The 61,995-nt window shown below is 32.6% G+C and overlaps 1 protein-coding gene across 1 annotated transcript; it reads right to left on the reverse strand.

The window, feature by feature from the left end:
• Window positions 1-1,898: 1,898 nt before the first annotated feature.
• Window positions 1,899-48,631, reverse strand: LOC134705968 (neuroendocrine convertase 2-like). The gene is made up of 21 exons (XM_063564681.1): window positions 48,550-48,631; window positions 42,946-43,046; window positions 42,151-42,169; window positions 40,189-40,254; window positions 38,919-39,041; window positions 36,015-36,067; window positions 34,609-34,694; window positions 32,554-32,726; window positions 32,214-32,343; window positions 28,597-28,697; window positions 25,969-26,069; window positions 24,363-24,475; window positions 23,481-23,598; window positions 22,257-22,537; window positions 20,307-20,393; window positions 18,706-18,879; window positions 16,651-16,779; window positions 14,367-14,600; window positions 10,161-10,394; window positions 2,286-2,420; window positions 1,899-1,906 (listed from the first exon to the last, which is right to left on the reverse strand). The coding sequence occupies exons 1-21, from the start codon at window positions 48,616-48,618 to the stop codon at window positions 1,899-1,901; spliced, it is 2,535 nt and encodes an 844-aa protein (XP_063420751.1). The 5' UTR covers window positions 48,619-48,631.
• Between the last annotated feature and the right edge of the window lie 13,364 nt (window positions 48,632-61,995).

Below are 61,995 nucleotides of genomic sequence, written 5' to 3' on the forward strand. Positions count from 1 at the left end.
CGGAGAACCTGAGATTACATCAGATTTTGATAGGGCTCATATGTTTGTTTTTATATCGACATATAATAGATCTTAATATTTTATTTAAAAGTATATGTATGCAATTGAAAGATTTAGCACATATTTCATATTTTTGGAGAAATAAAAAGTAAAAATATACTAAAGTATATATAACAGCATGCAGTACAACCTTTACAAGTTTTGGATCAAAGACGACAAAAACAAAAACCACCCGAGTCTGTCCCGAAAACATAGACAATTTAGATTGAACACGAACACGAATGCCTCCCTAACATTTGTTAATGAATTATTCAATTCACTTAATAAGTAAAAGCTATGTCATTCAACTTCACCATTTATTTTTTCCCCAAAATTGCAAAAAAAAAACAAAACCCCAACAACAGATATCTACATGTCCCTTTCCATCAGCAATTTTTTTTAGGAGAGTACAATTAAGATTTACAATCATTCTTGAAACTGAAATTAAACATTAGCACGTGTATGACAAAAATAGAACATTACTATTATCTTCTTTATCATAATCTTCAGATCCAATTTCGAAGGAATTTCGAAAATTGATTTCTTTTATTGAGCTTAACAACGCCAGAGCATGGGTTAAATGAAAAGAAGTTGAACTGGACACTTTATCTGAATAGATCAAAACAATCAGGTCTCTGATAAAACGTCGAATTTATAATTTCCGTTTTCCGAGACAAAACAGCTGTGAAATATTTATTATCTCTTCACGTCAAAATAGGTTGTTGCTCCTGCAGACAAGATTTCAAACAGTAGATACGTGTGATATTTTTGTAACCATACAAATACGAGTGTCTTGATTAAGAATAAGGAATTAATGAGCACTCTAGTAGTCCCACATACAAAGACATACCATTTGACAAGGATGAGATTTTGGCAAATCATAAGCTCTGTATTGCTTTCTCAATCAAAACAGTAAACTAGTATCTGTTTTGATGACTCGTTTCAAATCTCACACTTGTCAAATGTGGTGAAAAATTCAGAATACGATGTCAAATTAATGTTTTTTTATTATTGGAAACCACGAAAACACATACACAAACCGTAGCATTGCAACATTTGATTTTTCATAAATGGAATAGATTGAGCCTTCTGGTTTTTAATCTTGTTTTAGTTAGCAGTTTAAACACCGTTGAATGCACCAATCGTGTGGTTAAGGTTCTAAAAACACAGACTTTCATGAACAAACATTAAAGGTTTTGTTTGATACAGACAGACATGGAAATTTTGTAAAATTTTATAAATTCGTCTTCATATACATCGGTTTGTGAGATAAAACTAGATCTATTTTTGGCATACCCATTTTTCATCTAAGTATCAATTTGCGCCAGAAATCGGTTAATCGTTGTTAATATAATAAAATTTGATGTGACTATCATCCCAAGAGAAATTTACTTAGCTATAAAACCAGGTTCAGTCCAAAACTTTCTAAATAAGAAAATGCCTGTTCCAGGTCAGGAATATGGCGGTTGCTATCCAATCGTTTGATGTGCTAGAACTTTTGATTTTCCCATTTGATTAGGGACTCTACGTTTGCAACTTTCCTATGAGTTCAATATTTTTATAACTTTCCTTTTTTAGCAATCGAATGAACCTTGGAGTGTTCACGAATACATTCATAAGTTCACATATATCTGATATATTTTAATTCTAAATGCATATTTTGTTCACTTCAACGATCATCAGGATTTGAAGATTATAACCCGTGATATGTACTTTAATTCATATCTAAACATGATAATTTATTGATAATTTATTAATAATTATTCAATGAATCACAGTTTCTTTTTTGTTAAAACGTATTACTTTGAATTACAGCAAAGTGTCTATTTTCTATTGCTTCTGAAATCTAGGTGCATTTTTCAATAATCTACAAAAATAAAACATTTAACATAAACAAATGAGTAGGAAACAATGATAGAATGAATAGTTATAATATTTCAAACCTTTATAATTCACACGGGTCACTAGAATGATAAAATTAATAGTTATATAACTTGATATCATAAAATCTTTTCAACGTAAGAAACTGCAGTTGTGAAAATAATGTGATATATTTAGTATCAAAATATAACACCTATCAATAGCAAAATATTTTTATGTCTAAACATTGAACACATACTTCATATTTTCAGATACACTGACATGTACATCTAAACATAGATCAGGATAAGTAGCATAACATTATCATTTTAAAGCTGGAAAACAATATAAATACATTATCACTCCTGCACTATCATAATTCTTACCCGGTAAGCTACATGATTTAACCTGTCCATTATGACAACATTTTTCTATTCCAAAACAATCTTGATCTGTTAAACACTGTCTCATAAATCCTGAAGGTAAGCTTGTCGATGGTCTACATTTTGCAGGCTGTTTTCCTTGAAAAATAGATAATATATATTATAAATAATAATACACTTTAGTGTCACTTTGCCTTATTTTGTCGGTGGTTGATTAATGTCATATCTCAATGAATGTTTGTACTGAAGCATTTGGTGAAATATAGAAAAATTATTTGATTATGTGTGTCCGATAGACACAGGACGATTTTAAGCTTGATATGAAGTTATACACTACGTTAGGTTGTTTAAGGCGAAATGTACGTAGTTAAACTACACAATGAACTCTGCTTGAAAACTTCACCAGAAAATGAAATAAAAAAGGGGGTAAACTTTTTCGTTTTTGAGATACGAGCCGTTGAAATTAATAGCATGATACGCCAAAAATACAAAGGGTATATACGGAAAATCATCAAAATTAGCTGATATTTTTACATTATCAAGATTTTCTATTTTGTTGGTTAACAGATTTTTTTAACTGTAAATTGATAAGAAAATAAACTAACTAATTTTAAAGAATATTTCTGTCGCCAACAAATTGCAAGTTTGTAATTAAATTTACAACAAATAAAAGAAAGTTACCGTAGATTTTATTCTTCTCCATATTAGAGTGGTTTCCACACCTTTTTAATGCTTGCATGGATTGTATTTTTTTATGAATCACATATCGAGTTTGGATTTGTCCCGGTTAACACAGTTATGTCAGAATGAATTGATCGGTTTTAATATTAAGATCGGGTATACACTTCGTTTTCCATCTTACTTCTGCATGTTTGTATTTAAAAAAGTAGACCTATTTTCTGCATATATTCATCTTCGCCATTTCTCCAGGGTGTTATTATGAGGATTTGCACACAATATATTTTACATTATAAACCTATTTCATTAGTCAGGTTTACACACATGCTCGTGACGCAACTTTACAAAAATATATTTAATTTTTCAAAATTTCCCGTCGCGATCACTTTCCCTTTTCTTTAACTAATGACCAGGAATGATGTAATAAAAATTGAGAATGGAAATGGGAAATGTGTCAAAGAGACAGCAACCCGACCAAAATAAAAAAAAACAACAGCAGAAGGTCACCAACAGGTCTTCAATGTAGCGAGAAATTCCCGCACCCGGAGGCGTCCTTCAGCTGGCCACTTAACAAATATATACTAGTTCAGTGATAATGAACGCCATACTAATTTCCAAATTGTACACAAGAAACTAAAATAAAAATAATACAAGACTAACAAAGGCCAGAGGCTCCTGACGTGGGACAGGCGCAAACATGCGGCGGGGTTAAACATGTTTGTGAGATCTCAACCCTCCCCTATACCTCTAACCAATGTAGAAAAGTAAACGCATTACAATACGCACATTAAAATGCAGTTCAAGAGAAGTCAGAGTCTGATGTAAGAAGATGTAACCAAAGAAAATAAACAAAATGACAATAAAACATCAATAACAACAGACTACTAGCAGTTAACGGACATGCCAGCTCAAGACTTCAATTAAACTGACTGAAAGATTATGATTTCATCATATGAACATCAGGCACAATCCTTCCCGTTAGGGGTTTAGTATCATACCATCAAAACATATATGACAAGAACAAAACCCGTGTCATGCCAACAACTGTTTTTAGAAAAAAATGTGTTTAGTTCCGACGCAAAGACCTTATCAGTGACTCAATATTAACGCCAAAATATGCAATCTTTAATGACTTGACAACAGTATCGTAATTATATTCCTTCTTAATAAGTCTATTCAAAGGTTTTGTAAGTTTCTGAGGTGAAAAATGACACCTTTGTGCTTTATAAAGAATATGTCCATAAAAAATTGGATGTGAAATACCTGAACGTATAAGAAGTCTGCATGTTGATCTATATTTACGAATGATGTCTTTATACCGATGATGAAATTTAGTAAATGTTTTGACTAGTTTGTGATATCGAAAACCCTGGTGTAATAATTTTTCAGTAACACATAAATTTCTCTCGTTAAAATCTAAAACATTGTTACATACACGAGCGAATCGTAAAAGTTGAGATATATAAGCACCGTAAGATTGTGACAAGGGAACGTCACCATCTAAAAACGGATAATTTACGATAGGAACTGAAAAAGCATCCCTTTTATCATAAATTTTAGTATTTAGCTTTCCGTTAGTGATATAGATATCAAGATCAAGGAAAGGGCAGTGGTCATTGCTAGTATTATCTTTATTCAAAGAAAGTTCAGCAGGATAAATTTCATTAATATACATACTGAAGTCGTCATTATTGAGAGCCAAAATATCATCCAAATATCTAAAAGTATTATTAAATTTGTTTATCAGATGTTGTTTGCTTAAAGGAGTTTCAGTAACATAAGAAAATATTTGTTTGTTCCATACATCATTTGCTAAAAATCCACATACACGGATATAAACAATACGCATAATGAATATTATGGCTCTTCAACTATTTACGATCGGTTCTTATACATCCGTTGTTTTCAAATGTTCGGCCTTTTAATAGTGTTCTATATAAGTCCGGCCGATCGGTGAAAAAATTGCTCAAATAATGAGGAAAGCAACAAACTTTGCTTGATAGTACATTTTGGTGTACTGATCAATATTAGCTATGGACCCACACTTAAAATTCAACCTGGCGGCTTATTTCAAGATGGCCGCCATACATTCTTAACTATTTCCAGTATTGTACAAACCACGGTGGATTTGATGATGGAAGCACACAATTCAACATATTTGAATGATTTGGTGTACTCAGCAATATTTTGTTTTGATCTATCTTTGAAATTCAAAATGACAGCTAATTTCAAAATGGCCGCCTTGAAAAAATGCAAATATTCATTATTGAGAATTGACCTGAATTTGATCAATTCATTAAAGTATAATGTCATTTTGTCTTTTTTTTTGCAGTTCTGTCCTTTTGATTTTCCCTAGCTTGTCATTTCAAATACAAATTAGTACCTTTCATAAACAGGTCCAGTAGAAGCTTTCACCAAAAGCTGCAATATTTTTTGTCTGAATATTTATCTGCCGATATTATTCATTGCATATTTTATTTCTTGGTTTGCCATATTTTGCAATTTGAGATATTATACTGTGATTTGAGAATTGTATAACCACGAATCAGTGAAATGGCAGGAATTGAACACAAGAAGGACAAGAATATTGAAATGGCAGAAACAAAAGCACTTTGGGATATGGACAAACCCAAAGCTGAAGACACTTTAGTATAGAACAACTCATAAATTACTATTAAAAAAATGTACCAAGATTTTTAAGCAGATAGGAAATGTAATGCCCAAAGAACAGCACAAATTAACCAAAATATAACACAGAGCGAAGCGCGAATTGATAAAATATGTTTTGGTCTCATAAGGATTCAAGCAAGGATGAACAGAAAAAGGCAATAGGTATTATTATTAACATATGGGAGGGAGAAATATATCAGCAACTTCAGCAGTCTGAACACAGGATAGACCACAAGGCTAGTGATAAGCGCTTGGCGGAATTGACGATCAGACCAATGGGAAATTAAATGCTGTGGTGAGACGGATGGACGAGCGAAATAAAGAAGTAAAACATCCTGCAATAAACACATTATCTACTCCAAAATTTGGCCATAGCCAGTACAACGCAAGTATAACAAAAGTACAAAATTAAAGAAAATCTCTGCCTTGGGTCTTCCCCCAATTAGTTCACATGAACCATCAACCGTACCAACTATGTTCAATGCAAATTTGGTGTCTCCACCTAAAGTATGCAGTTCTATGTCAGTTGTCCTGATGATTTAGTTCAAAGTATTCAACAACAACCTCTTTTTTAAGAACAGAAACCTCTAGTACTGATCAAGGATACTAGCAAATGGCTTATGTGTCTTCTTACGCACACTTACAATCTACTACCAACTAATATTATTTGGTTCAGTGCAGCACACCATTACAGAAACAATTTGCTGCATGTGGATATATCAAGTTTCTCAAATGCTGACTGCAGTACCTACGAACAGTATAATGCATTATGGCAAATCCTCCTCCTCTCACATTTATTACTCCATTTAAAGAAAACATCATCAGCTCCTGGAGCCAAAACAGCAAGCTGACTCTACTGACCAATTCAGGAATGGTCAAACAAAACCAAACGAGAGTGGCATCAGTTCTTATTCAGACTCCTCTGTGGAGAGAGAATGTACACGATGGCAAAAAAATCTGGTGCAAGAAACCGGAATCAAAGGCCACAGCTCCCTAAAATGCGAATATTCAATGGAAAAAGATCCATGACTTGAAAGGAGTTTAATTACCAATTTGAACGGACTACCAGTAGAAGACAATGGGAAAACAGGATATAGGTGTGTAGTCTCTTAAATGCCTGGCTGATGTTGCCTCGGAGTACTTTCGCAAGGTAAACACAGATAATGATTTCAAAACCTTAAGGAAAGCACTGCAGCAGCGCTTCAAAAAAGAAAGACATCCATACCAGATTGGAACCGAAGCATTCCTCAGAAGATTCTGCAAGGCATGTAATAGAGAGAAATAAATAAAAAAAAAACGATCAAAGAGGCGTTTAAGGGGGCTCGCGGGTCTAAATCAATTTTTTTATTTAATATAGGCTTTCGCTATATTTTTCTATAAATGAACTTTATCTTATAATTAATAGAAAAATTAAATAAAAAAGTGGGGTCAACGTTCATTTACGCTCACAATCTGCCATCGAAAGAAGCATACATTTTTGTCAATGTCCTATTTTTCTGTTGAACTAATAGGAGAAAAAGAGGTAACATCGAAATAAAAAAAGAACCTAATTACAGAAATCGCTAAAATTTTACAATTATTTAGTTTATGGATAGCTTATTTGAAAACAACAATAAAAAATATAGGTCACCGATTAGTTAAAAAAGATATTTCAATTTTAATGCCCAAAAATGGCTTTTTTGCACCAAAGGGAGATAATTTTGAGCTTTTTCAATGATATTTACATTTTAAAAGTCACCTGGGGCCAACACGAATTGTTTTTTTTGGACAGATTTTGGTACCATATAATAAAGTAACAACTACTTAACGTAATAAATAAAATGTGTAATGAAAAATAAATGTTTAATTTTTTCTAAAAATTTTATACCCGCGAGCCTCCTTAAGCAATTAGAAACCTCAATATCCAACCATACGGCGATTTATGGACCACAAAGTGACGATTATGCGTCTTCTTTGCTGATGGCGTAGTATCATCGACAGATAAAGGGAATGTGTACAGTCCTTTGGAAAATGAGGTGCGTAACCTCACTCAAATAGTCACAAAACTAGCTGGTGTTATGCTTTCAACTAATCAGCGTAACCGTGGATCGGCCGATCATTTTAACCTTGGGACTTCTGATCAATATAATCGTGGAAGATAACCTGATAAATATACACTTGGAAGATTCCCATAGCAATATAGTCGCGGTAGATCGCCAGCTAAAATTATTTTCGAGTGTAATGCCTTTCGACAAGCAACACCCCAAACAAGCCATAGCTGATATAGTACCACAGGACAACGGTCAGCATCTCCGCGATACACTCCAGAAATCCCAGTTATTTCAGACAACGATAACCTTTTTTTTTACCAGGATACAGAGGAAATCAAAGCAAACAACGAAGTCTTTAAACAACAACGGGTCGGATCAGGAGGCCAACGCTTGACTCCTATGTCTATTTGCCATACAAAATGACTTCATTACAAAACTGAACAGAGACACACGTCCTCGTCCGATAGTGTCAAGACCAATCATTAGAAAAGCCTAGCAGTGCGAGGTATTATATATAACCAGAATATGAGCATAAATGTGGACACTGTTTCAATGATAACATTGGTGAATGAGAAACTATTTTAGTAGATATTGAAGATTCGGAGACCATAACGATACGTGGTTTGGATGAACAGCTGGTTACTGGGAAAATTATAAACATACAATGGGATGTATGCAAAGCGCCCTTAACAGACAATGTTATACTTGAGCAATGTATACAATGTAATGCTTTAAATTAACTGGTGTACAATTAAAGATAACGAAGAAAGTACCAAAGGTAACCTTACGAGAATGTATCATGTTCGATGATTTAAAAATTTACCTAATAAAATTTTATAAGAATTTACTCAGTGTAATGCACAGCGATTATTCATACTGTATTGCTACACGGGTTTACCTATAGGGTAATGCCGAACGAATATTGTCTCTGCATAATTGGAATGCATAGCTTCCCTACGTATATAATATAAAAAAAATAAGGAGATGTGATATGACTTCCAATGAGACAACTATCCGCAACTGGTTAAATCAAGTCGATGTAAGCAAACACTATAAACAACCATACTGTTTTCAACAATTAAAGGAAAACACTTAATGTGTAGCTATAGGCCACAAAAGACTCAGCTGACAAAATCAACGGCCTTATATAAAAGTATTTACAGAAAACAAATACCATGTTGTGAAGTAACAGAATTACAACCAGCTCTATGGTTTCACATAGATCATGATCATACAAGAATCTAGGAGCCTGTGGTTTATTAGTCTTATAATATAAGCTTTTGGACTTAATATCATTAACATTCAACGTTTTTTTTATCGAATTTTTTTTTTTTTTTTTAGGGGGGAGGGGTGTGACATTGATAGTAACGTTGAATGTAAATGATATGAACTTCCGAAGTCTTATATTATAAGACAAGTAAATAAACTCATCATAAACCACAGGCTTCACAGTTCTTGTATGATTATGGTGAAACATCCCTTGCAATAAACTTTGGTTAAATGTTAACAAGTGTCACAAAACTGTCCTGACCTCTTTTCTTTAACCGTAATAGAAGGAGGAGGTAGGAGGGGTCCAGGTCCCGAAATCCCGAGATCCCGAATTGAAATAATTTTACATCCGGACATCACGAAATTCGTAAATAGAAATCCCGGATCCCAAAAGGGTCAATTCCGAAATCCCGAGCTTAAAAACACCCGATCCCGGAGTCCCGATAAAGGTTCTATCCACCTCGTAATACTATTCTTTTCATTCATAATCTTGAATTGAGACTTGTTACTTCAAAATAACATTCTTTAATTTTGAATGATGCACACAGGCACAATAAACGAAAACAGATTTCGCTATATATCTCTTCGAAATTGGAATTTGAGAAAGAAGAAATGACATGTTATATCTTATTTACATGACTTTGTGTACTTTCAATTTCAATTTTGTTCTAAATTTAGATTTAGTTTTCCAATAAGTTGCGGAAAGAACAGAAGACACCTGTTTAATTTCTGCACATGTAGAAAAGTTTGAAAAACTGGGAGTTGAATGACATAGTTTTTACTTATTCTAAGATAAATGTTAGAGTGAGACAACTTTTAAGTTACTGAGTAATTTTTTGGGCCTAATTTTTGTTTTTGTTTTGTTTTCCGTCTCTGTTCTTCCGACTTAAAGAGTTGCGCTAGTGGTCAAATTATTCTCTTTTATTAGAGAAATATATATATCTTGTATATCAGTTAGGCTTCAATAAGTATTAGGTATGAATACGTTATGTTAGTAAAGATGTTTAAACATTTGTTTTTACCAATACTTCACTTCTCCCCTTATAGACCTTAAGACCCTGAAAGTAAGTACTTGGTATGAATGAGACATGTTATGAAATATCTTCCTTTTGAATAATTGGATTTTAAAAAGAACAAGGGATAGGTAAGCACAAACGCACAAACCAAAGGAAGGAAGGACAAAGCGATTATTATTTGTTTTTCTTTGAGAGATTTAAATAGAAAGCTTTACCACAAACAGGTATGTTGCAAAATTGATATCGTATCTTAGGATCTGTAGTATAACACCATGGTTTTGCTGATTTGTCTGGATTTCTACAATAATTGTGCTGGTCAGCAAGCTGTACTGTAAATTGATGCGACTGTGGTGCATTCTGTGACCAGGCTTGACAAGTCAGGCCGGATTCTGTGATATCAACTGTTCCTCTATAATTAAGACCCGCTTCACTTCTCTTGCAGTCTATATCTAAAATGAAATATAACAAAATGCATCACTCTTAAATAGGGGTGAGATGTGCAACAATATACATTTAGATTAAATTTTGATTGTTTCCTTGATTTTTGTACTTTCAAATTAGTAAAAAGTAAAATCACAAAAATACTGAACTCAGAGGAAAATCAATTTGGAAAGTCCATAATCACATGGCAAAATCAAAAAACAAAACACATCAAAAACGAATGGACAAGAACTGTCATATTCCTGACTTGGTACAGGCATTTTCAAATGTAGAAAATGGTGGATTAAACCTGGTTTAATATGCAACTGTAAGTACTTGGTATGAATGAAACATGCTTGGAAATATGTTTGTTACTTTATTTTTTATTAAAATTGAAGCCCTTTAAGAATTCCGATTGTACCTTCATAATTGCGTTTTATACTATATCATATAATTATAACGCTCTAATCAGTGTATTTAGGACTTAATTCTTAAACACTTGGAATGAGACATGGTATTGTCACCATCTCACTAAAAATCCAATATATATACTCCAATTTTTAAATCATCTTAATTATTACATTATTAAAGCTTCTATATTTAATAATAAGTTTAATACTTTTTTGTTTAAATAATACAAATTGGAAAATATATTTTATCGCATTTTTTGTTAGACATAATAAACACCCTCTATTGAAAATATAACCCACTTTAAACCTCAGATTTTCAAATTATGATATCTATTCAATCTGATTACTCATATATTATTAAATAAGCATAAGGTATGAATACTTTTTTTTAAAGTGTTTTCATATATATAAGAGGGGCGAAAGATAGCAGAGTTACATTCAAACTCAATGATAAAAAAAACTGACACTGCCATGGATTTAACAGACATATAATAATACACAAGACACAAACGTAGCTATGTAATTTTGACCATCCTGCATTAGAGGTTGGACCTTCCTCAATTGTGTATGAATAAAACATGTTGGGAGAGATATTTTAACATTTGAACTTGGTATTTTTAGACCCCATTCATAGATAACCCAATCCTATAGACCTAAGAATTTCATATCATCATAGCTATTCAGATTTATTTATTTAGAAATACTGCTACAGTTGATATTTAATATAAATAAGGCATGTTGGAAAGGATGTTATATTATATTTTACCCCTTAATATCTGCCTATACTACAACTGACATTTTCCAATACTTTCAATAAAATATTCATTGCAGGGTTCAAATTACACAAAAAAAGTATTTTGTAGCCCGTGTAACTTTTCAGGGGGATCAGAATATATAAGCAAATCGACTATACATGATAAAGTATGATATCTTGAATAATATTATGTCAAAATTCTCGATATGCTCATAAAAACAGGAAAACAAATTATAATCGGGATTATTAAGTTAAATTGAGGGCGAAAAGCCGTAGAATGTAGTTGCCGTAATTTTATAACATGTTGTGTGTGGTTTCAAAGAGAAGAAAAGGATTAGAATTGTATTGAAAAGATACAGGTACTAATATTTACATAAACTCATCGTGAATCCTAGGCCCTACATTTTGTACACAAAACGTGTTTTAGTATAGAAAATGTATGTATTGTTGGTTCGAAATTTTCTTTGATTGCAATTTATTCTACGTTCATGAGAATAGAAACTGTATCCGAAATGTAAACAGAATCGATTATTGATATGTTACCAACTCCCATGATATTATCATCAAGTCCTAGACGATAAACTGTCTGTAATTTTTAATCCAATTTAATTCTGTGATCGTAAAAACTTTAATTGAGAATCACCAGGCTGCGTATTTACTCATTCTAAATTATTAACTGTTAAATACTTCATAGGATGCTTGTGCTTCTTGAGGTGTTGATAAATGATATTTTTGTATTTATCGGGTCTTTTTAAACGATAAAGATGTTCGTGCGTGCGTGTATATAAATACCGTCTAGTTTCACCAACGTACTGAATATCGCATCCCAGTTTGTTATATGTGAGTAAAAAAATATTTTTAGATTTTCAATTTATATCATTTCACATATAATGACAATGTGCGACCATTAATTGTTGACCTTACCGTATTTTTAGTGGATAGACGGGGCAGGTAAGTAATTTTTGGAAATGACACCTATCGATAAAAGGGTAACCACGGTTTTTATTGTAAAAATTTGTTGGCGATTTTGAAGATTGAGACATGTAGATACCCTTTGAACGAGTTTACCGATTCGTTACTTATTCCTTACTCGTTATCTAGTCACTACTTATTCATTATTTCTTATTCGTTTCCTTTTTGTAAACTATTCACTACGTATTTCTTATTCCTAATTCGTAACCTGTTTGACACTTATTCCTTACTCGTTGCTTATTTGATTTTTAATGCTTTCCCCTTTTTAATACTTTTTTTCTAATCTCTGGTTATAGTTGTGGGTTTGTTGAAATGAAATTATCCTTATTACGTATGTATCGGATTTTGTGCCAAAATCATCCCTCCTAACTTTCCATTTGATACCCATTAGTTCCTTATTCGATTTTAATACGTTGTTCTGTGTTTGGAGAGGAATAAAACGCTATAAGCGCCTGTATAGCCGTTTCAGCGCTCTGCTGATACCCAATTACTTATTTCTCTCTTATTTCAATAATAACTAGAACACACCCGTGATATCGCGAATCCGTGACAGCATTAAAGTATATAACAATGTGTAAGCCTTAATTTTGTACAGGTATTGTCATCTGAAAAAGTCGACACGTCATGCCGATTATAAGATAAGCAGTTTTCTCTACATTCAAAATCTTTCTGTTTGAACCCGTCGACCTGGAACTTATCAATTGTTGGTAATTTTGATTATTTGGAAAATAAAAGGTCCTGAAATGGACTAATTTTTAATCAACAGCATTGTAGATAAAGTTGAATTCTTTTATTCGGTGTTTTACGTCATGCCTGCTAACAAATTGAAAACTGTACCTTCACGCCTTATTTTAAGCCCTGATTTTTAGTTTTCGTATTGTTATCTAAGGAAGTCTATCTGATTAAAATACTAAAATAGGGAACAACTTGACAATGATTGAATCTAGTAGTGTCAACCCTGTGATAATGACCCGTGTATATAGCAATATTCTAAATACACCGTTTGGTGGTGCGCCTGTCAGATGCAGAACGTACAGATAAGGTAACAGGTTACAGGTGAATATACTTTTGGTGTCGGTATAAGATTAGACCCTGAACTTGTTAATTATTTGCAATATTAATTATGTGGAAAACAGAAGGGTCTGGTGTAGTGTAATTTTCAATCTACCCCAAAGTCCTATATTAGTTATATATAAAGTTGAAAAACGTAGTTTTAACCCGACGACGGCTGACAAAGTGGACCTCGTTATTTTAGTATTGAAGATACGTGTGTTATACGTTGCCTCTTTAAAAAATATATTTTAATTTTTTTCTGGTCTCGGGTGTTAGCTATTAGTTATTAGAGATGAAATAACCATATGAGTTTGTATAAACACGTTTCAGTGAATAACTGATACCAAGTGACTTTTTCGCTTATAATATGTGTATTATACGTTACCCCTTTAAAAATATATTTTAAATTTTGTATTGTCTCTGGTCTCAGCTATCGGTTCTTAGAGGTGAAATACTCCTATCACTTGAAGACCCTCTAAATGCTTAAGTTTCAGAGATATAGGCGAACAACTGCATTCAACTCCTATGTTCTATTTTAAGCCCTGTCGCCCATTTAGAACGGATAGCGGGTTCATCGGACACATTAAAAAAAAAGATAAGATAAGAATGATTATGGCTTTAGAAATGTAAACCACAAAATAAAAACAAAACGTGATAATGCGATATTAACTTATGTTAACAAAAAAAACATATTTTCCAAAGATACATGAGCAACGCATGCTCAAGTTATCATTTATTCGAACAAACCAACGAACGTAAGAACAGAAAGAGAAAGCGATTACTTTGTGTGGAAAGTAAATAAAATACCTTACCACAAACAGGTATGTTGCAAAATTGATATCGTATCTTAGGATCTGTAGTATAACACCATGGTTTTGCTGATTTGTCTGGATTTCTACAATAATTGTGCTGGTCAGCAAGCTGTACTGTAAATTTATGTGACTGTGGTGCATTTTGTGACCAGGCTTGACAAGTCAGGCCGGATTCTGTGATGTTGACCGTTCCTCTATAATTAAGACCCGATACACTTTCTTTGCAGTATATATCTTAAATGTAACATATCGTTAAACTTTAATTGATTGTATTTGCTTGATTGATACTTTACCTTTCAAAAGCTTTCTTTTTTTCTTTGTTGTAACGTATGATTTCATTTATCATTATGATATAATTGTCACAAACGACGGACGTATGCAATGTAAAAATAAAAATGAAAGCGGAAAAATTGTGCTCGAAATTGACACACTAAATAATAATTGTAGAAATATTCTAGTGACACGTTAGTTTTGAATATTTTTGAATAATTTACTCTATTGATAAAAACTGTTTTAATTTCAACAATTTTCCATTGTCAGATATCAACGCGTCACATCTGTATTAAATAACATGTGGTCGTGTAGATCATCGTGTAATCACATCAACTTTCAGAGGGAAAGAAACACTGATTAGAACTGTAATAATATGGACGCTGAAGTCCGACGGTCATGCAGAAATACGATGAACTTGGTTTGCAGATAAACCTACCAGTATTTGGTAGTATGCGCAAATCTTTGTATAACTATGTTTCTGCAATATCAAATTGTTATTATGTTGTTTTAGCCGTGTTTGGCACATTATTTTTGAATTTTAGATCCTCAATGCTTTTCAACAACTTACTTGTGTGGCTTTACATATATAATTAATATAACATTATATTTCAATATGCATACCCAGAAGAACAACGTACCCATAACATAATTTACTACAGTACATAAATATTGCATAATAGAATTAGGCACTGTGCGTCACACAAATGTATGAAGGTTTAAAAAAGTGACGTCACATGTTAGTTTTTAAAGATTGAATATGAAATTTGGATTGAGTTTGTAGGGGTTTTACTTTATGAATTTTTTTTTACAATTACAAGAACCTCAATATAGAATTGTGAAAGCATTGGTATAATTAATTGTATTTTCTAACCATGTCGATTTTCTTCGAAAACAAAATGTGTGTAAAAAACAATAAATCCTATACATATAGTTGCTTTAAACCAAAATTCATATAATCAAAAAATAGGTGATTATCGTAACTTTTACTTGTGTAGTAAATAAAAATAAAATCAAGACCACAAACAATAAATATAAAACAATGTCCAATAAGAATTTCAAATAAACACCATAGCTTAATACATGATTGTTGGATGTATAAATACATAGACACGTCTAATAGTAATGTGAATTCACAGTCAGCCGAACAGTAATATACGGTAATATACCATGCTCGGTACTATACAGACCAGGCAACGAAGATGGTAAACCTGAATCTTAGACTCGGTAAAAATGTTATTAACTAGTTTAGATACAGAAACCTCGTATACATCAAACACATTGTGTTAGACGTTCCCTTTTGGGTTACTACGCCTTGTAAACGTTTACATAGAAGTAAGAAGATGGTGTTTGGGTGCCAATAAGAACTGAATGTGTAAAAAGAAAACAATAATAGGTCAAAGTACGGTCTTAAACATTGGAGTTTGACTCACACCAAACAGCAATCAAGGGACCCATGTGTAAATCAATTTAAACTGGAAAACCAAAGGTTTAATATATACATATATATAGAAACACCGAGAAACTCATAAGATCAGATAAACAACCGACAATTACTGAAAACAGCCTCTTGACTAAGGGCAGGTGCAAACAAGTGAAGCTGGTTTGAACGTTTTAAATGCCCCCCCCCCCCCCAACCATCACCCTAACCTGAAACACTAGTATACCATTACAACAAACAACACTTTAAAACATCAAATAAAATGGCTAAACTTGATCACAAAAACTAACTATCAAAAACACTTAAAATTACACCAATTATATAGATTTGATCAAAAACACGATATTAATTTGATTAACGTTCGCTGAAGATATAATTTATAGATTTTGCTTAAATATCTGTATGTACTGCATATGGTTCATTTGAGCTCTGCATTATTTACTTTATTTTCAGGTAGCGTTATTTTGATATTAATCGATCATTTCTAAGTACTTACTTGTTTTCAAATTTTAAACATTTTGTGATAAATGTTGTAAATTAGCAGTTGGTACAACACATTATCTAAGTCTTTACCTGTACGTTCACATGTATGACCACATCCGTTGTAGCAACATTTTCCTTGTCCCCTGCATTCATTGTCCGATGAACACTGCTCAACACATCTACTTGTTAAACTTGATGAAGACGGACAATTGTTATCTCCTGTTAAAGTGAACAATGAAAATGATCAATTGCTACACGAAACAGTTTTGTTTACGTCCTAGTTATTTCATTGCGTTGTTGACAATCAATTTTTAAAATTTTCATTCTACGATTCCTCAAAATATTGAGACTGTTGACGTTATTCAATAAATGTCACATAAGTGGTCTGGCATCCACTACATGTATAACATTTAAATGTATATTGATTATCTTAAAAAGAAATTCTTTTTGGTATTGAATGGACATTTTTTTCGTTCCTGCAGAAGGTGTAAAAAAAACTAAGTTTCGAAACAACTTTGAGATGCTCCCTCTCAGGTAACAACTGGTTTGCATTGTATTGAATGTCCTTGATTGGCATAAACAATAGCTATATGCGTATATGAAAGAGAATGATAATCTCTTTCTTCATGATTAAGTACGAGCCTTTGCGAGTACTTATTATAAAGAAAGGGATTATTATTCTCTTACACACTTAGAATATTCCTTTTTAGTCATTTCATTTATGGATTGGTTTTAGTAATGTAAGGACTTTCTTATAATTAGAAAAATTAAATGGATTGTGTTTTAGACATTTAATTATACAACAGTATAATGAAATGGTACAAAATATTTCCTGATTATAAGTATGAATGTAAATCATGAAATTGTTTAGCGAGGAACTATCTTTTTGTTTATTTCCAGTTTATATAAAAAAAAGTTATATCTAAATTACATTTTATAGCCAATGTGTTAGTCCAGTCTTTTACATCATAATTAGAGTCAAAACGTCCGCCCCCACTTTTTCTTGGACATTGTTTTGTTGATTATTTAGGGAATCACAGACGAATGACTTGAGGAGGCTACAGTGTTTGCAGCCGTTGCACCACTCATCAAAATTTCTCTGGGCCCGCCATTGCAGACTTTACTTATTTTTGTAACAGAAAAGCTAAAATTCAATGCTTAAAAAAAAATTAAAATTTAACTTAACTCCTTCTTTTATAATTTTATCAGAATACTATGATGACTGTAATTCTCAATAACCACGGATTAAGTCATCTGAGATTTTGAGTGAGTATAAGATTAAGATTCATGTTTTATTCAATCTTAAAATGTTTGGCCTTGTTTGGCTTCGAAATGTTTATTTTATAGTAATTTAAAGTTATCAACACTCTCATAATTACGGTAATACCAATAGTTAAGTGATAATTAAGTGAAATTTAAAAACAAAATGAATAAAATTAGTCAAAAATGCATGAGTTAAGGATAATAATAAGCTTTAAACCCACCACATTATTTATGTATGTGCCTGTCCCAAGTCAGGAGCCTGTAATTCAGTGGTTGTCGTTTGTTTATGTGTTACATATTTGTTTTTCGTTCATTTTTTACATAAATGAGGGCGTTAGTTTTCTCGTTTGAATTGTTTTACATTGTTTTATCGGGGCATTTTATAGCTGACTATGCGGTATGGGCTATGCTAATTGTTGAAGGCCGTGCGGCTACCTATAGTTGTTAATGCCTGTGTCATTTTGGTCTTTTGTGGATAGTTGTCTCATTGGCAATTATACCACATCTTCTTTTTTATCTAAACATAATGATAGGTTATGGAGCTCCTTTTTTTAATTTTTTCAAAAATGGCGGGAAAAGGCTAACTTGTCATTGGCATTACTTGAGTCTCAGATCGTCAGGAAAATCTCAAATCTGCTTTTATTTTGGTAATGCCTTTTATATGAGTTATCAAAAGTTTTCTATGAAATAAAAACTAGGTGGTAATGGGCAAAGTATTTTTCCCTGTATCGTAAAAAATAACCCAAGGAGTCGGAGCTCAAAAATTCTCAAACCTAAGTACATTTTTAAAAAGGCAACGATATGAAAAAGACTCAAAAAGACTATCTATATTATTTCCAAAAGCACATATTGATATAGACCGTTCAAAATATACAAGCTCACCATTTGTATTAGGTGGACATACAGGTAAAGTACTAGTAATTTTCTGAGAGCTCTTGCCATCGCAAAATCTGGAAACGCTGAGTCCTATGCATTCTCTGTATCGAGTTCTTGTTCCTGATCCACACGATGCCGACCATTGCGACCATTGCGACCATAGGCTCCATCTACCTTTCTCTACAAAAAGCCAATTATTCAAAAAATTCAAAAATGCTCGTCGGCAATAAAACGTGCGCCGTCAAGCTGACTGTATCGAATAGCTAAAACCCCCAAAGTATATATAATTCCCAAGCGTGTTGAGTATGTTTCTGCGTTGATTGAATCTTTAACTGGGTAACTATTGATGAGTGTGATGTAATTTTTATCATCGTCAACATAAATTTATTTAAAATAAAAATGCATCGACACTGTATTGGACTAAGTAAGGCCTTGGCAATACACACAATGTCATCGCAATAGCTTTGTTATCACACTAAAGGCCAATCTTTTAAGAAAGTACCAATATTAAGAAATCTGTTTAATAAAATATTCTTGTTTTATTCTCTAAACCCTTTCAACACTCATATATTTATAAATGTGACAAGGGACGTACACATAAGTGTGGCAATTTGGAATCTTATAAATTCTTTTTTCAAACCGGATCTCGTCGAAGAAACGCATTCGAAACGTCTTTACTTGAAGAGATACAATCAATAAACTCTTATATGAAATCTATACTAAAATATATATTTTATACATAAAAACCCGCACAATATGAACCTTATTGATTTTTGTAATGATTTCTCTAATTCCATCCACATCACTTCTTATTATTGATTTGTTAATACAGTAGATTGAAGTAAATTTGCTTATTAATTAAGATTCTTTAACGTTACTGATATCAACTTATTTTGTTTGGAATGAACACTCGATTGGTGCCATTGGTGAATATAGATACACATAAAGATAACATTTACGTTTTTTTTATGAAAACAATTACTGTGTTTTAAACCAACAGTTTGTAAATAATTTTCATTTCACATGTCATTGAGTTGTTTTGACAAAGACAGACAAAGAACTTCATTTTGTCTTCGTCTTCTTATTATTTTTTTCCAATCTGCATACAATACGTAATTGAAAACAAATATAACCTAACAATTTCAGCTTCAGCTATACACAGCTATCTGCTTTTTTTTTACAAAAAGTTACAAAATATTTTCTACTATTTAATGTTTCTTCTTTGGGAGAATTCATATGAAGAACTGCATGTCCCAGCTTATGTATTATTATTAATGAAAGAACATTGATCTGAAGAAAACCCCCAAAAAACAAATATTTTGGTTCATTTTAGAAATAAATCGGCGTCGTTAATAAATTACAGTACTAAGATAATGGATACTATTTGGGGGTAACAATAATGCATAAAACGAAGAAAAAGACGAACCGAAATGGCTTATTAAATTTACACAAACTACTAAGAATTATTACTTTCATAATATAAATATATATATATGGGTTCGAATCCCGGCGAGGGAAGAACAAAATATTTGCAAAAACAAATTTACAGATCTAATATTTTTTGTTTGATTTTGAGACGAGTTGTATATATATATTTATGTATATACCTTGCTGTGCAGGACTTAAACATCGGCTGTCATAAGTACAATCAAAGCCATGAATTGTTATTGCTATCGAGTCTATCGTACCATTTTCTAGAAAAAAATGAAATGGTTTTATTTTTGCAATACATAAATTGTATAAATGTTAACAGCAGACCAACGCCATCGCTAAAAAGAAAACGATCATCAAACAAGCAATTAGACACAAATCCAACACTTGCTTAAACTAATGACCGAGTAACACGAACCGCATTTTAAATGTTGGTTGATTTCATTTGCTCCAGGAGGATAAGCAAATCTTGCTCCACATGTGACATCCGTCGTGTCGCTCATGTTAGAAAAATTCGGTAAAAGTCTTATAATGGCGTCTATAAAAGTTATGGTTCAAAGATGATTTCAACTACACATCTGTTAACTTGAGTGTATATCTCATAAAATGATAAGTATTCATGATCAAAATTTTAGTACGTCATTAGTTGGCATAGTTATGTAATTTGAAGGGGATCTTTGCAATCATTGCTTTTAACTACCTTAACATGAACAACCTTTTGATCTGTATATCATAATAAATATCAAAACAAACCTGCTTTAGCTCAGATTAAAAACTCGAAATAGTTATCAAAGGTACCAGGATTATAACTCAGTACGCCTGACGCGCGTTTCGTCTACATTATACTCATTAGTGTCGCTCAAATAAAAATATTTATGAAGCCAAAGAAGTTCACAGTTGAAGAGCATTGAGGGTCCAAAATTTTAAAAAGTTGTTGAAAGATGTATAGTAGGTGTTGAATTAGGTATTCCAGGCGTAACTTTCGTCAACCTGCCATTTATTTTTTGTGTTTGAATCCAACCGTTGCATAGTTGTTTTGAGATTAGGAAACAAATCCACTCTAGCTGTTTTTAAGATGAATTTGAACAGTATAAGTCATAATCAAACATTTATAAATATGTATTGAGCTTAAATTTAAAGCGTTTTTGAAATTTATCAATATCATGTTTTGATTATTGAATTAAACTAGAGGTCAGATCAATATTATAAAAAATATCTGGTAGCAACAGATATGAAATTATTCTAGGATCATAGACAGGTAGGATTTTTCGCTTCATTAAAATGCGTTGAAAACAAAGAATACATTTGAACGCCAAAATTTTCTGTCATAGTGAACAAGGAATTTTCCCGTAAAATTTGCGTGTCCAGTCATTACGTCTTAATTTAAGTACTTCAAATTTACGTTCTATTTTTAATATTTTGTATTAGTTTTATGATTGTAATTGTCACAGTACAACTGAATTGAGTTTTGCAATATAAAAATAAATATAAATTTCAAGAATTGAATGTCTAAATATATAGTCATTCATTTATTCTATTTACCTGTTAAACTTTGTAAGTTGATTTCATTTTATCTCAATTTATCGTATTTCCTTGAATTAATGCTAAAATAGGCATCCTTATAATAAATTTAAAGCATATGTATTATTAAATAATTCTGGTCCTACTGTTGAAAAATAATAAACTCAGGCAGAAAACGTCTCTATAATAAAGACTATGCACTATATAATCCAAATATTTTGACAATCGTTTTTTTATGTGTGTGATTACAGCGAGGACGATAGGCGACAGTTGCCACTTTCTATTTCATTTTATTTCAAGAGATATTCCTACGTGCATGCTAAAATTGTTGAGTCATTTGGAGCAAATTTAGCTAAAAGGCAAACGTGCAAATAGAACGGTAGGCAACAGTTGCCACTTTCTATTATATTTTATTTTAAATATTTAGCTAAAAGGAAAAGGTGCAAACACGTTCATAATATCATTGTAAATCTCAAAAAAATCAAAACTAACTTTGATATTCATTATTAAACAGAAGTACTCTACTGAATCATTTAAAATTGGATTCAGATGTAAAGTTGTATTTTGTGGCTTTAAAAAGCGATAACTAAATGAAGTGTACGAACCTAATCTTTTACCAAAAACAGGTGATGGTTCCAATTTCCAATATCCGATCGAATTTTCCCCCCACATCTGAACAGTTAACACGGTAAGATCCATGTTTGTTGTCGAATCTAATCCTCTTCCAGGTAGAACTGTAGATTTTGTTCCGTATGGAGAAATTAAATCCCACTTTATTTGTCCTGCGTGTTGATTGTTAACTTTAAGCAATACTTCTACATGTTCTACATATGAAGCTCTGCATTTATCGAAAGGAACAGCAAAATAATTATTGTGACTTCTCAGTCTGAAAAGAGTGAAAATGATTTGAACAAATAGTAAAGAGTTACTCAAATATTATGATTTGGTAAAGTGAAAATTGTTATGAAATAAATTTAGGGTTAAAAGTATCAAAATAAGCATCTAATGCACTTTATGTCATATATAGATCAGGATATTGTATATAAAATGTATCACGAACATATTCACGTTTCGCCTTGAAAAAGCAAATATGCGTCAGTAAATTTGATATTTTTGTCTGTTAAGCAAAATATTTGCTTAAGGTGGTATGGGTGTCTTTCGCCATCTTGGATTGTAAAAAACAGAGAATCTAAGGTCCATATTTTCTATCAAATTAGCAAAATTTGATGCAAGAATGCAGATATTTCATGTGTTTTTATATTTAAAAGATCCAATTTATAAGAATATAACTTATAAATATAAATATATGTACAAGTGTAGATTATTTTTGGTTGTTTTTAATATTTTGAAATTGTCATTTTAAGGGGAGGTAACTCTAAAACAGTGCATTTTCTGTTGGATTGTTCATGGAATTTTCCTACTTTGTATTTTAGCCGGAAAAAACGTACGGTGACCCTATCTTTTCTTTTGATATTATCAAAGCATGGTTTGAAAGCTATATTTTCCTTATTTATTTTACAATTCTATCATTTCGTTTAGTTTCTATTCACAAAATGGTGTTTTTTCCTGTATAATCCATACAAAATGTGTCATTTTGTCACGACCCGTAGCTTGAAAAAATGCACGGTGACCTATCATTTTTATAATATTTTTTAACATGTATCAATAGATACTACATTTTGGCAAAGTATGAACAAATTCTATCATTTCTATTTTAGACTCCCATACCACCTTAAATGTACAACACTTATCCCTACAAATTGGTATGTTTCCATGTTACCGATTTCCATTCTCAATTTTACTTATACAGTTAAGTAGGAATGACTTACCCTATATTAAAGGTAACAATATTGGTGCAGTCAATTCTCGGTGGAACATTATTCCATGTTTTACTTTTTTCCACAAGCTTTCCAATATTTAGCAAACCAAATCCAAAATATGACGATACTGAAATTTTAAATTAATGCAGTAAATAAATTACTAGTAGATACAAATTCCTTCTGTAGTGTGCCTTACTGATGTTTGTTTTATCAAAAAGTAAAATCAAAAAAATACTGAACTCCGAGAAAAGATTTAAAACGGAAAGTCCCTCATCAAATGACAAAATCAACTGTCATATTCCTGACTTGGTTCAGGCATCTTCAAATGTAAGATATGGTGGATTGAACCTAGTTTTACAGCACTACACCTCTTTCTTGTGTGGCAGTCGCATCAACCTTCTTTGATTCTCTAAGAAAATTTTTGGAACTGTATTGTATCTACACCTTCACAATGTTAACCCACTTTTTCAATTCTGTGTTTGGGCAATAATTTTATTACTAGCATATATGTATCATTATAGTACAACGTCGAAATATCAACTTAAAATGCTTTATAGTCAAATGTTTTCATTTATAAAAATTAGACCAACAACATTGTTTATGATTTTTTCTTTTGGTCCTTTTGTACTATATTTGAACTTTTAAACTTTTTTGGGAATCGAGCGTCACTGATGAGTCTTTTTTAGACAAAACTCACGTCTTGCGTAAATGCAAAATTTTATCGGAGTATGTATGTTAAGTTTATTTCATATTGGAATTGTACACTTCGTAAGTGGAGTATTTTACAGTTCATCGTGTTAATCAATCTAATTATATTAATTAATAGCTTGCATATCATGACCTGAACATGGATTAATGAGAATCATTTCCATATCAAAACGGTATACTTACCGGAGTGGTTTGCAGCGTTTTGAAAGAAATATGACATATATTTAGGATCCTTTAGATCGTAGCTTGAAGTTTCCACAATTAAGTGCATTATATCGCGATATGTTAAACGTGGACTGAAAAACAAATTATTTCAAATAAAAATTGTAGATAAATGGTATGAATTTGTTATACACTGTTATATATTAAATGTTTAATTATTATCGTTTTAGCCAAGTAGAACTGTATATTTCTGATACCAGTACCTACGGCGGGTAATGTCACTTACAATCAAAATTATATAAAGAGGAAACTCTGAAAATTAAATTATTTTCTCTTCTACTAATAGAAGAGGAATTTCAGTAAATAGTTTTCAAGTGTTCTTGAGTTGGGTCAATGCTAATAGAAGTGTTCATTTTAAGTTCTTAGAAAAGTAAAGTGTACATGTATGTTTATTGTCAAAACTACTTAATGTGTACGAGCTTTACAAATGGGAAGAAAAACGAGGTAGAGCATTTGTCTTGTTTGTTATCTGTTAACTAAGCTATTAAGCAAATTTCAATAACACAAAGTCCGTATTTCCATGCCTAAGTACCTAAGTACTGGCTACTGGGCTGAAGTTACTCTCGGGGACTTTTAGTTAACCGTCAGAGTTATAAACGGTAACAATTGTTCTCTTCAGTGATGTTCGAACCCGAAACATTTGAAAAGCTGTTAACCTAAAAAGACAAAAATATAAGTCTAAGCCGATCACTGTACTTATTCCAAATCAGTGTCGTTGTCTGATATATAAATCGGCATTTGGTCATTATTGAAGGCCGTAAGGTGACATAAAGTTGTTTCCACTACATGGTATGTTCTTGTTGGATAGTTGTCTCAAAGCTAATTATACCACATGACCAAATAGGACCCTACAAAATAATGATTAAAAGAGGGGCGAGAGTTACGAGAGGGACATTCAAACTCGTAGATTGAAAAAAAAAACATTGACAACGCCATGGCTAAATAAAGAAAACAAAACAGACAAAAAATAGTACATAAGAAACAACATTAAAAAATCCAAACTAAGCAAACTAAGCAACACGAACGCCACCAAAACTTGAAGTGATTTTAAATGTTCTTGAAAAGTAAGAAGATCCTTCTCAACATGTGACATCCGTCGTGTTGTTCGTGTTATTACAAACCCGGTAAACAGTTTTATTCGTTAGGTCAGATTCGTGAAAGGGATATTTATAATAATTTTTTCTTTAACAAGCAAGGCAAGATGTGTGTTTTTAATACCAGTTTACTGTATGTGTTACTTTTCTACACGACTGTTGATCAGTTTTTCCATTTTAATGGTTTTCTAGTATAGAAAATGCATAATTTACGCGTGTTCTCCCTGATTACTTGCTATTGCAAAGTGCTTTTGGAAAATTCGCAATATCTAGTGCTCTTGACTAGAACTTATGCGATCGTTTTAAATAGACATGGTTTAAGAGGGTAAAAACAAACCTATATATTCCATTGTATTAATTAAAAGCTTACAAGTTTGAGGATTATCAAAATGATCTTTGATTAACAACAACAAAAATTGAACTCATATTGCAGTATGAATAGAGAGTAATTGACATCCTAATTAGTTACATACTTAGCACTGAGAGCAAGCGCTACAGCTCCAGAAACCATTGGTGTTGCTGCTGAATTCTGGTTGAAATTTTGCGTGTAAGAATTTTCAATGTCTGTCGTTGTCTACAAAAAAATTAATCAGTCACATTGCATTTAAAGTTGAATTTCCAAAGCCATGTACCGAAAATAATAAATAGGAATAATTGTTGTGATCAATTTTTAAATTGTCAAAACATTTAACCTGCTTATTGTTAACGTATAGACATACACGCTAAATGTTTTTGTTCATTTTGTCCTTGAACACCCTAGATCTGACTATATTCCAGCGTGATAATCGGAAAATTGACAAATTCAAAATTATATTAAAATATCAAAAATAAAGTCTTTGGTTTGACTTGAACAGAAAATAAAAGATCTTCCAAACGCGAGGCTAGCAGCTACTTTTGTAAAATCTCAATAATGTGATTTCATTTTATCAGCTCATATACGTAATTATACAGTTTGTTTTTACTAAATGCGACAGACAGACCATCGCCCTACACTGTAACCACCATCGCACTTCAGCGTGTTAAGTGCACGTCACAATGTAACCATAGCACTTCAGCGTGTTAACCATCGCACTTCAGCGTAGGCCATCGTTCTTCGGCGTGACCATCGCGGTTCTGAGTCCTACATATTTAAATAAACATTAATTTTATTTATTACATTTTGATAGTACAATACTTAATTATGAACGTTTACACTCGTCATTATATTGATATGTTCACCTGGTCATATTTTATGAGCGTCTTCATTTTGCTAATATATATCAAAGCTTGCTATCAAGTGACCGATAGCAATTTCAAAGTACCAACTGAATTGGATTTCTTTATTCGTGTTGTACTTGTACTTCTTATTAATTTTATATCTTATAGATTGGTATCAAAGATGGTTTTTGTCATTTTTGTTTTGCTATAAATTTCTTTTTAACAACTATATATCATTGGATCTTAATATGTTAGAATATGAATAATACTTATTTTACAGTCTAAAGTAAAATGACAAAAATACTTAACTTCGAGGAAAATTCAAAACAGAAAGTTCCTCATCAAATGGCTATATATTTTTCCGATCATACATATGCCAGCAACACATAGACTATTTTAGTCATTTATTGGAGGGAAACCTTATAAATAAGTTAACTAAAATGTTGCTACCTAGAACATCTAGCTTCAAGCAATGCGACGGAATACAAAGGTGCCTCGCCAAAAGTCTACAAGGCATACTAGTTGGAGACATGATATAGTTCTTTAACATAGAACCAAGTAGATATACACCCTTTCACCATTTACAAACACATAGACAGATTAATGAGGTGCTTGGAAGATTTTTTATCAAATAATAATTTTTTAATGGTTTTAAGGTTCATTGTTAATTTTTGCCTTAGGCTGATACAAGTTTTAAAATGTTTTCATGTAAGAGAAAATGAGCTTAGAATGTAGGCAAATAAATTATGCATCATAATAAATTATGAACCGCTATAAAAAAACGTCTAGTATTTTTTATTTCTTGACAAGTTTTCTCTGCTCTGAAAATATTTGTGATTAATAAAATCATTTTATAAGTATATGAATCTATACTTTGACAACCATTTTACGAAAAACTATTTGCCATAATTTTGTTACATAAACAGTCGAATTGATTTTTTGATAAAGCTTATAACAAAAAAGAACTGAAACCCCTCAGAATATTACAAAGTTTGTAAAACTATGGGTTCAAAAAACTATCGTTGAAATCATAAGGCGATTCAGACAACCAACCGTCAATACTTTTTCTTCAAATAGTTTTTCACAACTTGAAAGGAGATACAATGAATTGTTCTTATTAGTTTTAAGTTACAATGTAACCCCTACAGAGATGCATTTTAATCATACTTTTTTTTCAATTTACAGTTCATAGGTTTTTACGTTTGCCTCCAATGTTTCATTATGCAAGTTCATAGATTATAGACCATGTGTACTAAGCATCAATAACAAGCCGCATATCGGAAAGATCTTTTAAATTCTATTCATAATAAGGGTTTTATGATTTTGATTTTATTGTCAACAAAATTTGTTTCTCTAATTCCTCTGTTTTGTGCCAATCTTGATGTAGAAACATTAACTGACAAAGAGAAAAAACTCAATTTGTCCAAATAGGATTTCATACCCATCAATGAAAATATGCACTGTCTTAGTAGACCAAATGCTGAATGATTTCATCTTTAATTATTTTCAGGTCGAGTTCAGTACTGAAAATAGCACATGCTCATGAAGTTAATTAGGGTTATGAAATATCTGTATATCTTTTATTAATAATCACGTTAAATTGTAACAAATGTGCATTAGATATCCATTGAGACGAGACTTTCTCGATAGCAATAACATGCTGTGCTTTCCACTTAACCAAATCCTATCCTCAAAAAAGGAGTTTCTAATTACATGAATACATGGAAGAAATAATTTATAATAACATACGAAGTAGCTTTCATTTGAATATTTATTGTAAATCGATTGAACCGAAGGCGCATAATGTGTATACATTTATCGTTGACCCCCCCCCCCCTTTCAAAACTCTTTTACAATAATAATGTTAACAATAAATCAAATTGTGTATTCCATTAATTACTAACCAGTTTGAATGATCCAGTACCAGGTGCAGCTGTAAACGCGGCAACCATCATAGCACTACATGCTTCACCGTTTGGGAGTTTTTGTAAATCATGCTGAATGCCTACAAAAAAGAAGGGAAAAAAATGAAGCAGTTAAGAAAAATATTTGTTGACGAAAAGTATTCTATTTTTTTTCTACATTCAAATTCATGGAGGAATTCATTTGGACATTTCACATGACATTTTACACGACTTCACGTTTACTACAATGTACAAAGTTGCATTATAACATCTACCAACTCCGTTTTTGACTTGTTTTTAGTGCAAATTTTGCATTATCAAGACAAGTTTTTTGCATTATCTTTCATACAACATTATTCATTTTTGTTATCATCAAAAAACTAAAACACCTTGTATGTTGTCTGTTGTGTCGTCATGTTGGTGTTTTATTGACGTATAACTTGCATCTTCGTTTATAAAATCAATATTTCCTATTTCGAGAGGTAAATTCTAATTTAGAATAAGATATCAAAATCTAAAGTTTTACGGTAATTAAAAAATTACATATATATATAGAATGACGTTTGTTACAAGACGGACATACGGGGCCTCCGAATGGGACTTGAACTTTTTGTAATCAAAATCAATTTTGTGTACACAAAATTCAATTCTGTCATAACAAAATCATATTTGTCTTACAAAACTATGTGATACAGATTTTTTTTATGAAAATTCATTTTTGTAGAGAAAATTCTTTTCTGTCATGATAGGTATGCAAATATCAACTTAATTGCACACACAATTGACTTTGTTTCCTGACATGGAAATTAAAACACAAAAGTCAATTTGGTGAGACAAACTTTAATGTGTACGCAATTAACATGTTGATTAAATCAGCATCCTATGAATTTGTAATTAAATTTCCTTTTTGGGTTCTAAAATTAAGTTTTGTTAGACAGAAATGAAAATTGAAAATTTTGTGACAGAGGTCAATTTTGTGTCTCAAAAGTCAATTTTGTCAACACAAAAATAACTACCAACTCCGTTTTTGAACCTGTCATCACAAAATTCAATTCTGTGTTATTTTTGTGTAGACAAAATGACTTTTTCACACAAAATTGACTTCATATATTTCAACTTGTACGATTCGCTTGGATTGTAACAATGTTTTAGATTTAACGAAAGAATTTATGTATTACTGAAAAATTATTACACCAGGGTTTTCGATATCACAAACTAGTCCAAACATTTACTAAATTTTATCATCGGTATAAGGACATTCGTAAATATGCAGACTTCTATACGTTCAGGTATATCACATGGAAATATTCTTTATAAAGGACGAAAATGTCAGTATTCATCTCGGGAACTAACAAAACCTTTAAATAGACTTATTAAGAGGGGATATAGTTATGATACTGTTGTCAGGTCATTAAAGATTTGGTATTTTGGCGTTAATATTGACTCAATTATAGTGTCTTTGCATCGGAACTAAACACATTTATTCAAAAACCAGTTGTTGACATGACACGGGTTATGTTTTTCTCATACATGTTATGATGGTATGATACTGAACCCCTTACGGGAAGGATTTTGCCTGATATTCATATGATGAAATCAAAATCTTTCAATCAGTTTAATTGAAATCTGGAGCTGGCATGTCAGTTCACAACTAGTAGTCTGTTTTTATTTATGTATTATTTTCATTTTGTTCATTTTCTTTGGTTACATCACTTGACATCAGACTTGGACTTCTCTTGAACTGAATCTTAATGTACATATTGTTATGCATTTACTTTTCTACACTGGCTAGAGGTATAGGGAGAGGGTTGAACATAAACATGTTTAACATAGCCGCATTTGTTAGGCTGTCCCAAGTCAGGAGACTTTGGCCTTAATTAGTCTTGTATTATTTTTAATTATAGTTTTTTGTGTACAATTTGGAGTTTAGTATGGCGTTTATTACCACTGAACTTGTATATATTTGTTTAGGGGCCAGTTGAATGACGCCTCCGGTGCGGGAATTTCTCGCTACATTGAAGACCTATTGGTGACCTTCTGCTGTTGTCTTTTCTATGGTCGGGTTGTTGTCTCTTTGACACATTCCCCATTTCCATTCTCAATCTTATTTTATGACACAAAATTGACAATTGTGGCACAAAATTGTTTTAACAAAACTCAACTTTTTCTACAAAAAAATAAACACAAAATTGAATTTTGTGACAAAATCTGTTTTGTATGCAAACTAGTTCACACAATTCAAACTAAACTAATTGGCATACAAAATTGACTTTTGTCGCCCAATTTTCAAATTAGGTAACAAAATGAATGTTGTTATGACAAAATAACTTTTGAACACTGAAAGATAATTTTGTATGACAAAATTTGAATTTGTAGTATGCTACCAATTTTGTTAAACTGAACTCATTTTTGTTGAACAAACCTCACTTTTGTCCATACGGAATTGAATTTCGATTACAAAGCCACACGAGTCCCATTCGGCGCCCCGTAGGAAATGGGAACATTTCGTTTAAATATTATCGTTTATGTCATTGACCGCCGACATAAACAGATCTAATGCAATTAAATTATGCCAAGGGCCTCTCTATTGGGACATACAAACTTTTCAGGTCATTGCCGATGGCATTATTGGAGAAGACGTTACTAAGCTGGAAAACTTGTGTCTAATCCATTTGTCTCTTTTTGGAACAATAATTTTGCCTCGTTCTATTAGTCACCACACTGAGATTATTTGGCCTCTCCCTGTCATTTATTGTCGATTGACGACGAGATTTTCCAAATGAAAATATCAGTAAACAAAACTCAGCACAGAACACTAAAGAGTCAGCAATACGAACCAAACCAAAAACAACTGGTGATAATTGCAGGTCGATTGAAGTTCTACAAATTAAATAGCACCTGTTAAGTTTCGCATATAAGTACAAACCCGGCGACAAGTCTTATTTTGTAGGTCACGTTTGAGAAAAAAGAAAGACATTGATGTTAAGACATTTTGAACATATCCAACATCATCTGTAAAACACATATTCCTTAGTGGTCAACCAATTCAATATGGCGTTCGTAAAATGTTTGTAGCGATACTTTTTACTTCCTACTTGAAAAGTGAAGTTGAAGGATAATGCTAGCTTTTTTATAATCTTCTTAAAATGCGTTGATGAATTTTCCAATAAAAAGGAATAAAAAGTTGGTAAGAAGAAGCCCACAGTTGGTTCCCATGGAAATGTCGATTGTTTATTGAAAAAAAGGTCAGTAACGTAACAAAAATGTTGTAACTAGTTTACGAAGAATCTTGATATTGTAATGTTTTTATGACCCATTGATGGGTATAAAGTGTTTCGGTCTGTGCGTTTCATCGTCAATCCGTCTGTCCCGCTTCTGATTTTATTTATTAGGTGTTTGGTACAACGTAGTTGTTTATGAAGTTGAATTACAATTAACTTGAAATTTAGTACATATGCTCCCCAGGATAACGTAACCCCGGCTTATTAACATCTTACTACATAATGCGTTTATATTCACCACAGCTTAACTATATAAAGCAGTTAAGAACCCCTGAGTGTGTTGTTTGTTGCGCTTCATAGAGAGGGGCATAACACTAAACTACATTAAGTTTTTACCTGCTACCGCAATAACATACTTATTGGATACCAATCTGTCATAAGCACAGCTATCCCGGAGAATATCCGATTCCTCACCCCCGCTATTACCAGTTGCAAAAACATATATAGAACCTAGACCACCTCTGCCCTGAAAAACAGTTATTTTTCATCTTTGAATTAAAATGCTCACTAGAATGGTAAAATAAATGAAACAAATTACAAATCAAACGTTTGCTTCAACTTGGTATGAAAAATCAATGCAATTAAAACAGCTTATTGAATTAATAAGTCTAAGTGTTTGCTTGCATTCATTTCATTTTAAATGTGTATTGTTTTTGTTTTTCAAAATATGCCTTACCAAAGAAGTTCCAAGACGAAAAGCCTCTTCTTGGTCTCTTAGTAATGGATATGTCCTTGTTCCAGTATGGAAATTGGCAAAACTGCAGGAGTATATGTCAATAATATCCTTGCGAAAGGTTAACGCTGCTGTGTTGAACGTGTTAAATACGGATGACGATGCTATCTTGAGATCTGTAAAAGATAACACCCATCTTCTGTAAAGGCCATTGATCAAGCAAAAACCCAATCTGCAAACATTTACAATGAATTGCAAGGCATGGTGTCCTGTATTGAGTATTACTTTATTTCTTTTAAAGATATTTAAACCAAAATAGATAAATCAGAATCAAGAAAGCTATATATTTTTATCAATCAATTGTTGGCACTCTATGAAACTATCTATGTTAGTTGTTTTTCTTTAAACTGGGATTTATAAATATTGTAAATTACAATTTTATTAGATAAAAAATTAAGACTAAATTGTACAGCTGGACCTTTCTCTTAACTGTGTGTGATTCGACTTTTAAAATAATCACTTACTGTGTCTGAAATCAAGAACCTAGACAGTGAATGCAACAAGTCAGTACTGTTTATTAACTTTTCAAACAATCCTGTATGTTCTTAATATGTTAAGGCAAATAATAAAACTACTGAACAGTGTGAACATATACTAAACAGGTCTTTCTTGACTTTTTTGAAAAGGTCTAATCATTAACAAAGTTCACCGCAGTTGGTAAGTTTGAAAACTGACTGAACAAGAATGTGCCCAAAGTACACGGATGCTTCACTCGCATTATAATTTTCCATGTTCAATGGACCGTAAAATTGGGTAAAAAATCTAATTTAGCATTACAATTAGAAAGATCATACCATAGGCAACATGTGTACTTAGTTTCAAATTGATTGGACTTCAACTTCATCAGGAACTACCATAACCAAAAACATTAACCTGAAATTCGCACTTTCATTTTTTATGTTCAGTGGACCGTGAAAGTGGGGTCAAATGTCTAATTTGACTCTAAAATTAGAAAGATCATATCACAAGGAACATGTGTACTTAGTGTCAAGTGAATAGAACTTCAGCTTCATCAGAAGGAACCTCGACTAAAGACTTTAACCTGAAGCGGGACGAACGAACGGACACACAGACGGACGGACGCACAGACCAGAAAACAAAATGCCCTCTACTTCCGTAGGTGGGGCATAAAAACTAGAAATGACTTGATATTTTTTTCTTCAGAATTAAAGGTGGTATTGGTGTCTTTTGCCATCTTGGATTGTAAAAAAAACAGAGCATACAAGGTCATGATTTATTTATCACAATAGCTTAATGTGATGCAAGAATGCAGACAACTACTGTGAATTTGCATTCAAAAGAACAATTTATATGATTATCAATTATAAATATTATTATTTTTACAAGTGTGTATTAATTTTACTTGATTTTTAATGTTTTTAAATTGACATTTTTAAGGGAGGTAACTCTGAAATACTGCATTTTCTGAAGTAATCTTGGAATTTTGCTTATTTTGTATTTTAGCCGGAAAAAAACCGCACGGTGACTCTATCTTGTTTGTTGATATTCTCGAAGCATTTTCTAAAAGCTATCTTCTCATATTTCATTTTACTATCCTATCATTTAACTAAGCTCCAAATCACATAATGATACTTTTTCCTGTATAATCCATTATGATATACAATAAGTCATTTTGTAACAACCTGTAGCGGTGACCTATCATTTGAACTACATTTTTGAACATAAATCAATGTATTCTACCTTTTGGAAAAGTATGAATACATTCTATCAATTTCGATTGTAGACTCCCATGCCATACATATGTATAACAAAATTATAGAAATTCAACCATGATTTTCATGATTGTGTTTTTTCGCTGCTTACATAAATTTGCAATTTAAGCGATCCAACTTGTAGGATGATAATTGATATCATAGTTTTAGTTGAATTAATTCTTTTGAAAATTTGATTGACCATTATGGAATATTTATGTATACAGTGTGTAAAGTAAAGTTTTATACTAGATTTCTTAAGGCATCGTTAATTTCAATATAATACCTGCAAGTTCAGAACCAAACGCTATCCCAACTGTTTGAAATCTGTTTTTCACTGCCCCTATAATACCAGCTGCTCTAGTCCCATGTCTATGTAGAAACATGAAATGTGTTACTTTTAAACTAAACCTCACAGACATGACAGATGTCACATGTAGAGTATGCTCTATCTCTTCCTGGGACATTGAGATCACCACAGTTTAGGAGAGAACAAAATCCGTTTTGTGTCTCCAACAAAATGTATGTATACACTAATATAGTTTTGATGTATACAGCTTCAACTTTTAATGGGGCATAATACTATTGTAAGCATGTTCTCTTACAACAACCCACACTTATAATATTTTTAAGCTGTGTGTATCCTACAGTTATTATTTTTAGTTGGTTCATAAATACTTCGAGGTGTCGTTTTGTTTTTTTGAGTCGAATGGATGATGCCTTTTCCACCTTAATTATTCTTCTTATTTAAAATACTTTCTGACTTCTTGACCATATATATCTGTCGTTTAATTTGTCTTGCTTTTCTCTCTTTAATAAAATAGGCCTGGCAGAACATCTTAAAAAATTCAAAAGATTCGAACCAAATGTTAAAAAGATTTGGCTTTCAAATATGGCAACTTTAATATCTTAATATCGGCCAAATTCGGAAGTTTTATAAGTATGGGAAATGGGGTATATATGTCGATATTTCTTTAAAAAAAATATCCAAAATTAACAATAGCCTATTTAAAAGTAGTTTTGTAGTGATTACCAAGGCGAGTTTTTGTGTTTACCGATACAATTTCTTTTTAAGTGTTTTATTCTTGATTAAAATGTATGTCCTGAGTAAAAAGGAGATATCACGACCTAGACCTTTCATGTATCACCATGATGTTGAGTGTCTTTTATCATGGCGACCTTAAAATTCGACCTTAAATCAGCTTACAATGTAATGTTTGTTCCGCAAGAAACATAACCAGGCCATAACATCTTCGTCTGTTGACGCAAACATTGCAACCTTGGCATGTGGATGTTTCATCATCAGGTGGTGTGGGTTTTTTTAAATTTTCAAGTGATCTCGAGTAAGATAACTGTATTTTTACAAGAAATATTTGAGCAGGCCGGGTATAAATGAAAATGTCATATGACTCATCTGAGCTATTTGATACTTTACAAAATAATTTTAATCTTTTTTACGTCTGGAATACATTTTTTTTGCTTTTTACTCCTCATTTAAGGTCAGTATGTTTGTATTATTATATGGCCAGGTTTCGAGCATTTCTACATAGCAATTAAAAATGAATAAAACTACCTTTTGATCTTAGCTACATAGTAAACGGTTAACAGCAAATATGATTAAAGAGATACTCAGGGTTTAAGGGCATGAAAAGAAATCAACATCGACCGTTTACCTAGTTTACAACTACTTACTTCAAAGCAGCAACGGTACCCCTGCCTACGCTATCAAAGTTAAGACGTCTATTCTGCAAATAAATTAACAGATCATAATTTTATATACTTACTTTAAATCAATGTTTTCTCATGAAAAACACAGAAAGGATATAAAATATTTATATATCTAGTACTTTTAGTAACTTCAGATGAACACTTAACATTACTTCACAGTAATGCGTGCTTTACGCCACATTTGCATATGACATTAGAACAAGAAAACAGGAATTGCATGATAAAATTGATTGTAAAGTATCAACATATATGACGAAAATTCGTAAAAACACAATTGAAATTATCAGGAATTTATAAGGTCCTGATATATATGAGACCATATCTTACCTCCTATAGATTTATAGAGATATGATTGGTTAAATGAATAAACGTGGTGACTATGTAAACTTTATATTGGGTGTCCTAAAACATATATGGTAAGTTACAATACATGGTAAGTTACCATACATGGTTAGATACCATATGGGGTAAGTAAGGAGTTAATTCCCTTTCAAAACAGATAAGATGCCACAACCAAGGTGTTGAAGAAAAATCTGAAAGGATTCAACAGACGACGAAATTGATGATGAAAGGTTAAAATAAGTTCATAAAACAAATGTAAAGCTAACAAGTTATTATTGTTTGCATAAAGGAGTTACTTCCCTTAAAAAAAAGAAATCTGACAGGATTCAACCGACGAAGAAATAAATACATGTAGAGAAAGATTGAAATAAAATAAGTTGTTATTATTTGCATTTGTTTTCTGTAAAGGGAAATAGAAGTAGGATCTTAATACTAAGTATTGAAGACTTGATCACTTTGTCATGCAGTCGGTAAGATAAATTCGTAACACGGTGTTGTCGGTTAGTGACCTAATACGATATATATGGGGCTAGTAAATTCAATATGGCTCCATATATATCGTATTAGGTCACTGAAACACCATGATACTAATATTAGCACGCATCAACGAGCATTCGCGACAAAAGACCAATCAAACATATAATGGTTTAAATCTAATTATTCATGTATTCTTCTGAATGTTATCTATCAATGCTGTTTCGGTTAACAATGTTTACATTTAGTTACTTTATGAGTAATTACGATAAGAAATAAACTTGTTCAGTCTATATAAATGATGTGTTTGCATTGTTAGTTTTATGGGCTTTGAATTTGATGTCAGTATTACTCAATTTATTTCACTTGACTGGGCGGAGCTTAACCGTTTCGCTCATAATATACCATTCCATTGATAGATAGGTGTTTTAGGATAAACTCATCAATGAAGTGTCCAGTCATTCTTTTGTAAATTCCTTTGGTGGCACTGATAGGTGATTAGAAATCAGTAATAATTATAACGGCAATCATCCTAATCACACAGATCTTCAAATAGACTGTCCTTATGCAAATCAAAACGTAAGCTCCGCCCGATCAGTTTAAATGACATTGGTAATAACTGTCAGATATACAGTTATTGTCTTTTTGTTGTTGGGATGTACAAGTAGTGGATTTAGTGTTTTCCTAGATGCACTTATAGCTGTATCCATCTGATGTCTAATGAGTTAAGCCTTTTTCAACTTATTTTTATATTTGTTATTTTGTACTGTTCCGCCACTATCCCAGGTTAAGGGAGTGTTGCCGCCTTCAAACTAGCTTAAATCTGCCACATTATGCATGTGTGTACTACAATGTATGAAACTCGGAAGCTTATTCAATGAATTTGATCGGACGGATAGATGTAGATGTTATGTGCTAATTACAAATCATCATCATGAATCCATCAGCATTCAGTCTTATTCATTACAGCGTAACGAACGTGCTTGGTCAGCTACTCTTTACTCGCGATATATGATGTAGCTTTACTGGTAGGGGTCTTAACAACATACTTCTTTCGATGACAGAAACCAATTCAATCCTGTACAGTCAACATTTTGATTGGTGTGAATTTCTGCGTTAGCATACACGACAAAACAAATTATGGACGAGGGATTGCTATATAAAGGCAACAGTAGTATACCGCTGTTTAAAACTCATAAATCCATGGACAAAAAGCAAAATCGGGGTAACAAACCAAAACCGAGGGAAACGCACCAAACACAAGAGGAGAACAACGACATAACACCGAAACGTAACACACACAGAAACGGACCAAGCATCAGACAAAATACCACGAGAATAACAAATATAACATAAAAACCAAATACATGAATTTGGGATAGACAAGTACCGTGCCACGTCTTATCTCAATATCTCAAAAATAAGAGAAAACACAAACGACTCAACGTTTAAATGCAACACACACATAAACGAACAATAATATAACAATGGCCATCTTCCTGACTTGGTACAGGACACTTTTAAAGGGGAATAAAAGTGGTGGGTTGAACCTGGTTTTGTGGTATATGTCGTCCGCGGACGTCCGAGGACATATATTTCATAGTGTTGTATAATGGACCTACGTTTCACTGTTTCACTACCTTGGTCCCGATAATGCTTTCATCGTTATTAATTTCTCTTAGACACATCGACCAGTACTTCATCATTGTAGGCAGCGGGCTGCATAACCTACCATGCTGTTGTCATGAGGAACTTAAAAACCAAACAACAATAGTCAATAGTCCAAACTCCATCTACGCAAAACAAAGATTATCCGTCTTTATCCAACTTGACAACAACACATTTATTAAAGCTTAACAAACGATTTCTGGCACCGAAGCGATCTCGCTGGAGTAACCAGCCAGGCAATGTCGTTAACACACACTTTGTTATTAAATTATTATAAAATTAATATACACAAACCTAACTGAATAGTGTTTCAAACAGTATGTCCAATATGTGTTTGTCTTCATAAACCTAATAATTTCACATGCAACTACAAAAAATACTCACAACATTTAGATCAAAATGATTTTGGATGCCCATATCTACAACACCGACAGTAACCCCAGTTCCATTTATACAACTCCTCCATGCAGGAAGGACGTTCATGTCATACTTATTCGAAGATTTATTCTGTAATAATAATTGTTTCTCTTTAATACCGATTATAGTATATAATTGTGTTTCTATTCTTCAGAAGCACCTCCGACCTTCTCTTTTTCAAATCCTGTGTCTATACCCTGAATTGTTTGCTTTTTAGTACTTTTCAGGTATATATCTCATTACCATTGATTAAAAAAGACTACATTAATGTTTAAGTATTTGTACCTAGCTGAAGCTAGCAAAACACATGTTTCTCAGCCTTATGCAAACACAGTTAATAGCTAAAGACACTCAGTTAATGTCTAATTAACAGGTCGGTGATGCGGTACTGGAATCGTTTTTACAAAATTATACCTTAATTTGTTTGAAACATTGTTTCATTGTATATATATATTTTGTTTGTATTTGTCTAGTATTTATAAACATTTTGCACTTGTGCTCGTTTGTCTTCGGCTATCAATTACAACGAGTTTACGCTCATAAGTTTTTCGGAGGTCCTACAGTGGGAAATTAAAAAATAAAATTTATTCATTCATGTTCACAAAAAGAAAAAAAAAGAATTTGTAAGTATTCCAAATTAAAATCAAAACACAATTTTTTTCCGGAGCACCTGAGATCACCCCTAGTTTTTGGTGGGGTTCGTGTTGTTTATTCTTTAGTTTTCTATGTTGTGTCATGTGTACTATTGTTTTTCTGTTTGTCTTTTTCATTTTTAGCCATGGCGTTGTCAGTTTGTTTTAGATTTACGAGTTTGACTGTTCCTTTGGTATCTTTCGTCCCTCTTTTAGTCCTCTGCTAGTTATTCGTATTCTTTGCGTTTATGCGTTGAGGCGTTTAGAACCTTTGCCGACCTCCCAGTTTAAATGTCTTTATATATACAACAAGCACGATGTAATAAAATCATAAGCGGGAGTAACAGTTACAGATGAAAGTTTCTGTAATTCTATGAAAATTAATCCCTTTCCGAACCCATTGTATAAAACAAATCAACGTGTGGTTGCCGGTGATCTTTTGTACATGGTGTAATCAAATATTAAAACAACTGATATTTAATATCGTTAAACATGTGAGCTTATATAGTACACCTCAACGTACAACATATACAAAATTGGTAAATGATAAAATAAATATATACAAAAAAAAAAACCATAGGAAGACTTTAGTTATTGCATCTTACCAGGTACCATTGAGATGGCCAAAAAGGATCCAGTATTTCTATGTTACAGATTTGTGAATCTACTACCTGCAGAAAAAGTATCGGTCATTAATTGATTTCCTTTCGAAAATCATGCACACAAGGTTGAACTCGTCTTAATAATAAGGTATTATAGTACTACAACGTGAACTACTTCTACTATGATCACTACTACTACTACTACTACTACTACATGTACATTGTACTTCTACTACTTTTATTATTATTGTTATCAAAAATAACCTTATAAGCGTAATAATGTTTGCCTATATATAAAATCAAAGATCCTAAAGGGGTCCTTATAATAAATGTTACGCATGATGATACCTATATTAACAAAAAATCGGAGGGAATTACTCCCAATACAACATGATGATAATTATAAATCCTTAACTAAAACATAGTAAATGCTGCTAGTTGCAATAAACTAATTATCCTCACGCTCTCAAAAGGAATGAAATGATGTGCCAGAATTTAATACTGTAATTATTATATCAGAAATATGTTATCGTTTTTTTCTTCATCAAGGCATTATTATGACGTCTATGAAACAGTTTACCCGACACATCATAAGGAATTGGACATTCCAATACATTGGAGATATCAAAATCTTATGATTATTACCAATTACCTTTTCAAAACGTTTCCCTTACAACCTTGTCGGTCAATACTCGATACTGGACGGTTAAAACAAGAAACAAACTTTTTATTGACATATATGTCAATGGTCATAATTACAGCTATCCTTTCAGTAATACTTCTTTTAAGTAAAATTCTTAAAGTGAAAATATACGATCTTCCAATATGGTTTGAGTATATAATTTCTATGAAATAATCATGTTTAAATTTAGTAAAAATCCAAAACAGCTCAGTTTTAATGATATTGAACTGTTATGATAGTATTAGTAATTTGCTAACGGATTAGCTCTCAACGGTTCTTTAATTTGCAAGTTTGACTTACTATTGATTATAAAAAATCAAGGAAAAATCGGCAAAAAGTTGAATGTTTTTGAATTCCAACACGATATCATCCCTTCGACCATTAATGCTCAATTTGTTTTTGTTTTGCTTTTAATTCATTTGTCTTTACAATTAGTATGGGGCTTTATTATATGGTAAACGTTTTTGGAAAAGAACGAACATAGATTGACAGGAAAGCTTTTACAGGATGAACAAAGTATAAAAAAAATAATTGTTGTGAATTCGTTAAATCAATTCTCCAAAAACAAAGGTACATGTAACCATCACTATGAAACAAGTTTATAAATTTGTCTAGTAGCCAAATCTTCGTAGCCACAGCATTTTCGGATTTAAATGGCAATCATAATTGAAATCAGGCCAATATTATATAGATCTTAAAGAGGAATATATATTATTTTAAAAAGATCTTTTGTAGTCTTTTTGAACCCAGTTCAATTTTGGCACGGAATAAATGTTCGTATTACTGTAGGATTTACCCGCCAGTATGGAACTACGAAGAATTTTAACAATTAATTGCGTAAATTATAGAGTTACATCCTAAAATAAATGGGTACTTTTTCAACTAAAAGATTATTTATTCATTATTCAGTAGCCTCTCCAGGCTATCTAGCTTACAGCTTATCAAGCAATTCGAACTTGTATCTATTTTTTCAATCTGCAACCCGATATATGTTAATTCCGATTAACCGTGTTGATAAGTGACTCAGTCCTTTCTCAATGATATTTACTTCAAATGTTCTTATATTCAGATCATCATTCAGTTACAATTTCTGATATAAGCTTTACCAAATTGAAAGAAAGATGCAAATTTTGTTTTTTTAAATAATATAAAAGCCACTCGTTATATAACAATATCCAAAACAGTTAGCTGAATATTGAAAGATAAAGATAATCGTTTTAACTTCGGAAACAATCTGTAATCTATCATTTGCCATTTAGTATACATGTGGTCAGCATACATACCTGATATTGCTCGCTTATTCTGAAAGTAAACGATAATAATGAGGTCTGAATATTGAAATAATTCAAATATATTTTGTATATCAAACTGTTAAACAGTAAATTGACAATAAGGAACAAACACTCAAAATGTTTGTGTCTCTACTACGACACATATTATTACATTTTTGCAAGTACAAGAATGTACTACGAAATTAAATCTAATAACGCAAAACGCAAGCCCGTGTCATCAAATAGCAATGCAGCTGGTTAAACACACTTGCTGTAGTCACATGCATTTATCAGGTAGAACCTTCTTTTTTGTCAGATTTAATGTATTTGAGGGTTTTTATCCATTTCGAGCAATATTTTTTTTCTTTTTCATTTCAAATAATATAGAAAAATTATCTCTGGTTTTGGATAAACGTTTAAAAATTGACAAACCCTCTCTTCAATCAAGGAGTGTGTTAATTCTCTAGAGAATAATGTTACGCCATACATAAAATAGCAGTTATTATGAATGTTTTTTTGCTGAAAACATATCGTACAACTCTACATTTACCAAAATTTTTAAATTAATGTTATAATTTTTTGGTATCAAGCATTACGAAAAAGTTTTATAATATTTGATTGAGGCAAACAAACTTCAAAGAAAAGAAACTCATTTTTGATATGAGGCACACTGACAAATTAAATGTTATAAAAACCATAAACAAACAAAACATTAATAGCAAACAAGTATATTGCCTTAAACTTACAAAAAAGAATTAATAAGAGAATAAGAATAATTAACATGTTATAGATAGTTTCTATACTTACATGTAATAAATAAAAAGACGAACTGCAAAAATCCATGTCTGGGCGCCAGAGAAGGTTATAACCATGATGATATGTTTCACAGCAACACCTTTTGACAATGCCTAAAATTCAATTCGTAACTTTTAAGGATTATTCACAACAAAAGTATATATACGATGAAAAAAAAAATCAATTTGACATCAGATGAGCACTAAATTCAGTACGTCTTATTTCGAACATATATGGTTGATATAATGAACCAAATAAACAAAGTAAAAGTGTCATGCGAAACAGTTGCAGGGGATGTTATGACGTTAGTTTTCGTTACGTCGAACTGTGATATATCAGGGGAAACCGTTTGGACTGATTTAGTTTGAAAACGAGTTCATGGACCTCTCATTTTTAAAATGACATTAAGTTATGCCGGCGCCACACATTGGCGTATAGATCTACATGCACCAGACGTATAGAGAAAATTGAATTAGTTCGTATACGTTAGATACACACAAGTGGAACGCTAAGCGATCGTTAGACGCGCGTTGCATGTACACATGTACGTCGAAATGCAAAGGGATACGTTTAGTGAACGATTGAACTCCAAGAAATTTTCCAGCAGCTAAAATACGCTTTTAGCTAGTTTTGCACACAATGCAGATATGATTGACACATTAAATGCGTCCAAAACGAGTAGCGTATTGTACATGGGTTTTGACCACGTCCGGCGTATGTCGGTGCTACACGCTGATCAATGTGTGACGCCGGTATCAATTTCACTACAAACCAGTAAAAGTCTGAAATGATCCCTTATATCAAATGTATCATGTATGATTTTTACTCGACCAGTCTGAATTGGTCTGACTTTTACTTGACATCAGTCTGAACCATACTTAACAGTCTGAACTTGTACTCGACCAGTACATAACCATTTTATACGAGTCTGAATCATGCTTGTCCTAGTCTGAACCATACTCGAACACGTCTTAGCCAACCTAGACATATTCTTTGTACATGTTTATATCAAAGAATTTTATCAATTTAGGAAATGTTTTTAAAAAAAATGAAATTTGAACAACAACTTGAAATTAAAAATGTATTCAATAGAGTATTGGAATTAAAATTTCACAATAATCAATCATAATATATCTTCATAACCCCAGTAGTCAGCACTTTGTGTGCTGACATGAATTGCCATTGATATGGTTATATATTTTTTTTTTAGATTTTTTTGAAATACTGAGGCTTTCTACCTCAGGCATATATTACCTTAGCTGTATTTGGAAAAACTTTTTAGGGATTTTGGTTTTCAATGTTTCAACTTCGTACTTTATTTGGCCTTTTTAACTTTTTTGGATTCGAGTGTATAAAAGACAAAAAACATCTATGATGGCAGAAAATAGCAGAAGGCAAGCACTTGTTCTTCAACACAGCAAGAAAATTCCGCACCTGGAGGCAGGATTCAGCTGGCCCCTAAACAACTTGAGTACAAGTTCAGTGAAAACGGACATCCCACTAAACTCCAAAACATATATATAAACTTAAAAATTGATAAAACATAAAAGACTATATATAGCTAACAAAGGACAGAGGCTTCTTAATTCGGACATACGCACCAATGCAGCGGGATTAAACAGGTTTATTGAGATCTCAACCATCCTCTATATCACTAGCCAGCGTAGAATAAACAAACAACAGCTACACTCCCAGTTAAACTGAGTTCAAAAGAAGTTCGAGTCCAAGTCAAAATAGGTAACAAACAAAAAAGAAGTGAGCAAATTGACAATGATACATAAATGAATTAAGGACTACTTGCAGTAACTGATATGCCAGCTCCAGACCTCAATTAAACTGATGAAAGATTGTGTTTGTATCATATAAAAATCTAGCACAATCCTACCGTAATGGGTTTAGTAATTTTACCATCATAAAAATACACGAAAAGAACATAACCCGTATCAAACCAATAACTGTTTTTTTTTAAATAAATGTATTTTCGAATGCAAAGGTCCTTTGAGTGAATAAAATTGAGAATGAACATCCATAATATATATATATATATATATATATATATATATATATAAACGAGTCTAAATTGAAAACTACGTTCAAACCTATGACTGCGTTGGATAAAAACCGCAATTTTTATACGTGTGCATGTCAAACAAATTTCGTTGTAGAAGGGTCTAAAAACAGCACAAACAACATTTTCCAAAAGACCAAAAGAGTGAAAAAGTATATATATATATATATATATATAAAATTTGCGAAGGTAAATTTACAGATCTAACATTGTTGGGTTGATGTGTAGACGAGTTGTATAAATATGCCATCTTAAATGACCTGACCACAATATCGTAACTATATCTCTTCTGAATAAATCTGTTTAAAGGTTTGAGGGTTTAAAGCCTTAAGCTTTGAGGTGAATGTCGATATATTGTCAAACAGAAGATGTATTAATTATTGACTTCTAGCAGTGACCGTAAACTTGGTTAAGTTACACTAGAGGTAACCGGGGTGATCACGAACCGACGAATAATGACGAACGAACGTATTAGGAGCAGTGATTTTCATATTGGGTAAAGTTTATTGAAATCGAATAATCGACTAAAATACCCCTTGACACCTCACAAAGTTCCCTTTATTAGAAAACAACGATGTGATACGAGCTTTCAAGTATAAGGATGGATATATAAGACTATGTATGTTTAACTTATATACAGGAAGTGCCTATGTACGGATCAAAACGAAACAGTACGTATTAATGTATATCTGTGGTGGTCACCTTCTACACTTTTAATAGTCACGTGGAATGATAGCATGATTTAATCATGGGGACAATCTATTAATTAACCACGGTGCATTTGTTTGAAAGAAAAACATATATATAGAAGACATTTTAACTAGTAGGAACCGACCATTTAACTTGAAGAAAAAAAATATTTCCAAAAGAATCCCCCCGCCCCCCGCGCCACCTTTTCATGTTAATCTCAAATTTCTTGCAAAGGACTGTAGGGGACACTGTCCATTACAAGAAATTTGCAACCAATAATAAAAAAAATCAGTTACAAAAATGTAGATACCCAACCCCCATCCCCGCGTCTTTTTCCTTTATATTATTTTATCGCAATTAAAGCGGGTATAGATCATCAATCTTTGAGGAGGGTATAAAGAGGCAATCATTTGATTCTGAGGGGACCGGCCGGGCAGATTTGGTCAGTCAGATTATTTATTTTAGAAAAAAAAATTCAACTGCTAGACGCAAGATTATTTATTACACATGTATCATTTTACCGGATAATAGAATTTGGAAGCCACTTTGTTTTAGGTGGGAGCCAGCATATTTATTACTTTTATTTTCCTGACCAGCAAATTTATGTACGTGACCTGCCAGCTCCGATCCTACAATCAAAGGGGCGTCTACTTACCCCCCATCTAGTATGTGGTTGCTGGTCACAAGTATTATTTAGTATATTTGGTCCGTGAAAAAAGAATAGAACGCCTAAAACTGAAAATTTTGAACTTAATACGCTGGAATTATAAAATTATATTATTATATCTTATTTGGTTATTCATCGTTTATTTTGCAAAAGAGCCCATAGTATATATATCTGAAGTTTTCTGTTAAGTATTTGGTAGTACAAAGAGTAGAAGGAATCTCCCCTTTATGTTATTTAGCTCATCCTAAACAATGATTCGAATTAATACAAATGTTCAGTTTATTCTCTCTAAAGCTTTGCATGTATGCGCCCAAGGAGGGGTCACTTCATATATAAAAGTATATTGTATAATATATACAGACATTCCGCTGGAATTGGTAATTTTTTAACTCGTCAAAAACATATCTGGGTATGAAATTAAAACCTTATTATATGACTTGGCCGCTAATTTCAGGCCTAAGAAATAACTAGGCGAAAATTATCAGGCAAATCTATGATTGGGGCAGAAATTTTGAACTATGAGACCAGCCATTTAAATTGAAAATGGGACTTGGGGAAGGGCATGTTCAAGGAAGGACATGTTGAATTTTCTCGTCAGAAATTATTTTTGTCTCTGCCATTTATAGCCATTCTTTATTCGTTTAGTCTCTAAGAATTTGGAATCAAGTTATTTATTTAAAAGAATACCCCCCTCCCTTTTTCCATGCAAGTTAAATGATCGGACCCTAAACTCGTGTTTTGGTCACAATTTCAACGCGAGATGCGTGGTTTTGGAGAGTTTGGTATTGCATCCAATGTAAGTTGTTACTTGTTTTTAAAAGCTTCAAGTTTGCAATAATGAAAAATAAGAGAGCCTATCTTTTTATCCTTATAGCCTGTCCTGTCTTTTTATTTCAGTCCTCCCCTTACAAATCATACGGTCCTTTCCTACTCTAGGTGCTGGCCAGAATTATTTTTTTACCAAAATCAGAATCAAAATATTTTGTTCTAAATATAACCCCACTCCACTCCCACCAGAAAATGCTCCGTGACTGACGACGACATACAAAATAAAAAGAATAAAACAGGCAGTACGTGTATCAATCAAAACAAAATGCACTTATAATCAAAGCGAGATACTCATGAACAGTTAGGCATCCTAACTTTAAATTATTGATCCCGCTTCGTGTCATACGTCAAATTAGGTGATACGTTCGTGATTCGTACGTGATTCGTGATCTCACCGGTTACCTCTATTGTAACTTATAGTGATGCTAAAAAAAACGCTATCATACTTTTAAAAGTATCGCTTTCATATCATCATTTATAGCCTTTGTTTATTTATGTACATAAAAAAAAAACAGCACTTAAACTTTACACGGATACAAACTTCTGCTTTTAACTAACTATTGAATTGTTATTAGCATTTGATAAAAATGTTTTGAAATTAGTATTTTCTCAACAAATCATAGAAAGAGGGGGGGGGGGTGTTAGCTTAATATTTAGGTTAAGTGAAAGCATTACTTAGTATTACAGAAAAGTAAGAATAATTAAGTTCGATTTTTTTTTTTTAATCAAAATCATAAACTTAATTTATTACATGAAAACAACGGGGTCGGAGCGGGAAGGATGTACTGCTACAATGCAAGACTGAATACTTCATGATTTAAAGATTTGAAGAAAAAAATCACTTAAGATTAGTGCAAAATTTATAAGTTTATAAAAAGCTGTCTCATTTTATGCAAATTTTTATATAACATTTCTTATAAGGATATATAGTTATCAATGGTATCAGGATTATAATTTAGTACGACAGACGCGCGTTTCGTCTACATTAGAGTCATCAGTGACGCTCATATTAAAATATTTATAAAGCCCTTGTTCTTATTTTTTTGTTTTTTTTCAAAAGCTGTAATTTCAGGTATTAGACTTTATACCGATATCTTTGTTTAATTCTAGTTAATAATATTGATTTACGTACTAAGCTTTCGCATATTACATACTACCACTACACACCAGTAAAAATGACCTATATTTGTACTGATTTTTACTCGACCAGTTTGAATTTTTCTGAAATCTACTTGAAATTCGTACATGCATTTCGGCGTGTAATGTATATATTCGTACATGGAATAACATTGTATAATAGATGCAAAACTTAACCAATTTGAATCGTATTAATATCAATAAGATAGACATAAGGTATACATACAATTTTTAAAGATAAAAACTGGAAGCAAATGTCACAACTTCCTTGTTTGAGCTTGGTATCCTTAAGCATATTGGTATTTCTTGTTTCAACGTACATTTTATATACGACGTTATCAGTGAAAATACCACCACAAGATACATTATATGTGTACTTGTCCCAAATTCATCCACTAATTTAGTGTGCGTCATTGTTTGTTGCCTGTTATATTTGTTTTTCGTTTACAGTTTTGTAATAACTTCAGTCTGCTGGGTTTTTTTTTCTCGAGTTGGGGTGTATGGTTTCGCTTTAGTCATGTTTGGACAATGTTTTGTCGTCTGCAACACAGTATGAGTTTTGTTCATTGTTGAAGGATATACTTGTATGTAAAGGTCACTTATTATAGTTCCTTACATCCACGCAATAAGAGATTCTTTCCTTGCAATTCGCATTTATACCACATCTCCTTACTTTCATATAAGACTTAGTTCTTTGGAAATCATTCGTATGAACGAAACTTTCTGACCAATGATATACAAATGTTTTGTGATTTCTAACTTTGAAAAAACAACAGCATTTAATAAATGTTGCGAGAAAAAAAAATGGATGCATGCTTGGTCCGAAATACATTTTCGTAATTTATAAAAGTCATAACCCTTCCACAAAGTTGAATGGTGGCTTACTTTTATAGTTTCATGATTGATTGATTGTTGTCGTTATGTCCGCAAGTATGTCACGCATGCTCAAGACGAAAACCAAAACATTAAAACAATAGGTAGATTTTGCTAGATAGGCCGACAAGAATAATACAAGGGGGAGGGGGTAGGGATCGGGGAAAATACTGTATGTTTTCTTTATTATACAGCGTTATACATGGCATTTTTGACAGCATAATAAATATTTTTTTTAATGAATTAAAATGCATTTTCTATTTCACATTGATCGTAAATATTTTAAATGTCCCGAAAGGCCATACGAGTGCATTTAAGAAGAATTGATGCTATTATTTTATGAATATTATGGATTTATAGCTATCAAGACATATACAAGTATGTTGCGATTGAACAAGTCTTTTCGCAAGTTACTTATAATCAAAAGTTTGTGACTTTAAACATGCAAGTCGAACATAGATAAATAAACACATTTTCTTTAAACTTTCTGTAACTTAATTATTTGTATTTAATTTAGACTGATAACAGTGACAGGAAAATTAGTTGATATCGAATACGAAATTCGAGGATTACATCCCCTTTCAAGTTATCAAAACAGTAAATAGTCATTCAGTACATTTAAACAGTAGACTATCATTACTTCCTGGTCGTTATCATGAAAAGGATTAAGTACATTTCAGTATAATCTAACGTTACAGAAAATAAAGGCATGTTTTATTAATATAAAAAGGCAAATATTTATTGCTTTAAGTGTTATTTAAATGGCAGTTCTAACACCAGGAATTATATCAATTAAAACATCATTATCTAATTTCATCTTTTGAAGTTATTGTGGTCATTTTGTTGACGCACAACTTCTTTTAAAGTCCATTGAAAAATCGACAATATCATGATCAAAATAGAAACACTGGTGTATACAACAATCATGACTACACAGTTAAGCAACACGAGCCAAACGCCAACATGTCCGTCTTTCGTGATTCATCTGACCTCGACTTTCTTTCTTGGATCATTGATCAAGGTTAAAGTAACATAATTGGGTCTTTCTTTCAGATACTATAAGAAATTGCGCACCTATATTTTATGGTGTATGACATGATTGTAAGGATACATGTCATGCTGTCAAGTTTCATCAGATCTTGACCCCATTTTCATTATTCATTGGTCAATGCTAAGTTTTTGTGTTTTGATCTGCAAGTATAAAGGTCAACTATTTGAAAGGAATAAAAGGTGTACATGTCGGTCTAGCTGGTATCATCTAAGAGGGTTGTAAAGGGTTATTTTCGTGCAACGTGATCGCCTTTTTTATTTGACGTTCAACGTGTTTTTACTTTTTTATTTGACGTTCAGTCGTGTAAGACGGGTGCATCGTTCAACGTGTTCTGCTTATTTAATTTTACGTGCATCGTGATTTTAAAAGTCTTATTTTGCGTGCTCAGTATTTTTCAAATAAAATTCAAACACTTGTCTGGGATCGTCAAGAAATACTTTTTTAAAAGCCTTAAACCAATTATATCATAAATGTGTATACTAAATCGGTGTAATATTTAATATCGGGATATTATGTAAAATAAAGCGTTAATATATACAATAAGACAGTGACTCAGTAACAAAAGGTTCACATAAAAGTATTTATTTTTCGTGCAACGTTCATTTCAGAAACTATTTCACGTTCAACGTGAAATTATGTCTTATTTCACGTTTTTTCCCGTGCAAGCGCCCCCTATACCACCCTCATCTAACATTGACCTCATTTTCAAGGTTCATTGGTCAATGTTAGGCTTTTGTATTTTGGTTGGTTTTTTTAAATTCTACATTTTGTAGGTCGGCTCTGTTACGTGTATGTGACAATTGTAATGTGTACATGTCTGTCTGACAGGTACTATTTGAGCTTGACCTTATTTTTTGGATCATTGGCAAATACTAAATTCTCGTATTTTTGCTAGTTAATTTATATACTTTAAGCAACAGACCAACTATATTTGGCGTAGATTTGGATGAAAAAGACAGGAGAGATTTCAACATGCGCTTTTATATTTTTTAATTGTTTTATGTTGTTTTGTTTTTGTTTGGATTATTTTGTTTATATTTTATTTATTGTATTTTATTCCTATATAGATATGGGTTCGGAGTATTGTATTTTTGGCTTGTTTAGAGGTGGGTTTTTTTGTGTACGGATAATCGATCAAGTCCAAAAATTATCTATATGGGCTTTATATGTAATAATTGTTAAAACATTAAATTTTTTTTTCTTAAGTACGCATTGTTTTTGTCTTTTATTCACAATTATTGTAAATTGTTACTGAGTGTATTTTTATGAAAAGGTACAAAAAGGTACATTGAAAGAAATTTTTTTCTTCACTTCTTTTGTAAATCAATTTATGGATAAAGATGTAATTAAATATTTAAAAAAATATTACACTCATTTCTTATGGACAAAGATAAATATCAGGAATTAAGTGTCAGCTTTTGATATAAAAAGAGAGGGTCAATTAAAATGATTGCAGCAATAATATTCATTTAATTGATTAGTTTAATTCTTTAAATATTCCGTTTTTTTTTAACGTGTAACCAACATCTTTTTTTGTCTGTGTCTAAACGGGTGATATATTACCATCATGCTGCTATTGGTATGCTCATATGGGCACGTATTTCGAATAGACAGACAAAAATATTACACTCATTAAAAGGTTGATGAAGTCACAGTCATATGTATGAGCTGATAAATAAACGCTGTCAACAAAATCAGAACACGCGTTACATCCAAAATTAAATTATTCAAAGATCTACAAATCAACTTTATTTTACCGATTTCAATTTGCAGCCAAGACGTGCTAATGTCATATTTGCTAATAATCCAGTCCCACTAGGCCACGATCGCACTACGATCTGTGAAAAATACTGCATATTTTGATGATCGTAGTACGATCGTGTAGATCGCAGTAAAGTCGTATCACTGTCGTGGTGAGGTCTTCAAGATCGTGATGAGCGTGGCAAACTTTGAACATGTTCAAAACAATCGTGGTGCGGTCGTTGCGAAATCAGGTCGTAGTAGAAGCGTAGTGAGAGCGCAAGAAGATCGTAGTAAGATCGCAAAGGTCGCTGTACCATCGTAGTGGGAGCGTAGCGAAAGCGTGATTCTATTCGGAGAAACTGCGCTACGATCTCATTGCGACGTTATATTACGACCTCACTACGACCATCACGTTCTCACCGCGACCAAACTACGCTTCCACTACGACTATACCACGCTGTTCACGACCATAGTACGATTCTAGCACGCCCTTGCCGTCCTCATCACGCTCTTCTTACGACCTGACTACGTTCATACTACGATCATTATTCTCATTGTCAATTTCCCATAAAATATATTAATTCTCTCCAGGTTTTGTTTGTATGTATGTAATTGGGACTTCTTGTCCATTTTCTCTAACGGCTCAACCATGGTTCTTTTTTTCATAAAGATTAGACCATTGGTTTTCCCGTTTGAATGGTTTTACACTAGTAATATTTTGGGCCTTTTATATCTTGCTGTTCGGTGTAAGCCAAGGCTCCGTGTTGAAGGCCGTATCTTGGCCTATAATTGTTACTTTTAAAAATTGTTACTTGGATTGAGAGTTGTCTCATTGGAACTCATACCACATCTTCTGATATCTATTGACACATCTGTTTCACATCTGATATCGTTCACTAAAATATCGTCATTTCAGCTTTATGGACCAGCAATAGGTTGGTTGTAATTTAGGTCGGATTGGTCGGTCCGACATCTCTACTTGATCAAGATTCGTTACTATGATATCGAAGCTCCATCTGCCTCTACATCAACCCTAACACCACGCCCACGTGTTCTAGTAGATTTTGATGGCATGACTGTATTTTTTTTCTCGAGAAATCTACGTATTAATCAGAAATAGAACTGAAGGAATGATAGTTGTATTGATATGGAACACGATGTTGACGTTATTGCTGAGAGCGTAGTTAGATCGCGGTTTGAATGTAGTGTAATCGTGGTAAGAACGTGCTATAATCGCAGTAGAAGCGTGGTAAGATCGTGTTGCAATCGGATAACTCGTGGTATGGTCGTAGTGAGAACGTGATGAGCGTAGAAAGATCTTGATAAGCGTAGTAAGGTCGCAGAATGAGCGCGGTGAGAACGTGTTATAATCGTAGCGGGATCGTTGTAGAAGCGTAATGAGGACGTAGTAGCATCGTGAAAGCAACGAAAATTTACATTTTCATGCCGCTCATACCGCGACCTCACCACGATCTGAATTTAATTTAGATCGCAGTGAGCGTGGTGCGATCGTGGTCTAGTGGGACTGGGGCTTAAACAAGGGTGTGTAAGTTCAAGTCCTCTCTGAAAGGAAATTTATAACTGAATCGTAATCTTTGGCTCGCGAAGATGCTTGAACTAATCGTAGTAATTGTTATCAAAAGTACCAGGATTATAATATAATATGCCAGACGCTCGTTTCGTTTACATAAGACTCATCAGCGACGCTCAGATCAAAATCTACATTTAGAAAGAATTCGTAAGAATTTTTAGAAAGATTTGCACTTTTAACATTTGGACGACTGCTATGCATATGTTTCAAGGCGTTTTTTTTTAATCGTATCGTAAAATAAAAACATGAGAATGATCCGATCAATAAATAAAGAATAATACATGGCAAAATCCGTATCATATGTCGTATCATCCCGAGACATCAATATCAGCCCAAGGGCCTTTAGGCCCGAGGGATGATATTGGTCGAGGGTGATACGGCATGTGATACGGATTTTGCCATGTATTATACGCTTTATTATATATTTCAACAGAAGAGTATTATAGTATATGAACTGTTTTCTGATCCATAGCACTAGGTAACCTTCAGTTCTGCTTTTGTCTTGTTTCAAAGCTTTAAATAACTGCTCAATTATTTATACGAAGCACCTAGGTTACCTTACAATCTGTTGTTTTGAAAATATTTTGTTTATTATTGTATATATTTAAGGGTTTTGTATTTTTTATAGTTGCATTGAGTGTGCCAAAAAATATGTTGTAAAAACTTGATGTTCGTGACGTCACATACAATATGAAAACTTGATGTACGTGACGTGTACTTTGAATGACGTGTTTTAGTATTTCTTTATTTGTCTTTGTAAATTATTCACTATCTCGGTGCAGGAACCCTCTGGCAACAATACAGTTGCCAGCTGATTAAAAACACAAACCAAATGTTATTTTAGAAAGCCAATGCATAGTGCACAATGGGTTTGCTGTAATGGACATTACGTCGACGTTTGTTTTGAAAAGAACGAAAGCAATTGTTTCCGCGCTAATCTAGTCATATTGTGAGGAAATGAGAAATTGATCTTAGAAAAGAGTGATTTTTCATGGATTTTTTTTTCTCATTATAGATTTTTTTTTTTTAAACGAGATGTATTTTCTCTTTCTTATCTCTTCGAAGGGCGATAGCCTTGAGATAATATGAGACTGAAAAAGAATTTTGATGTTTCAATTTGAAAAAAAAACGTAAATTATCTATTCATGGCTATAATATGTATTTTTGAAGATTTAATTTATTTTATACAAATAAAAGCTAAACATATATTCTTATAGGATATATATATTTATACGTAATGCACATGCTCATACGATAATGGAGAATGTGTCATAGAGACAACAACCCGACCAAAGAGCAGACAAAAGCCGAATGATAAATATTCAGTCACAAGACGACATGGGTGAAGTAATAAGCAGACGAAGCAACATGCAGACAGGACGAAGAAATATATACAGACCGACCGACCCACCGACAGACAGACAGACAGACAGACAGACAGACAGACAGACAGACAGACAGACAGACAGACAGACAGACAGACAGACAGACAGACAGACAGACAGACAGACAGACAGACAGACAGACAGACAGACAGACAGACAGAAGCCTTTAGCTGTGATAAGGTTATGTTATGTTTGTTTTAAACTATATGACTATCTGTGGAGCGCATAGACTTAAAAAAGGAAATGAATTTTAAAATTTCATCCTTAAGATCGTCTGTGTAGTAGTACCGAGGGCATACATGGTACACATTGTTGGCTGCTTTGTCGATCAGTTCCAACAACTAAGGAATCAACTAAATTGCCAAACAACACACCATACGGAATTCTATGCAAATCTTGTAATTAGATATAGGAAGATGTGGTGTGAGTGCCAATGAGACACTCTCCATCCAAACAACAATTTGAAAAGTAAACCATTATAGGTTAAAGTACGGCCTTCAAAACATATTATACTTTTTTTACTCAAAAAAATGTCCTTTACTGTTTAACCGATGTCCATTTTAGTACACGTGCAGGGTTCTTTTGTTCTAGGATTAAGGACTGTAACCCAGGGGCAGCAAATACACATATATGCAAGCGGCGATGTTACTATGTGCAAATTGCAACAATCGGCAAATACTCTCTGCCCATTTACTACTGCAATACTACAAATAGAAAATGTAAATGATTCATGGTATATTAGCAATTAATTTCCCAGTCATTATAAATATGAAAGAGCTATATCATAAAAAAGAGAATGGAATGGAAATGGGTCAACAACAACACGATCATAGAGTAGACAACATCCGAAGGCCCCCAAAGGGTCTTCAATGTAGCGAGAAACTCTCGCACCCGGAGTCGTCCTTCAGCTGGCCCCTTAAAAATATGTATACTAGTTCAGTGATTATGTACATCATACTAAACTCCGAATTATTCACAAGAAACTAAATTTAAAAATAATACAAGATTATCAAAGGGCCAGAGGCTCCCGACTTGGGACAGGAGCAAAATTGCGGCGGGGTTAAACATGTTATTTGATATCTTAATCCTCCCCCTTTACCTCTAGCCAATGTAAAAAAAAAATATTAGTAAGTAGAATAAACAATTTAGTAGTGGAACAATGGCTTGAAGATGAAATACATCTATATTTGTAAGGTGTGTTGTGTAGCTTCGTAAGCCAGTACATAGTTTGGACTTTCATTGTATTTGGTTCTGCTTGTAAGGAAGTAGCTAAAAGTTTTGTTTTTACAGATGTCGTTTTCTGAAAAATGAAGTCAGTTGGATTGCTTGTGAATTGGTGATTTTCTTTTGCAGAGCCTCAATATAGGTTTAAAACCAAATATATTGTGATTATGGAATCGCATCAATGTTAGGCATCAAGTATTGTAAAGCATAATTAAATGTTCGTGATTAAATAGAAAAAAAGGAGATATTTTCTTTATTAATGCAACTTGTCGGTGTAAAATTATATTTCCAATGATTACAGCTACCATATTACTAGTACGCTGAACGAAACGAGGTCAAACCCGAACTATTGAAGAGACAATAGACAATATTTATTAGCACAAACATATTTACATTAGAGTGACAGTACTAGTGGTATTCACAGCAAAGAAAAAAACCTATAAATATCGACAGTTAACACATTATTAAAACTGAACAAACGAAAAAAGAACACAAACACAAATTAGGTTCCATAACCTTTGCAAAGTATTACAAATAGTAATGACTTAAGCAAATGGTTACTTCACACGCAGGTTTTTGTACTCCAACCGCAAGCCCCATTCAATTTCCTGTAATCCATTCTTCGCCTTGTCATTTGGTAAATAGTCTTCCCCCTTTTAAAAGGTTCAAGTTGGACAGTAAGATGGAAAATAAGGTTTACGTCAAAAAGACCGCAACCCATCAACAAAAATATCCAAAGAAATTCAATATTCACGTATTACGGCAAAATAAATAAAAACAAGAGTGCGTTTATGCACAGCAATTATATATGACAGTAAGTAAACATAGTTTTGTAAAGGCAATGAGTAACTTGTGGTTACGTTTTCGAAATTAAGATTAAATTAAAGTTAAGTTAAGTTACATTGAATATATTACTCACTTGTTTATTTATTTTAACCTTAGGCATTGAGGCGAAAACATGGGATCTTTTAGCTGTCAGTCGCGCATCTTACCACGGAGCCACAAAATCAATTGGCCATTTCAGAATCTAAAGCATCATGGGTAATTTCATTGTTCGTACCCCAAAATGAAAATAACGTTACGCCATTGGTTGAATTTCCATTGTTTATGACATTTTTAAGCAATCACGTCGTTTTGGTGTACACTTTTAAAAATATTACCCAGGATGCATTAGATTCTGAAACGGCGAATTGCCGAAATTGTGCATTCTTACATGTAAGTAGAATCATATTCAAAACAGTGTGGTCCTGGCCATTGATTGACGACCTAAATTATCCCATTGACTGGGACAGATTAGGTGAATGTTTGTCGGTAACAATCACTGCTCACTATGTACTTGTTAAAGACAATGAATCTGTGGGGTCACCAAAGGTTCTCAACACCTAAATAAAGCAATTCGAAAAACGAATCCAGAATAATACGATGTGTTGATTTATATCAATAATATAAATCAAAACATAAAGGTTATTCCTGAATAATTTTTCGAATTATTTTATTATTAAAGGCGTTAAGAACCTTTGGTGACCCCACAGTTTAAATTCTATAATAAGTAAGAAGTGAGCAATGCTCGTTACAGACAAACGTTCACCTAATCTGTCCCAGTCAATGGGATAATTTAGGTCGTCAATCAATGGCCAGGACCACACTGTTTAGAAAATGATTCTATATAGCTCTACTCTACGGCCTAGCTCTACTGTGCGGCCAGGAAAGAGAAATAAATAATATTTCCCCATTTCCAGCTATCTTTTTTTAATAAGTTTCAACCTGATGAATTTATTTTTTTTATTTGAAACAAAGATAGAAGATATTAGTTTAGTGTCTGTTATTTTTTCTGAACCACGGATGATAGATGGTTGCATATTTTTAAAACGTCAAATAGTGGTTATAAAGATTGATAAGATTTATCGGCAGAAGTTATGTCCATGCACTTTCCTCATTGCAAATGACTTTTCAACTAATCGGCGGACCATTTTAAGCTGCTGTTTTCGTGAAGATTAATTTGTTTTTAATGGGTTTCATCTTCAACCTCAGTAATATTACAATATTTTCATATTCTATTTTCTCTTTTATGTCTACCCCTGTCTTTATTCATTTTATATACTATTTTTCGATTTTTTAAAATTATTTTTTAAGAATATATAATTGTCTTTTCCGCTCAATGTAAAATCACAAAAATTGTATATTGGTCTCAGTTGGAATATTCCTTGTAATATTCGATTAACTAAATCGATTTTCCATTTTGATCGTGATGAAAAAGTACAGCATGCAGTATCGAGTCCTGTTATATCCAAGGCCTGAATGCTAAATGGAAAATATTCTATAACTTAAATTAACAAATGAGGACATGACACATATCAGATCATCGTGTTTTCCACCCAAAAACAAACACAGTTTAGAAAATTCCAATAATATTGTCGTTTTATGGAGTCTCGCCATGAATGCACGAGCAATGCTTAGTTTACTATCCATATTTGAATGCCTAAAAAATCTACTTCTACTTCTACCAATAAGTGACCATCGTCATTAGGTTGACTATCCTGTCACTGTTGGGCAATTTGTTGTCATGATATCTCAGTAGCACGAGTTTGAAATTACGGCGAGGGAAGAACAAAAACTAAACGAAATCAAATTTACAGATCTAACATTGTTGGCTGATGTTTAGACGAGTTGTATATAATGTATTATCATACATGTGTTCTTTTATATCTACATGCATATGGAGTTACTTTCTTTCAGAACGATCGATAGATCATTCTTCCAAAATATCAACCCGGATGATACCGTGTTTCAATGAAATATACTTCAAATTATAAAATGTAAACTTCAACACTAAATTCGTTTGATAGTTTGTTGTTGACAATTGGGATTTTTTTTCAATGTTCTAACTCTGATAGATTTAAGGAAGAAACAATCCTTTCCTCCGTATATTAGACTGAAATACAAAAATCGTCATCGACGCGCATTTTAACTTTGTTACTTTCGAAACAAATTTTGTGAAGTTTTGTTAATTTATCGCTACAATAAAGGGACACTATCCTATATATACTTACGTGAGATGAATATAAATATTTCATATTTACCTTGTGGTTTTGCTGCATTCGAAAAAGATTGTTGGTGATATTGACAACAATGTTGAGATAAGAGATGGTAAAATAGTTTTCTCTCCAACTTTATTGATTTCTTTCAGTAGAAAACATAAATGTCAAACGCTATAAAAAATTCCCACATTCACACATTCCCCATTTCCTTTCTCAATTTTATTCCTTTAAAAGTTGACTTGAACTAAACAAATCTTTGATTTTGGGCGACTCTAGATTTAATACCAAACTCATGACATGCTTACTAATCAATAACCTAAACAAGGATATTTATCTTACTTGTTTCAAACAAAACGTAGATCAAATACTGTAATTCAGAAATTGTCGTGCCACATGTGAATCATAATCTGCTTACCCTTCCGGAGCACATGAGATCACCCCACCCCCAGTTTTTGGTGAGGTTCGTTTTGCTAAGTCCTTAGTTTTCTATGTTATGTGTTGTGTTCTATTATTTGTTTGTTTGTCTCTTTCTTTTTTAAGCCATGTCGTTGTCAGTTTCTTTTTGATCTACGAGTTTGAATGTGACAGTCCCTTGTTTACATATAGTTTACAAGTTACTGTTTGTGTTTATGTTTTTTTTAGGGAACAACTTATAATAAGTACTAGTAAATGTTATTTTGTAGGCAGTTGTATAAGCATTGGCACATCTCATTTCCATGGAAATTGTTTCTCCATGCACATCAGTCATGGTTCATTGACTTTGAATATGTACATAACCTATGTAAGACCTTAAAGCATTGATATTCTAATTTCAACATTTGCATATCCAAATTACAAAAATGGTGAGACATATCTCTGTGATAACAGTTTATTTAATGTATCGACGGCGTTCCCAGACTGTCGAAGTTCATTGTTTGACTTAGCCAAAATCATAGGTATTGACGATTTCTTTACTGTTTATAAAGATCATAAAAATTACGAACACATACGTGTTTTTTGCGAGAGACTTATGTAATAATGTTTCCTCTAAGACCTTGTCTTTTTACATCCAAGGGCAGAGAGCTTGAAATAAATGTTGTGTATGTTGTGTATGCAACACATCTAGTGGTCGGTTTGTCAAAGTATTGGATCGTGTGGTGGGTCTGAGGGATGTATACATTATCTTACTCATGAAGCAATTTATGAAGAAGATGACGATTAAATCGATGACTTAAGAAATTAGTTTACTGTCTTGTTTCCCACCTGAATTTCCATAAAATCGAGCATTTGGAAAAATTTCTCCAACTGACTCGAACATGAAATGCTATTGTTTATTATTTTGTTAAAAAAAACATATTTTTTTGTAATTCAGTTATGATTTCCTGACTTTTTATAACCCCTTGCAACTTTTTGACAGTAATAAAAAAACTCAGCTTCCGAACTTTGACCTCAAAGTTTAGAAATTTGAAAATTTTATTAATTCTATATATATCTACGACCACAAAATTTGATGATTAAACATGTCTGTAAACCCAAATTCAAAATGTTGCCTGCAGTAAGGGTTGCCAATTAAAGTTCAAGATTCCTGGCTTGGTCTTCCACTAAGATGGGTTAATAAAAAAACTGTCAGATTGTGTTCAGTAACAATTGATTACGGTCTTTAATAGTTGATCATTTTAGCTGCAGTAGGGAACTGAGTTAATAGTTTACTATAGTATCAATGTTGCTCAATTGTTAGCACTTCGAAGTTTCTGTGTTGACATGAATTATCATTGTAATGTTCATAATTGTAAATGAACTGTTTATCAAACTTAAAATTCTTGAAATTGTACCTCAAGAATATATTACTATAGCTGTATTTTGCAACACAATTACAAAGTTTTGGTCCTCAATGCTCGTCCACTTTGTACTTAACTTGTGGCTTTAACATGTTTTCAATCAAGCGTCACTGATGACCCTTTTGTAGACGAAACACACGTCTGGCGCAATTTTTTTTAACACTGGTATCTATGATGAACTTATTTACGACCACTGGGTCGATGCAACCGCTGATCATTTTTAGCTCACCTGGCCCGAAGGACCAAGTGAGCTTTTCTCACCACTTGGCGTCCGTCGTCCGTCGTCGTCGTCCGTCGTCGTCGTCGTCGTTAACATTTTACATTTTGAACTTCTTCTAGAGAACCACTGAATGGAATGACACCAAACATGGCATGAATGTTCCTTATGAGGTGCTGACCAAGTGTTGTTACTTTGTAGCCGATCCATCATCCAAGATGACCGCCAGCGGGGGACATAGTTGAACAAAGGACCCTAGGAGAAATGCATACAAATGACTTGTTTTAGAGAACCACTGAATGGAATGAAACCAAACATGGCATGAATGTTCCTTATGAGGTTCTGACCAAGTGATGTTACTTTGTAGCCGATCCATTATCCAAGATGGCCGCCAGCGGGGGACTTAGTTTAACATAGGACCCTATGGGAAATATATATAAATGTCTTCTTTAAGAGAACCACGTAATGGAATGAAACCAAACATTGCATGAATGTTCCTTATGAGGTGCTGACCAAGTGTGGTTACTTTGTAGCCGATCCATCATACAAGAGATGTCCGCCAGTGGGGGCCTTTTGAATGAAATCCAACATAGCCTGAATTTTGCTTTCCGTATGAGATTGTATTATTACTTTTAGCCAAATTTTATATGTTATTATATGATTTCAAAAACCCAAGTAGAATCAGGTGAGCGATACAGGCTCTTGAGAGCCTCTAGTTTTATTCCTCAAATGA

The sequence above is a fragment of the Mytilus trossulus genome, chromosome 2 (assembly GCF_036588685.1).
Source record: "Mytilus trossulus isolate FHL-02 chromosome 2, PNRI_Mtr1.1.1.hap1, whole genome shotgun sequence".
NCBI lineage: Eukaryota > Metazoa > Mollusca > Bivalvia > Mytilida > Mytilidae > Mytilus > Mytilus trossulus.

Coding starts and splice junctions, on each gene's coding strand:
- LOC134705968 (XM_063564681.1), bottom strand. CDS start 48,618: ATGCTTAAGGATACCAAGCTCAAACAAGGAAGTTGTGACATTTGCTTC. Junction 43,047..48,549: donor AGTTTTTATCTTTAAAAATT/GTATGTATACCT, acceptor ATTGAATTTTAG/GCATTGTCAAAAGGTGTTGC. Junction 10,395..14,366: donor TTGCAACATACCTGTTTGTG/GTAAGGTATTTT, acceptor ATTTCATTTTAG/ATATAGACTGCAAGAGAAGT.